This window comes from Lactuca sativa, chromosome 8 (genome assembly GCF_002870075.4).
Source record: "Lactuca sativa cultivar Salinas chromosome 8, Lsat_Salinas_v11, whole genome shotgun sequence".
NCBI classification, from domain to species: domain Eukaryota; kingdom Viridiplantae; phylum Streptophyta; class Magnoliopsida; order Asterales; family Asteraceae; genus Lactuca; species Lactuca sativa.
In genome coordinates this window covers 125,852,550-125,924,001 of record NC_056630.2, presented here as the reverse complement: position 1 = coordinate 125,924,001, position 71,452 = coordinate 125,852,550, and the positions used below count along the sequence as shown (strand labels likewise).

The following is a 71,452-nucleotide window of genomic DNA, read 5'->3' as shown; positions in this document are numbered from 1 at the left end:
TTCAGACGCTGGATTCAAGCAGAATCGAGTTTAGAGTAGCTGCATGGATGTGACTCGGCGAATCAAGTCGCGAGTCCCGTTTTTCCCTTTTTGAGTGATATCGAGTGGAAGCCTGTGAGTAGTAGAGTGGACTCAGTGAGTTGGAGGACAGACTCAGTAATGGAGGGACTCGACGAGTTGTTCATACAACTCGGCGAGTCCAAGGCAATCTTCTTAGCTCAAGAACAACTCTTCGAGTTGTTCATATGACTCGGCGAGTCGGATGAAGATTGTCTGAGTTCTTGGATCGAGAGGGTACTCGTCGAGTCGATGCCATACTCGACGAGTAGCCACGAGTAGGGTTGAGAAGTGAGACTAGAGACTCGGCGAGTTGGCGGCCCAACTCGGCGAGTCAGGTCAACTGTGGGTTGACTTTGACCGAGAGAGTTGGCTTTGACCAAGGGTAAAAGAGTCATTTTACCCAGTGCAGTGTTTAGCATTTGATTGAGTGTGTTTATGGACTTGTAGTCGGGGAGATACCGGAGCAGCAGCAGTTAGCTTCCAGAGCCATTCACACAGCAGCCAGTTCACGAGGTGAGTTTCCCTTCAGTAGGAACGAGTCTAAGGCCACAATGTCGTCCCGTTCAGTTAGCTGTAGTTTCTGGACTTCGGTCTAATGCAGTAGCTAGTATGTTTGACGCCTCCGTGGCTCAGACAGGATTTATGTGTTTATGCTAGTTGATATGTTTATGCTATGATCAGTCAGCTTCGAACTTCGGCCCGATGTAGGGGACAGAGGTCCCAGTCAGCTTCGGACTTCGGTTCGATGTAGGGGACGAAGGTCCCAGTCAGCTTCGGACTTCGGTCCGATGTAGGGGACAGAGGTCCCAGTCAGCTTCAGACTTTGGTCTGATGTAGGGGACGAAGGTCCCAGTCAGCTTCGGAATTCGGTCCGATGTAAGGGACAGAGGTCCTAGTCAGCTTCGGACTTCGGTCCGATGTAGGGGGCAAGGCCCCAGTTAGCCTGGACTTCGGTCCGATGCAGTGGGCAAGGCCCGGTATGTGTTTATATGTTATTATGTGGTATGTGGTAGTTTGGGGGAGCTCACTAAGCTTCGTGCTTACAGTTTCAGTTTTGGTTTCAGGTACTTCCGCAAGCAAAGGGAAGAGCTCAGGATGATGGCATCGCACACACCACAGCTTCAGATTTGTCCTGGGAGTTGATTTAGTTTTCTTGATATGTTTGGATACAGTTGTGATACAGTTTTTCTCACAGTATTTTATTATGGTTTTTGAAACACGCAGCATATGGTTTTATTATGTGATACTCAGCCTCATGGGTTTTGTTATAATAAAAATCGAAATTTTTGGGTGGTATTTTTGGGTCGTTACAGAGTTACCCCCAAAATACTGATACACATATAGTCCACATAGCAATATCAACATTAACATATCATATCAATCAAAACAGAACCGCATGCACTAGGTCCACAGCTTCACAAGCTGGACTACCCCTAGGCCCTCAGTATGAGTCTGGAATGCCTACCGGGCCCTCAGCTCGTATCTGGAATGCCATCGAGCCCTCAGTACGAGTCTGGAATGCCTACCGGGCCCTCAACTCGTATCTAGAATGCTCCCGAGTCCTCAGTATGAGTCTGGAATGCCTACAGGGCCCTCAGCTCATATTTGGAATACTCTGGGGTTTGTTGGCTACCGCACGGAGCAATACAACCTCAACCCATCCCACATAACATGTCGACATGTACCATAACTAATGCACATACAGATAATCATACAGTATCACAGGTAGTCCTACAGGTCTACCCGACTACCATATCAACTAGCATACATCACTAACTCAAACTCAACATATCAATAACTACTAGGATATCAAATCCAATGGGCCGGCCTTGGTGCCTTAGACCCCTTAGTATAGTGAGGATAACTCACCTCACAACTGACGTCAGAAGCTAGAAAGCTTCAACTCCCGAATCACCAACACAAACTTCACTACCTATAAATGCCATAAAGACCCTTTTTCATAAGTTTCCAAATTATTAGAATACCTCAGAAGTCATCTGGTCAACTCTTGGTCAAAGTCAACGCCCACGGTCAAAGTCAACAGTCCATGTTGACTCGACTCATCGAGCGCAGTTCACTGACTCGTCGAGTCCTTCCTGAACTCGAGAAGTCGTGAAATCCTTGACAGGCTCGTCGAGTTCTCCTTTAACTCGCCGAGCTCATACGTGTCCAAGAATCGGGGGAACCTTAGTCGACTCACCGAGTTTTCTAACGACTCGTCGAGTTCAAGGCAAACTTCAACGGACTCGTCGAGTTGTTCATCAACTCGTCGAGTTTTACGGCCAAATTCATCGGGCTTGCCGAGTTTTTCATCCAACTCGCCGACTCCTCGCAGACCTCCATCCATGCAGACGCCTTTTAAGCCATGGTAAGGCTCCAGATTACAGATCCAAGCCTCTAAGGCATGTTTATCATGTAAAGTTGCAAACTTTACGCACATGCAAGGTTCTAAAGGCTCTAAATGACCAATCTAAGCTTCCAATGGAGTTTTACACCTTGGGAGAGTCTCATCCTTGCATAAGCTGGAAAGTTTATGTACTAAGAAGCCCAAAGGAGACCAGTTCTGAAGTTACAACTTCATATCTGAGATTGCAAAGAAGAGTAGGTTCCAAACATACTATGAAAACCCTAGAAGTTGCCCAATAGAATGAATGAGGTTAGGGTAACGATTTATACCTTCCAGAAGATGCTAACTACAATAGATCTTAGGTCCTTCAAGCTCCTTGCTTCTGAATGCTTGATCTCCAAGCTCTTTTCTCTCCAAGAAAATCCTCCTTCAAGCTTAAGAATGCACAAGATGAGCTCACACACGATTAGGGCTTTAGAGGGACAAGAGGCAGCAAAGGGGAGGCTAGGGGATGGCCAATGATCCTTTAAATAGGGTGAAATGCCCCGAAATTTAGGGTTTCATCTGCTAGCTCCTACTCGTCGAGTCCCTTTGTGGACTCGGCGGGTAGGTCACTAAATTCGCGATCCCACCTCGCTGCTACTCGACGAGTAGGGCAGCCTTAACTCGTCGAGTAGGACTTAAAACTAAATAAATTCTTTATTTAAATCCATACCTGAGAATCGGGCATTACAAGGTCTAGTCAAAGAGCATGCTTTGGTTAGATAATTTGGCAAACGGGAGGTATTAGAGCGTGTTAATACCTTTCAGTACCAACTTAGAATAGTAATCACAAATTACATCAAGTCACAATCAGGTTAAATGACGACATTGAGAACTAGAACTCGAAGCACTTTTACAACTTGTTTACAAATCTATTTCATTTTCTACATGTTCCAAAGTTGATTGTTATTTTCATTATTTGACTTTTGCAAACAAAACCCTCCTTTGTGACCAAAGTACCTTGCGCAAAGAGGTATAGAATTTTGTCCCGTGTCTCTGTGGTTCGACCCTACTTGCCTTGTACTACTTTTTAGTGCATTAAACTAGTGTATTTGGAGTCTATTGTACCCCTATTATTTGTTGGGTTTGACACGCATAACAAATTGGCGTCGTTGCCGGGACATGGTGTTACTAATTGTTTAAGTCAAGATCTTTGTGAGCAGGTACATCTCTATTAAAATAAAAATAGAATGTGTGGCTCAGAAATGAATACTCCTTACATTAAGGACCGCCTTTACGAGCTATCCCAGTTAGTTATAATGATTAGAAATGACAGATGTGTACAACCCACACCCTGTCCGTGTGGTATTTGCACTCAAGTGGGACACCCAACTTATATGTGTCCATATTTACAAGGAGAATGAGAAGAAGTGTAAGAAATGGGAAGCTACTGTTGGATAAGGTGTCTAAGTCCATAACTTATTTGGTATATACTTGACCCGACCGGCATGGTCCATTTGGGTTGCATCTCATCCAAACTATTATGGATAATTTTATGAGAGTTATACACATATGTTTATTAATATATTATGAGTTATAATATATTAATATGAAGTTACGTTATTTAATTAGTTTTAGTCTTAAATTAATTATGGATTAATTTAGAGATTAAAAGGAATACTAATTAAATTATGGGCTATTTGTTTTATATAGTGTGGGCTAATACTCATTTGTTAATGGGCTAGGCTTATGTGGAAGTCCATGGATGATCCATGGAGCTTTTAACCCATGGATCCTTGGAATAGGAAAAGACATGGGTTATTAGGGTTTCACCCTAACCATGCATACTATATAAGCATGCTTATGGAGCATGAAAGATAGCCTAAGATAGCCTAAGAGAAAGCTAGTGTTCTAGTGTGTGTGTGCATGTGTGTGGCCGAAAATACAAGAGTGTGTATACTCTCTCAAAGTTTTCCAAGAGTTTGTGGTGTTTGTGATTCCATTTGAGGCATTCACACTATTGGTGCTTGGCCCTCAAACTCCTAAGAACCCAACACAACAAAGGTATGTAATCTCTTCTAACTCTTTTATGTTGAAATGTTCCCCATGCCATGTTAGATAGGTTATAAACCTTGGAAAATTATTATTTTGCATGTATTTAGACAAACATAGATCCAAGGTTTATTAGGGTTGCATGCACACTTAGGAAGTGTTAAATTGCTCAAAACCCAACAGTGGTATCAGAGCCTAGGCTTGCTTGTTTGATACTTGATGCAAAATAGTGAAGAAAGTCGAAATCGTTGCTGTCTGCATGCTAGACTCGCCGAGTCCATTGGGGGGACTCGCCGAGTCCAAGGCAAACTTCAACCTACTCGACGAGTCCGTTCATGCACTCGGCGAGTAGGATCGAAGGAATGCAGAATCTCGACTTTTGCTGCTGGAAATGGACTGGAAACATTACCCTAAATTGTTTTGGTGTTGTAAAACTTATTTTAGTTGGTGTAATGGTTGTTCTAATCCATTTACAATAGCATATATCAAAAATCCATGATTTTATGTGTTCATATAATTCTTGAATTTTTGATGATCATGTTCATGTTCTTATGAATTTAGAAAATGATAGGAATTATTTGCTGAATTGTTTAGAATTAATTCTTAATCATTTATGTGTTTTAATGGAGTCCATAATTTGTCCTCAAGTTATGGATTACCAAAGGTCACTTTCATTTAACACACACTTAAAACACATAAGTTACATGAAAATGAAGAGTCTTCATTTTTATGAACCTTTAATTCATAAGTTATGAAATGAAGAGTTTTGCAAAGTTACAAAACTTGTCCTCAAGTTTTGGAATTTGTAAAGTTTCACACACTTTAATAAACTTTAATTCCAAACCTTAGAGTTTTAATAGTTAAAATTCAACCCTTATACTATTTATAACATTAATGGTTAATTATTATATATATGTATAAGAATAAGTCGTTTTACCGTTAGTAGGCCTCATTCACGAAGCCGGTCTATAAGGTGGGTATAAGGTTGTTGCCTATAAAATGGCGACTTAATGGGTGTATACTCTCACCCACCGCTTGCTTGATCGGTGGAGGGTCGTTAGCCGAACGGGTAGAACAACGACTTTAAATCCTCATTAAAAGTATAATGAATATTATAAAATAACTAAACTCTTTTAATTCTCAATCTTAGTTATTTTAGGAAAATGTGAACATGGTGCTAATCCATGGAATTCACACTTTGTACCTTACCAAGTCGTTAGTGGAGCGTGTGTGGTTAACCGGCACACTAATTAGACTAGTAAGGATCACGAAGGGTAACTTAATGTTGTCATAGATCAATGGAGCGTGTGTGGTTAACCGGCACATTGATTAGGTGATAATATTAGGAGTACCAAGTGAGTTAGCATGGTTATTCACACCTTGTTTTGTGATCCTCGGCATCCCAGTCACAAAACTTGAAGGGCACAATCGAGATTGAAACATGCCATTGAAAAGTTCAATGAATCTCAAAAGAATCTAGGAATTTCAAATCCAATTAAACCTAATTAATCATTTCGTTTTCATGGTGGAAATTGGTGAATCGTCATTCGCCTACCTTTCAAATATATTATTACTTAGATTACGGCATCCCTCTTCTAAGTGTAATATATTGTGATTGGATCCTAGCCTTAATATTACATTTGGGTGTCTTATTAAGGATCCTAAATATCTAATCTAAGCTTACTTTCTTCTTTCAGATGTCTTCCAACACTAATGCTTCAGGCTCTAACCCAACTGGTTCTTTCTCTCTCATGAATCTTTGTGGGAGGGTCATCTTTGATGGTTCCAACTTCATGGATTGGATTAGGAACATCAGGATGGTTACTCGTTACGAGGACAAGGAATATGTCCTCGATAAGGAGTTAAAAGAACTTGATGAGTCTACTGCTACTCCTGAGGAGATCGCTGAATTCAGGACTCATGAGAGAGATGCTACTAAGGTGGCATGTATCATGATGGCCACGATGACAGCCGAGCTCCAAAAGTCATATGAAGATTTCTACCCTTTTGAGATGCACCAAGACTTGATGGAAAGGTACCATCAGAGTGCTCGTCAGGAGCGGTATGAAATAATCTCCTCCATAATAACTACCCGCATGAAGGACGGTGAATCCGTCACGGGCCACATGCAAAAGATGCAAAGGTATGTGGACCGTTTGCTGAAGCTGAATGTTAACATCCCCGAGGAGTTAGCAATTGACATCATTTTGCACTCCTTGCCTTCTTGTTATGATCATTTTCGAATGACATATCATATGAACAAGGAGGAAGTTACCCTCAGCAAGCTTCAAGGACTCTTGAAGACCGCTGAAACCGGTCTTAAGGGTAAAGCGGTTGTTACCTCTACTACTCCTACTCCAACTTCTACCCCTGTTTTAGCTATTGGGCAAGGCAAAGGGAAAAAGAGGAAGCACCCTTCGAAGGGTACCAAGGGAAAGTCTCTTGAAGGCTCCTCATCCAAGACTAAGAACGGTTCTGTCACTCCTTCTGCCATTCCAAAGGATGCTGAATGCTTTTATTGCCATGAAAAGGCACACTGGAAGCGAAACTGCCCTAAGTACTTGCAGGATCTAAAGGATGGGAAAGTGAAACCCACCTATGCAGGTATTTACACTATATTGTCTAATTACTCAACATATTCTAACTCTTGGGTGCTTGATACAGGATGTGGTATTCACATATGTTCTGATTTGCAGGGCCTAAGAAAAAGTGAGGATGTGGAGCACGGGAAGATAAACTTAATCATGGGGAATAGGAAGGCTTCACCTGTTTCCAAGATTGGAGTTTATACTTTGTTGCTTAATAATGGGTTAAAATTAGATTTGAATAAATGTGTATACTCGTCTGAAATGGCGAGGAATATTATTTCCTTTCATGCTTTGTACAAACAAGGTTTTACCTTTTCGTTTGATAATGAATGTGGTGGTATTAATGCTTTCTTTAATAATGTGTTTTATTTTAAAGCATTACCTTGTGATGGCGTGTATGAAACTGTGTCGATTGTAGACAACTTAGGAAATAATGTGTTGTATATTGATTCTTCTACTAGCCTAGATAAAGCATCATTGTGGCATTGTCGTCTTGGACATGTAAACAAGAAACGCATAGACCAACTCCAAAAGAGTGGAGTCTTGGAATCATTTGACCTCAAATCAGATGATAGTTGTGAATCTTGTCTACTTGGAAAAATGACAAAATCACCCTTCACTGGAACTTGTGAGAGGGGTGAAGGTTTGTTGGACCTAATACATACTGATGTATGTGGGCCATTCAAAACCGCCACAAGGGACGCTAATCGGTATTATGTGACTTTTATTGATGATTATAGTAGATATGGGTATGTCTACTTGATCAAACACAAGTCCGAAACCTTTGAAAGGTTTAAGGAATTCAAACAGGAAGTAGAAAATCAATTGGGCAGGAACATTAAGATGCTTCGATCCGATCGAGGTGGTGAGTATCTTAGTACCGAGTTCCTTGACTATCTTAAGGAGTGTGGGATTGTCTCACAATTGACTCCTCCCAGGACACCACAGCTGAATGGTGTAGCTGAGAGGCGTAATCGTACCTTTTTGGACATGGTTCGCTCTATGATGAGTCGAGTTTCGTTACCAATCTCTTTTTGGGGGTATGCCTTAGAGACTGCCGCCCATATCCTTAATCTAGTCCCTACAAAGAAGGTTACCAAAACACCTCATGAGATGTGGACTGGGAAGGTTCCCAATTTGGACCACATCAAAATTTGGGGTTGCGAAGCATTCGTGAGGCGTGAAACTCATGATAAGCTTGAACCCCGAAGTGAAAGGTGTATTTTCATCGGCTACCCACAGAAATCCTTCGGTTACCTTTTCTACAGACCCAGTGAGAATGTGGTCTTTGTAGCACGAAGAGGGATCTTTCGCGAGAAAGAATTTATAAGCCAAGGAGACAGTGGGAGGCAGATTGATCTTGAAGAAATTCAAGAATCAATTGGTGAAGGAACCTCAGACACTAGCAATCAACCTGAGGTAGAAACTTCTGTTGATCCAGCTGACGAGTCTGTACCTCCGAGACGTTCCACACGGGTTAGGAACACACCTTCGTTTTATTATGGTTTTCATATTACTACGGAAGGTGATACGTTTATTAGTGATAGTACACTAGTAAATTTGGATGAACCTAGCAGTGTTAAGGAAGCCATGGCAGGCCCGGAGTCTGCTAAATGGAAGGAGGCTATGGACAGCGAGATACAGTCCATGTATGACAATCAAGTTTGGAACTTGGTTGACAATGTACCAGGCCGTAAAACAGTCGGGTGCAAATGGATCTTCAAAAAGAAGACCGACATGGAAGGAAAAGTGCATACTTATAAGGCTCGACTAGTTGCGAAGGGTTTTACTCAAACTCAAGGTATTGATTATGATGAAACCTTCTCGCCGGTGGCCAAGATTAAGTCTATTAGGGTTATGTTAGCCATTGCAGCATTTCATGATTATGAAATATGGCAAATGGATGTCAAAACCGCTTTCCTTAATGGAAAGTTGGCTGAGGATGTGTACATGAATCAGCCAGAGGGTTTTGTCAATGCAGAGCACCCTAATAGAGTATGCAAGCTTAAGAAATCCATTTATGGATTAAAGCAAGCATCTCGTAGCTGGAATCTTTGTTTTGATGAGAAGGTAAAAGAGTTTGGCTTCTTGAGAAGCGAAGATGAGTCTTGCGTGTATGTCAGAGCTAGTGGGAGTATAGTTAGCTTCTTGGTACTGTATGTGGATGACATACTACTCATAGGAAATGACATCCCAACCTTGCAGGAGGTTAAGTCCTGGCTTGGGAAGTGCTTTGCTATGAAGGACCTAGGGGAGGCTACCTATATCCTAGGGATAAGGATATTAAGAGAAAGGAGTAGAAGACTAATTGGACTTAGTCAGAGTATCTACTTGGATAAGGTGTTGAAAAGGTTCAACATGGAGAATTCCAAGAAAGGAGATTTACCAATCCAAAGCAATACCAAACTGAGTAAGACTCAGAGTCCGAGTACAGAGGCTGAGATAGCTGAGATGAGCCAATTACCATATGCTTCCGCAGTTGGCTCGATCATGTATGCTATGACTTGTACCCGTCCTGATGTGGCATTTGCTTTGAGCATGGTCAGCAGGTATCAGGGGAACCCTGGCAAGGCTCATTGGACCGCGGTAAAGAACATTCTCAAGTACCTGCGGAGGACTAAGGATTGGGTCCTTACCCTTGGTGGCAGTGATGACTTGAGAATATTAGGGTATAGTGATGCTGGTTTTCAGACTGATAGGGATAATTTCCGCTCTCAGTCGGGCTGGATCTTTACCTTAAATGGAGGGGCAATTTCTTGGAAGAGTTCCAAGCAGGAGACGGTGGCTGATTCGACTTGTGAATCAGAGTATATAGCAGCGAGTGAAGCAGCGAAGGAGGCGATATGGCTAAAGAACTTCATCGGAGACCTTGGAGTTGTACCAGCTATTAAGGAACCTATAGAGATTTTCTGTGACAACAATGCTGCGGTTACCTTAGCCAAGGAACCAAGAGATCATGGCAGATCCCGACACATTGACAGAAAATATCACTTCATAAGACACAAGATTGAAGAAGGACTCCTTGTGACAAGGAGGATATCGTCAGATGAGAATCCTGCAGATCCCCTTACGAAGGGACTGACGAGGGTTAAGCATTTTCAGCATGCGAGACGCATCGGGCTGAGGGACGATATTAGTTTTACAGATTAGATAGTTTTCCTGAAACTTGTAAAATGTAATCGACGTTTGATGATGAATAAAATTTGTGATTTATTTATGAGTAAAGTGTTACTATCATTGTCAATTATTTACTATTGTTTCAGTTTTGCATGTTTTGACTTCCAGAATAATTAATTTGTTCAAACCTCCACAATCGATCATACATCGGAAGTAGGTATGAATCAAGATTGTCATGAATTGGGTTTGTAGATGCCTTAAAGGTGTTTAGGCATGGCAATGGTTGCTGCAACATTCATGAGTACTCATAAGTTATGAGTATTGGTATAAACCCACGCTCACTTGTATCACTTCATGGAATTTATCTCGAGTGATCGTGAGACGATAACATCATATAAATCTTTAAACCTAGAGATATGAGTTGTTACCTATGAGTTGGTTGTGCATTGATTGCACGTAAACGCATCAGTAACTTGATGTTATAAAACGTGCCTTTGTGTACAATTCAATAAGTAGTAGAACAAGCATATCAGTCGAAGTTTATCTGTTCCTTCTAGAAATAGAAGCGATATCTGGGCCCCTCGATGATTTTGTGTTGACCCATATACCAGGCCTGGTCAGAACTAAACCGATGTGTTCAGTGAAGTTCTTCGTCAAACAAATCGGATAATCGAGAAACAACTGCTAGACAATAAGCAAGACATAGTTCCATGTGTTTGTCCGGCTGATATCATGAGAACAGAGGATTATGTGATCACTTATCTAAAATGGCGCTTCATAGTTCGACAGAGTCTTCATTGTTCGAGGGAGTTTTCGAGAGCTACGATTGTTGGTTGGTTCCTGAAGTTATAGGCAAATATAGTTATTAGACTTATCCAAGTGGGAGTCTGTTGGATAAGGTGTCTAAGTCCATAACTTATTTGGTATATACTTGACCCGACCGGCATGGTCCATTTGGGTTGCATCTCATCCAAACTATTATGGATAATTTTATGAGAGTTATACACATATGTTTATTAATATATTATGAGTTATAATATATTAATATGAAGTTACGTTATTTAATTAGTTTTAGTCTTAAATTAATTATGGATTAATTTAGAGATTAAAAGGAATACTAATTAAATTATGGGCTATTTGTTTTATATAGTGTGGGCTAATACTCATTTGTTAATGGGCTAGGCTTATGTGGAAGTCCATGGATGATCCATGGAGCTTTTAACCCATGGATCCTTGGAATAGGAAAAGACATGGGTTATTAGGGTTTCACCCTAACCATGCATACTATATAAGCATGCTTATGGAGCATGAAAGATAGCCTAAGATAGCCTAAGAGAAAGCTAGTGTTCTAGTGTGTGTGTGCATGTGTGTGGCCGAAAATACAAGAGTGTGTATACTCTCTCAAAGTTTTCCAAGAGTTTGTGGTGTTTGTGATTCCATTTGAGGCATTCACACTATTGGTGCTTGGCCCTCAAACTCCTAAGAACCCAACACAACAAAGGTATGTAATCTCTTCTAACTCTTTTATGTTGAAATGTTCCCCATGCCATGTTAGATAGGTTATAAACCTTGGAAAATTATTATTTTGCATGTATTTAGACAAACATAGATCCAAGGTTTATTAGGGTTGCATGCACACTTAGGAAGTGTTAAATTGCTCAAAACCCAACAGCTACTACTTGCCAAACCAATGGAGTTATGATCAACCTCAACATGATCAATGGTGAGACAACAAACAAGTTTGGGGAAACAACCAATACCAAGCTTGGGGATATGACCAATACCAACCAACTCCACAATTCCAACAACCATATCCTCCACCTCCTCAACAAACTGAAATGTTGAGCATGTCCTTGGAAGACATTGTGAAAAGCATTGTCACTACTACCCAAATCTTTCAGGAAACAACCAAAGCTAGCCTCAAAAGCTTAGAGCAACAAATTGCATAGCTTACTCAATCTGTGAGTATATTGGAAAGTCAAGGAAAACTACCATCGCAGACTGAAGTGGACCCAAGGCATATAACTTCTGCCATCACCTTGAACGATGGGGAAAACTTTGATGGCCCAAGACTACAATTAAAAGACGAGGAAGAGGAGGAACAAGTAGAAGTGGAAAAGGTTGTCGAGGAAGAAGTAGAAATTAAGAATGCTGACATGGAAGTTATAGAGGAGGAGTTGGAGGTTGACAAAAAAGAGGCTGAGCCACCCACTACCAACGAGAAACTCCTTTCACCGGTAGACCAACCACAAGAACCGAAAATGATACATTTGTTGGACCCTTCAAGGGATATGTACCCCAAGAAGGAAGACACCCAACCAGTCATCAAATTGACCACCTTATCAAAGAAGGAAGATTTGACCACCTTACCGGACAAGTACAAGAAAGAGGTCATTTGGACAATTGTTGTCATTAAGGGTCTAAGTCCAACATGGTTCCCATGCAAAAAGAAAGTCAAGTACAAGATACGTGATCCATTGAAGGAGGCGGCGAAAAGTTCATTGAGTTGGAAAGCCCCAACATTCAAAGAATAACATATTCCAAGGGCCAAGTTGAGCCAAAGACTTGAAATAAGGGTGGCTAACTGAGAGGCAACTCGGGGAGTATTTTCATCCTATTCTTCTTTTATTCACTTTATGATGTTGCAATGTTTTTGAGTTTTTTTAGAGTTCCATGCAAATATATATATATATATATATATATATATATATATATATATATATATATATATATATATATATATATATATATATATATATATATATATAAGATTGAGAGGGAGTCATGTTAAAAAAAATGTTTTTGTGAGGTTAAAAGCAACTAAAAAAACATGGGCATGTCAAATTGGCATGGGCAAGGAAAAAAAACGCATGGCCTGATTTTAGACCATGTGTGGCTATCTCAAGTTTTAAAGAAAAAAAATTATGCACGTGCAAGCTTTCAAAACGCACGGGCTAAAGCCAAAACGCATGACCTTTTCCATGCCCCATGTGTCAGTGACGCAAGTTTCAAACAAAAAAATTGCATGGCCTAGCTTGAAAAACACATAGTCTATGTCAAAAACTCATGGTCTATTCTAAGACCATGCCTTTTTCCCTTTATTAAAAAAGCACAAAACTTGTCTCTCTTGTTCCACAAACCTTGCGACCGTGCTCTCCCCTCTCTCTCTATAACCCCATTGTCGATTTTTGTCTCCCCTCTCTCAAGTCTCAACAAAAAGCTCTGATTGTTGTTCAATTTTTTCGAGATTAAAGCTCCAAGGGTTTCAAGAGCAAGCTTGGGGAGATTTTCTTGAGGTTAAAGATGAAGTTAAAAAGTCAAGCACACATCACAAATTCAAGCATTTGAATGGTACATTCCTTCCATATCTCAAGTTTGATGCATGAATCCTAAGATTGTTTGACTAGAATTGTTGAGAATCCGTTCATATGTTCTATATAGTTATACATTATTGTCTTAGTAGGTTAACCTACCCTCTCCGAGCATCGAGGAAGATGCTTAATCTTAAGCTTGGGGAGGGGTCTTTGTACATTAGGTTTTAGTTTCCACATGTATTTAATATATATATATATATATATATATATATATATATGTGTGTGTGTGTGTGTGTGTATATATATATATATATCATGCATTCATTTCATAGCATTCAAAAAATACAAAAAAAAATTGTTTTTAACTATTTCTTAGTTTACCTAAAAAAAATCAATCTAAAGGAACCTAATCTTCTTGAATCAGTTGAAGCGGCAAATTAATCGTGGTTTGAGATTCGAATTTGTTCATTTTTCATTAAAAATCTTGAAGCAATCTAATCACACACGCACACGTCTCCCGAAGCTACTCATGCAAAACAAAAAAGGATAAGGTTATCAACACCGAAGCATAAAGACTGATATAGTTTAGCCCTTGGAACACACGACCGGTCTTATGAGTAGTAAGTGCTCATTCATATCCAAACTCCAAATTCAAAAGAGCCACAAAATGAATATAAAATTTCAGTGTCTCGAATCCTCCAGCGCTCTAAAAAGTCTTTTCTACCTATTCCCTTCTAAATACTCTGCTTGGGGACATTGTTTCCAACTATACTTACGGGTCTTTGCACGTTACATCAGTCCCAATAATAGAAAGAGTCAAGGACGAAAATATAAGGAAATAAGCCTAGCAAATAATAATAATAATAATAATAATAATAATAATAATAATAATAATAATAATAAATAAAAAATAAAAATATTATTAAGTTAATATGTGACCTTTGGGACTCAAATTAGTAAACCCCGAGGGGTGATCTACACCTAATTGCCTAAAGCTGAATTGTTTAGGATTGATTGAGTTGAAAGTTCGCTACATGGGTTCCATAGAAAGTCATGAACTTAATAATAACAAAAAATATACAGATATATTTAGATATTCAAATAAAGCTAATTTGTTGCCTTTGAGGTTCGGGCAAGTAAACCCGAGGGATCTCTTTAAATCTAGCACACCAAGGTCATCTGGTCTGGATGTGTTGGTTGGAAGCCCGATACATAGATTTCAAAGAAAACCATGAGTTTTATTTATAGGAAAATATAATTAGATAGTTTGTATATATTAATGTTTATAGTTTAATTGAATAATATGTTTAGGAAAAATGCTTGGCTACCAAAAGATTCCTTTGGACTGGACTGACTATAAACTACTTTGACTGGTGTAAGTGGTTTTAAACATGTAACCAATATAGGTAAATATTTGGGAATTTTTAGACAATATTTTTTAGAAAAAGATTGTTGTTAGTGATGGGTTTTAGCCATAAGAACATCCTATGTGCTCATGCAAACCCTAATGCTTGGATCTAGGTTTCTCTATTGTACATGCAATGTATCCAAGACTTTAAACCCTAGATCTAGGATACAATTAATCATATTAACATGAGAAAGGGTTTTTAGATCTTACCTTGATTGTTATGTAGCAATAACAATCTCAAATCCTCCTTGTAATGACTTTAGAAAGCTTAGAGCCACAATTGTCACTCCTCTAATGGCTCACAAACACCAAGAGCAAGAGGATGAAGAATAAGGAGAGTGGAGGTTGCCCAAAACGTCCAGAAACCCTAGAGGAACTCTTCACCACGTTTTTGGGGCTTAAGGGTACTATATATACATGTAGGCTATTAGGGTTTTCAACTAGGAAACCCTAATATGACTGCTTAAGCCCTAAGCAGCCCATGGACCCTTTTAGAATAACCCTTGGTCGATTTCTAATGGGCTTCCCTATAGAATTCATCCAACTTATATATTATTAAGTAATCCATAGACCAACTGCAATTATCTTATAATTACAGTTCTAGTCCCTTAAGTTTAATTAATCTCTTTTAGCCACAAAATTAATTATCAATTAATTCTTGACTAATTTTGATTAAACAATATGATTTCTCCTTTAATATATTATTCTCATAATATATTAATAAATCATAATTAATCCTTTCTCTCCATAACTCATCCTATCAAGTTGCTTTGGTGAAGGCAACCCAAAAGGAACATGCACCATCGGGTCAAGTACATACCAAAATAGTTATGGACTTAGACACTAATCCAACAGTCTCCCACTTGGATAAGTCTAATAACTATTATGCGTATGACTTCAGATCCTGATCTGCAATCGTAGCTTTCCAAAGCCATTGTCAACTCTGATCTTATCAGATACGCGTGTCCTTTAGATAACGGATCATATATCCCTCTATTCTAGATATCGTATAGATATGAGACATGAACTTAATCATTCTCTCTATACTATTTCCCGACTTCCGATTTATGACGACTAACAACAGACTACAATTGAACCATCAATTTAGTCCCGGCTTGGCCAAGCACTTAGGTGCCATCACTAAATCATCGAGGGGCCCAAAGATATCGCTTTTATCCTACTTTGGATAAAAGGAACGGATAAACTTTGACTCAATGCTCGCTTGCAATCACTTACCGAATCACACACAACAATATGTTTTATAACACCAAGTTACTGGTGCGTTTACATATTATCAATGTGCAACCGACTCACAAGATACAACTCACACATCTCGGTTTCAAGAATATAAGATGTTATCGTCTCACCAATCACTCGTGATACAATTCATGAAGTGATCCAAGTGAGCGTGGGTTTAATCCAATGCTCAAATCATATTCATAAGCACTCATGAACGTTGCAGCAAACATTTGCTTATGTCTAATACAATTTAGACAATCCACACACCAATTCACGACAGTCTTCATTCATACCTACTTCCAACATGTGAACGACTGTGGTCCGTTCGAATAATTTGATTATTCTGAAATAATTAATTATTCAGGAAGTCAAAATATGCAAAGTGAAACACAAGAATAATACTAATCCCATATGGCCCCAAACTCTATGTATAAATAAACATTTTATTTAATCACCATATTGATTACTCATTATTTGTTGTTTCGGGTAATCAACTTCTTACTTGAATTATTACTACACTTGTCCCATGCTCTTAACATGCAGACAATGTTTACCTATGGTTCTTACTTTGTGAAATAGATCAAATGAACACATTTCCAATCATACTCATTTCTCAACTCCTAATCCTTTTCACAAGTGAAAGAATATCAATTCTTGCCACTTATAGAATATGCTAGATTCTAACATTTTATGCAATGATCCTTTCGTAATGCTATAGCACAAAAGTCACAATGACTATTGCCAATGAAATTACAAAGTCCTCTATTTGAGATTGTTACAATACAATTCCATAGATGTGATGTCACTCACTCAAAGTACATTCCTTTGAACATCCTTTTGCATAAAATTTCTAATCTAGACATAGACTCTCAATATCCAACTCCTAATATGGAATCATTTCCATATTTGCCATATGACAACTCATTCTTAATAGAATCTTATCTATTCATAATAATGTCGATATGGTCCATCTAATACCATACTTCCAACTACTCACAAGCGACCAATCCTCAACGAACTTTGGATCGTCCTTTGATAGTTGTTTAATTATCTTAGTCAAAACCGATTCTTTTCCTTTTTCCCTCTTAATGTGCTAAACATTTGGAAAATTTTAGAATGGTCAAATATTATAGCACTTGCAATCGATCCTTTACCCAAAGCGTATGGGACACAATGCATAATGTCATACATAAAGATATGATACTTTTTCAATCTTTTGTCATAATATTTTATGTGTCACATTCTCACAATTCGAACTATGTTGAGAATGCACTATGTATCCTTGACTAAATTTATTAACATTCCACAACCTAAGCCTTTAGATTTGAAATGAAGCATAATATTCTCTCCCTTAATTATAGCAAAACAACTTTTCAACCCTTACGACTTTGCAAAGTATAACTCTTGTTTTCTATAATTAATATTGCTAACTTGCAATACTTGCCTTAATAATCATACAATCACAACATTTATGCTCCCACTATCATGATGATTATTATCATATAAGCATAACACTTATGCTCCCACTAGCTTTGACATGTATTCTGAAAACAGCTTAACTTCCAGAAAAACAATACCTATTGAATTTCTTAAGTTCATATTTCTTAATACTTAATGGTTTGATAATCCTTTATCTAAGCTTCTCAAACTTATACACCTTTGCCTTAAATAGTTCATATGTGTGTCTAAACAATTCAGACTAATCGACAAATCTCACAATTCGAATCACGGAAAGGGATACCGTAACCATAATCGAATTCGAGAATACAATTTCACAATCACTATCTTCTTAAAATCTCTCTTAGTGAAAGCATTTCCTCACAGTCATCTTCATGAAGGAGGGAATCTTATGACACTTAGATTTTAATGGTGTATGTGTTCCTATCCATGCGAATTTGTCAAAACCAATGTTTGCGACAAATCCAAACTCATATGGACCGAACCTTCTCAATCTTGATCTCTTGCCTTATGGTAACACGGCTGCCCACCATGTCTTCCAAGTAGTTAAGCAGCTCACCCTTTCTTATCAATGTACTTTTCATTGATCAAGGTGCTTGCCTTTTATGAGTTCAAATGAGAACTCATAGAACTTGCATGCAAAATTAACTCAATTGGAACGGCACAGAAACAAGATAGTGTCAACACGATAGGTTGTAAACCTCAAGACGTGTGCTAGTGATGATCGATAAGGTTTATTCTTGATTAGTTCTTGAAACTTTTCAAGACCATTAAGACTCCCACTGACTCCTTGACATATAAGATTCTCTTGTCAATAAACATTTCTCGACAAACAAATATTCAAGAGTTAGTGTAGCTTTTATCAGGACTAAACATTTCACAAAATTGGTCCTAGTTGGTCTTTCTCTTACCTAAGACATCACAACTTTCCAATTTCAAATGTGCAGTAATAAGAAAACCTCTTTTTCAAATTCCACATTTGATGAATGTTATAAACCTTCTTAAGACATGTCACTCATTGTCACAATCTTAACTCTAAGACTTGTTTTGGAACGAAGTATAATTGACTTATTGATTTAACCATTTCTTCAATTCTTGATTCCTCTTCTCAGACATACAATTGTACTAATACTCACTTAGAGGATCAATTGAGATATGGTTCTTAATCATTAAGACCTATCATAAAACATAATAAAAGGTACTCTCCCTTCTTCTTAGAATAGAGAAACTTTTATCTTTTTGCCTACATGATTCTTCTTATTCGTTCTGCCATTGATTTAAACTTTTTCAATCAATTCAGAATTACACTCAATCTTTTAAGTATAATCATATTTACTAAACCTTTAGTAAATCATGACGAATATCTTTGTCACTCTTGTGGTGGACTTGATCAACACACAACCTTGTGTACTTGATCTCCTAGTCCTTCACTTGACACTTTATCAACGAATTAGTCTAATTTCCAAATATGAAAGTTCTCATTCATCATGCAATACTTGTTGTATGATTCCAAGTTTCTATCCAATTGAAACTTGGGCGATGAGAAACTTTCCCTATTTGGTAAATTCTTGACCTTTCCACAAATAACATAATTAAGAATCAAATCCATTATTTCTAATAATATAAACTTTCAAACATCAATTTTTCATACACGCCATTGCAAGGATAAATAAATAATATAAAAATCAAAATTTATTTTATTGCGGAAAAATTTGTCCTTACAATGCAATTCAACAGAAAAATTATGTTGTTACATATTCCTAAGCAATCTATTCTAACTCCAAGTAGTAGCTTAAGATTCTAATCTTCAAGTAATGCGATCTTAATCCATTTCTTCACGATTAGATTCTGCTCACTTCTTCCCTTAAGCTTCCTCTCTTTTCTTCGATCCTACAAGACATCAATTGTAATCTTATCACATTATGTATTAAGAATCTAGAATGGGAACTTAAAGGAGTTAGTTAATGGATTTTACCTAAAGCAAAGCCATACATTTTGACTCTCCTGTCTCTTAGATCTCTTAGGTAAATAGGGCAGCTTCGTTTCCAATGCCCCTTCTCTTGGCAATAAAAGCAAATTGACTCTTTTGGAACAGCACATGGAACTACTTCAGACTTTGCCATTCTCTTATGATCAAACTCTTCGATCATGGCATGCCTTTCTTTGCTATTGCCTATATCCATAGAGGTCTGGAAGGCAGATTCATCAATCAGCTTTGCTTTCCCAGTGTGCCAAACCATGGCTGATTCAGCAGCAATAAGCATGTAGGAGAGATCTATACGGGTCACGTTGTGGTTTATCATATAGTATTCTCTTACGAACTCACTATACGAGTTAGGAAGCGACTGAAGAACCCAGTCAACAGCCAGCTCCTCACAGACAACGGATCCCAACATTCTTAACCTATCAATGTGTGACTTCATCTCTAGGACGTGTGCACACACCGACTTTCCTTCTTCATGTTTACTTGCCAAAAGGGCTTGAGTGAGCTTGAACTTTTCAAGCCTTCGAACTTGTGGGTTAGGGAGAATAATTGGAGGAGGTGGAGGAGGTGAAGCATGATCTCTTGTTCCTCGATCGAATCGTGGAATATCATTTTCATGTGGAAAGCTTGTTCCACGGGATTTGGGAAGACTATAGTTGTCGTACTTTGACATCTACAAAATGGGAGAAAAATAAATTCAAGTTAGTTGATTGATTGAGTCCTTAATAAATCACCCAAATGAGATATTGAGGCTAGGACCCAACACAATATTCCACAACTTGGGAGAGGGATGTCGTAACCCAAATTGAAGAACATTTGAAGGTAAGTGAATGACGATTCACTAATTTTCCACCATGAAAAACGAAAAACAAATTAAGTTTTAAATGCTTTGAAAACTCCTAGATCCTTTGAGATTCATTGAACTTTTCAATGGCATGTTTAAATCTCGATATGCCCCTCTAGTTTGTGACTGGGATACCGAGGATCACAAAGTGGGTGTGAATAACCATGCAAACTTAGATGGTGCCCCCACATGTTACAGTCACCTATTCGATGTGTCGGTTAACCACACACGCTCCACCGAACTATGAGAAACATTGAGTCACCCTTTGCTACGTTTGCTTAGAACCATTTAGTGTGTCGGTTAACCACACACGCTCCACTAACGTCTTCGCAAGGGCACAAAGTGTAATTTCATGGAATTGGATCAATTCACTTTTGCCTAAAGTAACTAAGATTGGGAATTTTATGAAAGCATTTAGTTACTTTTGTACTTGATGTGCACAAAAGTACCCACTAAGTTTAATATTTATAACCTAACAAACTTAGACTAACTATGCACTTATAGGCAGTGTACCTAGTCAGATTACAGTATAGCTTAGATAAGTCGGGTGTCGATCACAGGGAACGGTGGTGAATTAATTTAAAATATTTGATTATAGGTTACAGGTCACACGAAAATAATAAAGAAATAGTTTAATAAATCTCAAACTAACAATTAATTAACAACTCTCGATAAACTAACAGGAAAGCAAATCTCTTCAGGTACTTTGGTTTAGATAAATTACTCCTTAAAAACATAGACAATTGCATACTCAAATTCATTTATTCATGTTCACCGATTCCTAAAATGATTAGATTCGCGTTCACTATAACTAATCCTTCAGCAAACAAGTCAATTCAAACAGTGATCAGCTGATTAAACTAACATGCTTCCTAGTGTTCAGTTCGTATCAAGCAAGACTTGTAAATACAGTTAATCAAATTACTAATTCAATTTAACCTCTTGTTGATGGTCATCAAACAAGGCTCACACATTAACTTGCTTATTCCCAAGTTAATCCTAGTTTCACATTCGTTACTCCTAGACTTATAATCTCGATGGTCATCAAAATCATAAGCAACAAGCAATCAAGCAGATGTTCATACAACTTAATTTACTTAATAATTAATAGCAAATAATTATCATTAATATGTAAGGATCTTTTAACAAGCTTGGCAAGATAAATTAAACATAAACAAACAATTCAATATAGCAATTAGTTTAATAATCAAAGCTTCATTCAATCATAAACGCAGAGTAAAAGGTTTTTACACCTAAATCAGAAACTAAATACAAAATAGTAACACAATGGAATGCTAAACATGGTCACGTTAACAACCCATATGATTACCGACATGTATCCGCTCTCCAACCCTTCCGATCTCCGCTCCCGTTAGCTTAACGGCCTTCTGGCCGCCTTCTAGACCCTCAAAACGGCTTAACAGAAGTTTAATATCGACTAAATTAAGTTGGAAGTCGAATCTCCCTTTCTGGTTAGCTGATAATCGACTTTTATAACCTTTGTAGCCGACTTACGTACGTTGGGCGTAAGTCGGATTACGCTGGGCGTACTAAGGATTTATACGCGATTGGAGTTATCTGATGCCAGCCATTACGCGGGACGTAATCAAGAATTACGTTGGACGTAACTCGTCTTAGCCTTTATGCTTGGCGTACAAGTAAATTACGTGGGGCGTAATCGTTCCTCCAACATTTTTCCTTTCTTTTATCTTCTAAGCCCGATTTCTGCTTCAGTCTTTTCTTTTGTGCTTTATCGTCAACGAATAGCTGCAAAACATAATTTAAAGCATTGTGAGTACTTTTTAGTTCTAAAAGAGAATAATAAAGGCCAAAATATTAAGATATAATGTATATATATATATATATATATATATATATATATATATATATAAATACACATATCAAAATACCCCACACTTAGCCTTTGCTTGCCCCCAAGCAAGTTTTAATTTTATTTTACCAATATCGCATTAAACAATCCATTTAAAACTCAGCCATTATGCCAAGACCTCAACGCATGCATTTGTGTCTAAAATTTTCCTAAAGTACCCCCCCCCCCCCATACTTTAAATACTCACAATCTTCATAAACACTTGCCCACTTTTTCCGAACAATGCTCATTTTATGCAACCCTCTGAATCCATCCGCAGAAAACCTCGTTATCCTCAAGGTATTTTTAGTTGAGCAACCTAAGCATACATAATCTAGAATTACAATTTATGATACCACTATGGAGCTCTTTTGGAATTCTTCACTTCCTTGATAATTTGATCTTTGATTTCTTTGAATTCACCACCTTATTTGAATTGATTTCTGGTATCTTCAACTTTTTGAATTTCTTGGAATTTTGATCTTTTGATCTTCACTTTATTTGCTCCAAAATTCTTCAAACTTTTCTCGTAATTCTCTTTTTTTTTAACATGTACCTCACTTTTTTCACTCAAAACCTACATGCTTAAGCAGAGGCGCTCAACCTCAACCTTTATTGGCTAACGATAATAATTTTCCTGGATACATTTCAGGTTTAGGCTGCTAAACATATTGCATCCCTCAAACCAAGCGGGGTTATGTTTTTGTTCCATGATTTCACTAAAATAAGGGGGGCCACAAATGCACTATAACGTATATTGGCTCAACTAAACATTTGAGTTTTCATCGGATCAATTCATACAATATTAGCAAAATTTAAATTATCACTAGATTTTTCTAAATTAAACTATTATTTCAAGTTTTAAAATTTTTTAATTTCCTAAATCTAGCAATTTCATTTTTCTCTTAATTTTAATTTACTTTTACCGACCCCCTACCCCACAACATAGGAACTACTGCTACAAGTTGCTTCAAATATTGCTGAAAGACTGAAAACTGGAACTACTGCTTCTGATTTTGTCGAAAATCAAGACTGCCAACTTCAAAAATGTGGTGCACAATATTGCATAATATTGCAAATAAATGCAATGTGTAGTAACCATGACGTGGGAAAGTGTCGACCACGTCATGTCTTCAAAAATGACATCTTCTTCTCGCAATGAAAAATCCCCCACAACATAGGAAAGTGTCAACCATGTCGTGGCAGCCGGGATGATACGTCTTCCTCGCGTCGAAATAGAACTCTAGGGTGTGGGAACAGCTCATCCATACCATAGAAATCAAAATATCGTAAAAATGCCAATCTTCGAAATGATCGCTCGCGAAATCAATATGCACCCCACACTTATGACAAATTGTGGGTCTTGACTATAATCTTCGAACTCTCGCACGACTCTCTTTAGCAACAGTCGGACCTAGCTACTGAACTTACTGCCAGCTTTCTAAGGGCGAAAATTTTGCAGAGATCTAAACAACCAAAGAGCATTAACATGGAAAACAAAAGTAAAACATCCTAAATTAAAGTTTAATTACATACCAAATAAAAAAAAACTAAAACTAGCAACACAAAAATAAACTAAAAATAACATAAAAATAAAAAGGATAACTAAATCACTCATCATCTCCATCATCATGTTGTTGTGTCCCAGAAGTATCGGCCCCATCATGTCGTGGCTGGAATGGTGGAGGGTAGGCAACCGAGTACTGAAACCCCTGGTGGGTAAAGAATGCGGTCAACACATCCCCATACCACTGTTGTTGCCTGTTCACATGTGCAACATACTCACTAAGGTTCTGAACCCTCATGTCAAGACGGTCAATGCCCTGAGCTAGGTAGCGCATATCAATCTCCGACTCAGGTCCCTGCTGCGCTCCCCGAGGAGTAGGTCTACGTCGCTGGACCCGTCTCGGTTGTGGCTCGGCGGCACCCTCCTCGTCCGCCACATCATATGCTCGTACCCGCAAGACACCATCTCCGCCCTGCTCGAGTACACGCATCGACTCCAACAACTGAAGGCTCATCGGCCTCATATCATGGAACACCATCGATCTCGTGATTCTTAATTTTGTTCTTTCTTGAGGACAAGAAAGATCTAAACTTGGGGAGGTTTGATAGGTGCATTTTATGCACCTATTTTGCATGTTTATTCCTGTCCTTTCATAGCATTCTACTTCATAATTCTTGCATTTAGTTAACTATTAGGGCAATTGAATATTTCTTTAAGAATGTTTGATACTTCACTATTTTTGATTTATTTTGCAGGCATTATGGATCGTGGAGCTTGAATGCATGGAGCATGGAGCTTTGGAGCATGAAGAGAAAATGAACCGGTCATGCAGTGGTAGAGAACAAGAAGACGGAACCCGAGTCATTGTGCAGTATCATCATAGCAAAGGACTACATTTTAAGCACGGTTCATGTCACATCAACACGGGTCATGTTTGTCTTTTCTCATCTTATATTTAGAGCAACATGGCTCATGGTGAAGCTAGACTAAGATGGAGCAGTGAAGACTTATTGCACTTTTAACAAAAAGCATGGGTCATGCCAAAAACACATGGTCAAGACAAATGGCCATGCCAAAAATTCATGGGAAAAAGGCATGGTCATGCTAAAACGCATGGCCTTATGGAAAGCACGTGAACATTAATAAAACAAGTGAAGATGTCGCCATTTCAGAGGAGAACGGTTTTTAGAGCAGTTTGGGGGCGATCTTGGGTTATTTTGGGAGAATTCTTGGAGATTTTGAGAAGACCTAATCATTGCAAACACTTTGGATTTCATTTTAGTAAGCATTAAACATTCCAATTCCATCTTTATTCTTGTTTGATTTGTTCTTAGCCATGTATGGCTAAGAAACCCTAGTTTCTAGTTCTTGTTCAAAACATGTTGATTGCTTGACTTGAAGCATATGATTTGATGTTTGATTTGTGATTTTATTCTAGTGATTATGTTCTTGTTTAAACTAGAATCCTTAAATTTGATTTGTGTTTGATTGGCCACTTTCATGAATTGAATTTACGTGTAGTTAATTAAGTTTTAGGGCACCTAATCGTTCTATAAAGTTAATGATTGGTAACAAACAATAGGTTTTCTTATTGTGGAACATTTATCACATGTTTTCACACTTCCGAGCAATGAGAATAAATGAACATTGTCGGAAGCTTGTACAAAACTTAATGCAATTTTTCAATACAATCTAAGAGCGTGTTTAGGTTGAATTAGTAAAGTTAGGTCTAGTCAAAGAGCATGTTTTGGTTAGATAATTTGGCAAGCGAGAGGTATTAGAGCGTGTTAATACCTTTCAGTACCAACTTAAAATAGTAATCACAAATTACATCAAGTCACACTTAGGTTAAATGACAACATTGAGAACTATAACTGGAAGCACCTTTACAACTTGTTTGCAAATCTATTTCATTTTCCGCATGTTCCAAATTTGATTGTTATTTTCATTATTTGACTTTTGCAAACAAAACCCCCCTTTATGACCAAAGTACCTTGCGCAAAGAGGTATAGAATTTTGTCCTGTGTCTCTATGGTTCGACCCTGCTTGCCTTGTACTACTTTTTAGTGCATTAAAGCAGTGTATTTGAAGTTTATTGTACCCTTATTATTTGTTGGGTTTGACACACCTAACATCTTTGCTATAAGTTAAGTTCAAAAATCAACGTAATTGGATAAGTATTTGTTGAGCTACAAAACCTCAAACATAGGATGTTGAGGCTCTACAAGATTTGTAATTGTTTTTTTATCATATTCTGACATTCATAACTTTTTTTTCGTATGAATTCAAAATAAGTTGATTTTTTATTTTATGAATCTTATCCTATGTCTTGACTAGAAGTTAGCTCCAAAATCACCTTAATTAAATATGTCTTTATTGCATGATATTGCCTTAAACATTGGTTGTTGGGCCTATTTGCATACTTAGTTCTTTTTAGCATTTTTAGTTTATGCATAACTTCTCGTAAACTTTGAATAACCATAAATCTCTCATACAAATTTAAACGAGTTAATTTCCTTTCATTCGTACTCTTTATTGTTTTGATGACACGTCATGTTCAAAAATCAACCTAACTGGATGAATTAAAAAGCCTCAAACATTGTCGTTGGGACTCTTAAACTATCCTCATTGACCATCTTTTAGGATTGGCTCACTAAAAAAATTAAAAAAGAAAAGGAAAAATGAAACATATTTGGTGGTGCCCCAACGAGCTCTTCACCAAAAGTTTTGTGTATTTTTATTTTGCTAAGAGTTCTCTATAGATAAGTGGACTTAAATTAATTTTTATATTTAAATCTAATTTAGCTAATAACTACGTTTTATACTTAGTAAAAAATCAAATAAAATATACTGAAATATATAATTTATTTTTCTCTACAAAACAAGACCAATACTAATATAATTTTTTAATATAAAATTAGATTGGGTTGGACAGCTAATGAGTGTGAATAATTGAATTAGGTTGGATTGTATATGTGGAGGAAAGAAAAATTATTTTTTTTATAAAAAAGTTGGGTTTGGTTGGCTTGCTAATAAGTATAGTCTAATAAATCTAGTATTAGAGGGTAATGGTACCGAAGTACCGGTAATAGTACCAGTATGTTCTATTCGGTTCGGAATTTGGTACCTTCACATCTGACATTTCAATTCTCAGTAGTTTCAGTCCAACACCAAGGTCATCCCTATTTGAATAAATTTCAATCGAGTAAACCGAATTAAATCATATGTGGTGCAATGTAACACCTAGTATAACAAAATTTGTTTAGTTATTTCCATGTGATGTTGACGTGTCGTCCTTATGAATATTTATTTAACTATTGTATTGTTTAAATTTTAAATTCGTTATTTTGTTTATATTTTAGTTGTTTTTTAATTTGTTTTAAAATATAATTATTTCAATATGATTTTAGGGGTTGTTTGTTTACCACTTAATGCCTCTTAAAAGTGGCTATGTCTGAACCTTAAGGATTCAGATTGTTTGTTTAGCTCTTAAAAAACGATATGAAAATTAAAAATGCATCTGATTCGGTTAGATTTAAAAGGGCATCTGAAAAAAAAAGGATGTGCTTATCCTCGTGCCCTCCCACACTAGTTCATCTCTTCCTCGCCTCCCACAATCGCCTCTACTTCCGACACCAGTCACAACCCCTTTTTTGGTCATCGCTACCCTCCAACACCTCCTCGCATCGTCGATCCCATACTGCATCGCCTCCCCCGTCGTCCTCCGATCCCCTCTATTATTCAGGTACGAAATTGATGCATCCCCTTTTTTGTGTTTAGTTCTTTTCTGTTCCCAGAATCCAATCGGCACCCACCCCATCCTTCTCTCTCTAAAATTGGTGAGAATTCACAGATCGAGTTATATGCAGAATCTTAAGTATGTTTGTTTGAATCAAAGGTAATTTGCTCGATTTCTCTGTGTTATAGATATTGCAACCTCTATGTAACTGTGATTTGCAACTTGTAGCGCAAATTTTGTGAATTTCTTCCTTCCTTCATCTCTGTGTTTATTTGTTGAATCGATGTCTGACATCTGTAACTGGAGCACTCGTTCATCTCTGTGTTTATTTGTTGAACAATATTGTTGAAAATGTGCTCTTTGTTCTAATTTGTTCTTTTTTGTTGATATATGTGTATGTATAGCTGAAATCTATTGTTGAATCTTGTTGATTTGTGCTGAAATATGATTCTTGATCTTGCTGGATTATGTGTTCATTTGCTGAGAATGTGTTTGTAGTTCTTTATTGTGCTGTATTTTGTTATGTGATGAATTATTGTTGAATTCATTTGCTGAAATGTAATTATGAAATTGAAATATTTGTGGATGTATAGTTGAAATTGAATTAATTTGTTGAAATTGAGTTCATTTGTTGAATTCACTTGTTATGGGTTGTTTGTTCATTTGGGTCTTTTTTTTTGAAAAAATTTGGGTTATGATTAGTGATTAATGGGTAAGATGATGGTTTAAAATCATGTTTCCAGTTTGACGGATTTTATCACATATGTTTTTAAGGTGTGGTTTCACTGGTTACAGAAATGGGAGAAAGGATGAGAACATACTTTCCCAATGTTATAATTGAAGGGGTTAACGAGAATGAATTGGCGTTGGAATGGACTGGAATTCCACTTGTGAAGATTTTATGTTTGTATGTAATTAGATGCATGGCTAGATAGAATTATAGATTTGTACATAAATTAATAATTAATTACTCATACATTTAAGTTTGATTTGGATTGATGTTTAATTTTGATTTATTTAATTTGGATTTTTTATTTATTTTTCTACATAATTATTCAAGAAGTTGATTTGGTTATTTTATAAACAAAAACATTGAATTTAGCAAAAATAATACAAAAGGGCAAAACGGTCATTTCTATAATTCAACACTATAATTCAGAGGTTCCAACCAAACAGTAATTTAAAATTCATATCTTAAAAATTCAGACCCTCTTAGAAATTCAAACATCTTATAAATTCAGATTTTGCCAAACAGCCTCTTAATTTGTTTAAATTATATTTTGTTTGCCTTTTACTTTGTTTACGAGCACTAATACAATGATTTTAGTTTTTGATTTCGTTGATTATAAACTTCAATAAATACTAATTTGAATTTGATGAAAATTGGTATTAGGATCAATGTCACAAAAGATTTTATGAAGAAAAAGATACAAATGTTGGAATTTATACAAGTATAATCTAATAACTTTATAATATATCGACTTGTTGAAATTCATATATTTTTAAAAGGGGTTTGTTGAATTTTGTGGTGTATAATAATAATAATAATAAATAAATAAATAAAAACTTTGTTGAATTTCATATCAATTAATAAAGGTTGTTACTGATTGGCTTTTGATTGAGTCAATGCCCGTCTGAATCATATACAATCATAAATCTGACTCAAAAATAATATTAGAGAAACAAGGACCAAATAAAATACTTCTAACCGTATACCCAACCTTTTATGATATCGAATCTATCTCTTCTAATAAATGAAACCTAAAAATGACATGTGTCAGTTTTTTAGAATGTCTTTTTGACATGTGACATTTTTATATGATTTTTATTATTTTATTTTTTGATAACAAATCAAATTCAATTCAAAATTTGAAAATACAAAATCATATCATAATAACATTATTATGTTTATTTTGCTTAACAAATTAATTCATAATTACTTACAATCGACAATTGTTTTTTATGACTTTTTTTTTATTTATATAAAAAATTTAAATATATCAAACGGAAGTTTTCAAATGGATTATATATTTGAATGTAAGGAAACTATACAAAACTTAAAAATGGATACCCAATACCATTATTGGTTTTCTGGTTTTGGTTATGGGCTATAGATTGTTTCCGCTTCCCAGCCCAGTTTTGCGAACGGGCCTTACCCTAGATCAACGGTCTGAAATCAAACACAATTGATCTAACGTCATATTATATGTAGAGTGTGCAGCATCGTTTAGGGTTTAGGAAAGAAACTGCTGTAATTCGGAGTTGCAATCTTCGATCTCCAATATCCGTTAACTGTTGATACGTTCGAACCAACATGGTGAGTTTCTCGTTTCACAATTCTATCATAATCTGATGCTAAATGCAATATGTGTGTATGTGTGATAATGGATTTATCGAACATTATAGGGTCTGTCAAACGATTTCGATCTGCTTAACCCTCCAGCTGAGTTGGAGAAGAAGATGCATAAGTTGAAACGTCTGGTCCAGTCACCAAACTCTTTCTTCATGGTATCTAGGCTTCTTTTACTTTTTTTTTTCTATACAAAACCCTAATTTGTATCTAACAACTTATAATTTTGCAATTACAGGACGTGAAGTGCCAGGGTTGTTTCAACATGTGAGTTTTAATCTTATTTTTGTTGTATTTTCTTTCAATTCGTGTTTACCCCTTTTTGATCTCTTTTGATGTTGGTGTGCACAGCACAACTGTATTTAGCCACTCCCAAACCGTGGTGGTATGTGGAAACTGTCAGACGGTGTTGTGCCAGCCGACCGGTGGTCGTGCCAGACTAACTGAAGGATGCTCTTTCCGGCGGAAGGGTGATTGATCATGGAAACGGTTTTGCTTTATTATGGATAATCAGAAACTATTTGGGTTACGAAAATCTTTATGATAGGTTTTTATGTTAGATTTGTGAGATCACAAAACTTGCTATAGCTTGATTGATAACTTATTTCTGTAATTGGTGATGAAGTTTTGGAATTTTTTATATTATCGTTTGTTTCTATAAGATATCCTCGTTTTGTTTCTTGATTCCTTCCTCAGACAAGCTTTTGTTTTGTTAATTGTGAGGCATTTCAATATTTCTTTGACTATGTTATTGTCTATCTTGTTTCATGAGTTAAATTTAGAGATAGAAATCGTGGTTCACGACTTCATATGTATGATTCAAGTGTTGATCTTAATAAAATAAGTCATGTTTTATGTATGGCTTTATGCAATAAGCCAATCATTGTGGTCAGTACTGTATTTTCAATGATACAATATACATCATTTCCAAGGTGAAAAACATGTATTTTTTGTGCCATTGTGACTGGAAAAGATAATTGTAAAATCAAAAGAATTATTGTAAATTACACGAACGGCCCCTGGGTTTGGGTTAGTCTGAGTGCCAACGTCTTACAAAAGGAAATGAAAGAATTATGAGAAGAAAACACAACTTGTATGCACATGCCATTTTCTTATTGTAAGAAATGAAAAGAAATGTGAGAAGACTAGAACTCGAGACATGTTTAGTGTAATGTACGTGTCTTACCGATGAGCAAAATAATATTTTATAATTAGCGTTGCATGAGTTACATTTTTGTAATTAACACAATGTATATAATTAACACTACATTGAGTAATGTACAAGACTTGCACCTAAAATAGTCTTTGAAGTTGTGCTTACTTTTTCTTAAGTTTTGTACATAAAAATTGAATTCAATCTTTTGTTACAAATTTGTAAGTTCCTATTAAAATATCAATCTATAAAAAAAATATTGAGATCAGTGATACCCATTGTTATTTTTAATATATAAATAAAATAAAAATAAAAATAATATATATGATCTTGTAAATCTCTTTTAAGTATTCCATTGTAATTTCATTATTTATCATTGTTTTTAGTAAAACGATGTAGTCAACAAAAAATATTTAATCCGTATAAATAGAAAAAAAAAACAAATAAAGTTAACATGTTCGAAGAAACCGAAAAAAAGAAAAAAAAGACTATTTAGAATGCGTTTGGTCGACAAAAAATGATTGGAATCGGAAGGAAAGGAATTTCAATTCTCTCAATTTCATGCATTTGGTTCAACTTAAGGAAGGCTTCATACCTTGGAAACTAGATTCCTTCAAGAAACATATGGAAATAATTTAATACCATTTAGGAAAGTAAAACATTACCATTGTACCCTTTTTATTTTATCAAAAGTGAAATCATATTAACAATATCAATTATATTATCGACATTGACTAACGCTTCAAAAATTCCAAATCAAATATCAATTTTAATTCTGGATCACAAGAACCACTTCGTTAAGCATCACTCTTCACCAAAACATCAGGCCCTAAATCAAACATAAATCAACCAAGAATATGAAATCAACCCTAAATCAACCAATAATCAGAAGTCAAAGTTAATATACATAAATCAACCAAGAATCAGAAGTCGATCAACAAATAGAAATCAACACCTTAACATATAGAAAAGATGGTTTGAAATCAGAGAATCCATATATGAAATATTGAAATCTATAAAAACTTGTGAAATTGAAACTAAAGTATTCGATCTCTGTTGAAGTTGTGAAATCCAGAAGCAATTAGTGAAGATATTGATTGATGAAGAAAATCATAGACGGAAAATCGGGAGCACACCCAGTTTCAAACTATGGATATGAAGATGTAAATCCAATTCTCCGCCTTTTTTTGTTTTCTCGATGGGCTCCATATTTCTTTTTCTCCCCGTTTCTTCATTAAAAAAGAGAAATGAAATAGTGGAAATGGAATTAGATTATTTCTATTTCTCTCCTTTTTTACTACTTACCAAACAAGAGAAATGGAAAGTATTGCATTTCTCTACCCTTAATTCTCTGTACCAAACATGGCCTAAGGTTAAGTTGTTAACTACAATAAATAAAATATTTTCATAATTTACTAATCCATACAACATGCTTTTTATGAATAATAGAAAAATGTATGTGAAATTTGACGATGTGATTAGACTTAGTTGGGGACCTCAAAAGTCAAAACCGTTGAGGATGCTGTTAATAATAAAAAGGCTATAGTTGAGGGACTATTTTGTAAGTTCATCAACCGATAACACAAGAACACGCCGTCTAAATTGGAGTACTTTGGCCTCGAGGAAGTTGACCTGTGCTGAAAAACTGCTTTCAGTTTCCACTGTGGAAGGATGGCCGGAGTTGACGCATCGGAACCGATTCACCCTTTCATACCTGCAGATCTCATTCTGCAGGATTATGTGCCGATTATACTCTCTCAATCTACAATTCTCAGTGTTTATGGCTGCGCTTCCCTCCTTGTCGTCTCCTTCGTCTGGATCCTCGCAGGTACTCATCTAAATTCTGATAGTTTCACTTTAAATCACTACTTAATCTGTTACTTATACTGCATTTCTGAATTCACCAACAGTTTTCTGTATTCACACACAATTGTTGCGTATCCTCTGGTCATTCATTTGTACTCTGTCGTTTTTTCGGTTTATATCTGATAAATCATGCACACATATCGTTTTATTTTAAGTTTAAGATCCAGAAAACTTTTGAAGTCGATAGGTGATCTATTTGGCATCCGGTCAGTAGTGTAGATTTTGTTTTGGGAATACAAAACGTGTTAGCAGCTTAAATTTCATGGTGAATCGCATTAATCTGGATCTATGACGTACACATTTAATAATATACCAATCGAATCAGAAAGAGTACTCCGACCATTGGATAATCGTTTTAGTTTTAACTACTTCCATTCACAGTGCATTTTTGTTTATTGGCATCCATTACCAGGATCTGCTTTAACCAAAAAAGTTCCATCATCTCAATGAATCATGACTTCTCTCTCATACACACAGGGTTTTCTTTAACCTAAAAGCTCTGATGCAAGTTTTGTTTGAATGTGATGAACAGGGCGATTTCCTAGAATAACAAAACTTGACAAAGTTCTAATGTGCTGGTGGGTTTTCACTGGGCTCACCCACATGATCCTCGAGGGTTACTTTGTTTTCACTCCAGAATTTTTCAAGCAGACATCTCCCACTTACCTTGCAGAAGTTTGTATGTTCTTGCTACACTTTCTGCATCAAAATTTGTTATAATTAACAAATTAAAATACTTCTTGTTTATTTACATATGATATGACAGGGAAAGAATACAGCAAAGGTGACTCCAGATACGTTGGAAGAGATTCAGCTGTAGTTGCCATTGAAGGAATCACAGCTGTTCTTGAGGGTCCAGCTTGCATTCTAGCTGCGTATGTCTACTTTTTCATCATCATTTTGTTTAATTAATAGTATCTTCGATTCTTGTTAATTTGGTGAATGTTGAACAGGTATGCTATAGCAACAAGAAAGTCATATAGTCATATTCTTCAAATAGCTATTGCTCTTGGACAACTGTATGGGACAGCTGTCTATTTCGTAACTTCATACTTAGAAGGTGATAACTTTGCTGCAAGTCCGATTTACTACTATTCTTATTACATCTTTGCAAATTCATTTTGGGTTTGGATACCTTCATTGATTGTCATCCGATCATGGAAGAAGATATGTGCTGCTGTAGACAACACACAAGAACACAAAAAGACCAAAAGGCGTTAGTTAAAACCACTTCCTTATTGTTATTGTTATTGTTATAATTTATGATTATTAGCCCTTTATGTTGTTTATGTTGGGAGTGTTTGTTTGATCAACAACTTTGAGAAGAAATTAATCTAATTTCATTTAGTCTTGGTTTCATTTTGTGTTAAGTACTTATTATTGACAAAAAAAAAAAAAAAAATACATGGTTGTTTCTTGCTTAATTAATCTGGATGGAATGACTTAACAGGTTAAGCCAAATAACCTGACTTAATATATCAAGACACTAATGTCTTTTCCCTTCTTTTTCCTCTCAACTCCTCTAAGATTAAAATTGATGAATATTGCAAAATTTGTTTTGGGAAATATAAGGGTAAAAAGGTCATTTGGTGTTGAGACTATGCATAGAACAGTTTCATTCTTGACCACAGAAGTTTTAATTTTAATGTCTTTTGACTACCAAGTAAATGACATTAGTAATTATTTTTTAGATTGTCTTCTTTTAACATATTCAAAGTTAAATGACTTTTTCTCAAACTTTGATTATGTCCATGGCTATGTCTAAGGATATTCAAGGTTAACTTGAATATAAATCGAAATAACCGGTTAACTGGTGCCGGTTCAAAAAAAAAAAAAAATTGGTTTTCATATGTATTTCAAAATCAATGAATTTTAAAATTAATTTTCAAATGAGGAAATCTTTCGATGTAATCTTTAAAAGAGGTAAAATGAGAATTTAAAATTTGGACTTTCAGTAAATGTTGTCAAATAGAACTAGCAAAATATTTTTAAAAAAATGGTTATCAATTAAGCACATATTACAAGTTAGAATAAAAATTGTTACAAGTTAAATAATATTGCATACATATTACAAGTTAAAATAAAAATTATTGTGTTCAAAAAACTATTTATAAAATTTAATCCAACCTCCCATCTACCCAAAAAAAAAGCATCATTTTCTTGATGCACATACACATACCTAACGGCCTAACATGCACCAAGCATGATAAATTTCCGCAACAATCGAACAAATTTGTTAAATCACTCCTCTTAAAAGTACCACATTTTCTATTCGAAGTACCAATAACCAATATTCCTGTTAACCATCTATTTTAAAAATATATTGCCGAAATTGATTATCAATCATTATAAATATTAACGAAATTGATTATGCTCCATAAGGCCACGGTTTTGCTTATTCAACATTTACTCTTAAATTTCAAACTATTTATAGAATCAAGGGCTATTTACTTATTCAAAATTGATTATGCTCCATAAGTCCATGATTTTGCTTTTGCATTCACATAGGATGAGTTGTGATTTGAGACACTAATAGATATTCACTTTGGGATAAATTTAACAATGAGCGAGTATGCTTTCTTGATAAGCCTCACTTGCACAAGGTGGTTAGCTACCCCTTGTATGATGGTTCACATGTCACCTATCTTTGAAATATGAACATGCATTGAAAATGTATCAAGTAGAGTTGGCTACGTGTATAAGCCCGAATATAACCATTATAAGATATTGGACTTGAGAACAACCTAGGAATTGGGAGTAGTATGCATATATATTGCATTACTTTCTCTTTTAAAATTGACATTGAACTGGATTAACTATTGATTATTTGGATCATTTATCTAGCCTTTGAGCTTTTGAATTGTTGATTATGACATAATGAGAGTTTTGAAAATTGAGTTAATGTCTTATTCACCCTGATAACTTTGATGAAGAAGCTATCCACAAGAACGAAAATGATAGAGGAGTTTATGTTACCATTACACAAAATGCATCACTACATATACTGATCATTTTTATTTTCACAACAAAATCCGTGACAAAATTACATATCGACATCTTCACATATGAGATAAATGGTCATCACAAACATATGCCTACACTTGCACATAAATATCATACACTCTACTCCTTTAGCAAACAGCCTATGCCTACTTTCATCCCATATGGCATACAAATCTATTGTTTATATGAGCACTAATAAAAGCATCCAGATTACCATTTAAAACAAAATTGGGATCCGCCAATTGAATACCCGTTTTTACATCTTGAACAAGCTTGTATGGCCTAAACACATACCTTCGTGTTTCTTGATCCCACATGTCCATAACACCATCTTTCTTGATTTCATTTATACTTTTTACTTCTTCGTCTTTCAATATTACTAGGAGTTTCGCCTTTAACCTATTAAGAGCCTTCATCTTGTTGGAAAAATCGTTCCTTTCCCCTACAACATAAAACATTTCCAATATTTCTCATTAAGTCTGGATGTCTAGCATGGGTAAAGTGACTGAATGGTTAATGATGTCTGTCTGGATAAAATGTTGTATGCAGAAAGAAAAGTTTGTTTCTTTTCTAGACCGAGTAAAATGTCAGAATGAGACAAAATAACACCATTTTATCCATACATTTCCAAAAACAAACTTCACAATATTCATCAATTTTAACATGAGAGGAGCTAGGGGGAAAAAAGAACGGTTAGTGTCTTAATACATTAAGCCAGGATTTTTAGCTTAACCCATTAAGTCGTTTTGTCCAGATTAAGTCAAAAAGAAACAATACCTTAACTCTGAAAGAATGAATTGATAAAGAAGGTAAGAAAAACTATTGCTTTTATTCGTGAAAATTAATATTCCATTTAATTTTGAGATTTCAAAATCATAGATTAGCTACCTGATGAATGGACAGTCAAGCCAGTTGGAGAATGTTGAATTTGAACCATACGCCTTTTTCGACCTTCATCATCATCTTCACATAATGATAAATAACTGATCTTCAAATCTTTCTCATCAACAATCAATTCAGGAGTTTCTTCAAGAAACAGAGGTACCACATCAATGGCAGCCGAGCTAACCTGCAAAGTACAAAACGCAAATAAATTAGACAATTAATAAAAAAAAAAAAAAAATTATATCTTTTGACGAAATATATATAATATATACCACCTCAGATAAGGATTCAGGGTGAGAGGTTATCATTCGATGAGTACCCTTTTCCCCCAAAAAGTAACCATAAGCATACTTGTATTCAAACTCGATAATTGCAGACTTGATACCCCCTCCTTTTGACATGCATTTCTTCTCAATTATCCTTCCCTTTAAACCTTGCTTTTTAGCCCATTTCATATACATTCCAACAAGTTGTTCTGCCCATATCTGTTTCAAAAAATTCAGAAATTCGTTTCATAACTTTTTGTGAAAATGAACACAAATACATCTTTTGCTTGAAATACGATTGATGCACCTCAGATCGGATGCCTTCAGATCCTGCTTCTATTATAATACAAGCTCCCTCAAATTCATATTGCCCTTTAAGAAGTTTGGACATTTCATATTTATCCAAGAACTTGCTCACATCTACAGATGTTGTATACGCTTGTTTAAGAAGTGCATAATTTATAATGTCCATCTCAGCCAACTCTGTTATTAGCTTTGCTTCTTCAACCTAAATAAACCACAATTCACAATATAATCTTATAAAATACAAGATGTGGGATTTCCTGATAAGAGTAAATTACTAGGATACCCTTGGTTTAGAGCATTACCTTGTATGTGAGGTCTTTGAGAGCATCAACCACTTTAGCACTATCAGCTAACTTAATAAGGATATCACTGGTTTTGGCTAAGTCATCCCATAAATCATACTCGCGAATCATTTCTTCTTGTTTGATTTGTCGTGCTTCTTCAAATTCCAATGCAGTTAGACCTAATAATTCAGCACGATTAACTGAATCTTCTATCTTCTTTCTCAATGAGAACATACCTACACAAACCATCCATAAAAATCTGATAGTCAAGGTATAGGATTTGCAGTTTAGCAACCATCTCATAATTCTTTATGAACACATTGAAATTTCCAGACAAATGCTACAGTTAGAATGTTCTTGGTGTTAAATTCGTAAATATAAACATAAATCCAACCTAAAACCTCAAAGGGTACCATTTTTCTTTAGTAGGTTCTTGAGTTAAAGAGTAAAAGATGCGTTTTCGAAAGAAGAAAAATGAGCTGGCGTTCATTTACAATTACTCTCTGCAACAACTGACGAACAGAGCACTACAAAGAAGGGTAAGCTGAAAGATACGAAATAAAGTCAACATAGCAGAGTTTACTTCCCAAATACGAACGCCAAATTTAAACTCCTGAATCATTATTTTGCAATTGCAAAACATAAATGAATTGGCTGCAAATTAGACACTGGTTATCAGAATTATATCAATTTGGTATGTTCTTCCCTAGAAATTCAAAACCAATATCAATTTTCAACTCCGAAAGAGTTAAGACTCAAGTCATCGGAAGTAGAAAAATACAGGGTTGTTAGTTTGGCGGGGAATAAGTAGATAGAAGAAGGCAAACCGAGCTGTTTGTAGGATTTGCTGGTGTGAATATCCATGGGTTGAGAAGAAGAAGAAGACAAGGAAGCAGTAGCTGGAGTTAGCAGACATCGTCGAATGTTTATTCCGGTGGTGTATCTCCTTCGACTCCAACCGCAATAACGGTGGAAATGTGAAGCAGCCGCAGTTCCAGCCGCCATTTTTGGGTACAAAATTGAACTTCTTCCAACATCGAACCCCGAAGGGTTTTGGATAAAGCCGGTAAATATTGTAGGAAAAGGTAAACTCGCGACTCGTGACATGATAAGTTCATAACAGGTAAACAAAATCAAAATTGCAAAAATGCTCCTGTGGTTTGCATTTTCCTTTAGATTAGGTCCAAAAAAATTTGATTTGCAAAAATCATCCTTATTTGTGGATTTCATCATGGATTTGATCGTTAAACTAACATTGTTAAGTGTAAATTTAGTCCGTAAAACTAATATCCAAATATAATAACTTTATAATTACAGTTTTGGTCCATGTGGGAAGTGGTATACATCTTTATGCATGTCCTAGTGGTATACTAATTTTAATTTAATTAAATATATTTTGTATTTCTCTTGTAATACTCATTAACTCTTCTACATGACTTTATGAAATTTTACATTTTTAGTTTACCTCATTTTTCAAACAACATCTTTTATTAACTAGCAGCTATTTTTTCAATTATTACCTAAGTTTTTCAACTAGAAATTAGTTTTTTCAAATAGTTTGTTAAACATAACCTAAAAAGGCAACATACCGTCACAATTTAGCATTCTACATAAAATATCGAAAAAGTTAAGTTTGTTCCATTCAAATGCTTATATTATACGCAAAATGTGTAAATAATAGTTTGTTATATTACATAGTTAAAATAATAGTTTGTTATATTACATAGTTAAAATATATGTCACATAAGTTGATAAAATAATATAAATGTCTTGCATTTTTGTGGTTGATCCAAATTAAGACTCTATTCTCATCCAATAAGGTTTCACGGTATTGTTTGCAACAAATAAGAACGTGAAACAAAAAAGAGTAGAATTTTTTACACAAGTGGGCATGTCAATTCTTACCATAATTCTTCAAAACTCAACTTCAAGTTTAAAGGGATTCAGCAAATTTAGAAGCCTCTAAGTCTTGCTCCTATTTCATGACACAATTCATAAACCAGTCGTTACTAAAAGTAGCAATCCCTTTCTTCACAGCTGACAATGCTTCTTCCATCCCCTCTTCACTTGCAACAGATATCGTTTTCCCTAAATCCTTTGCTTTTTCAAAACTCCTAATCACCTAAATTTTTTTAAATAAAAAATATATATTTAACTCATTCAATTTTTTTCTTTTTAATAAAAAAGCAGTATTCGACTTACATTTCCACCTGTAGACCTCACAATAGCTGACATAGTACTCACAGGAGGCTGCACATGAGTTGCAAGGCATACTTCAAATCCTTTAAGCAAGCCTCCAGGATTTTCTATTGCTTTAACTATTGTATTCCTTAAGTATATGTTCGATACTTCAACTCATATTCAACATCTTTCACAATGTAATCCATTTCATCTGTAAAATATTTAATAAAAATGACCGTTTTGCAATTCTTTTCTAGACTGAAATTGTTAAAGCCTCTTAACTCATCTACAAATCTTAATAAAACTAAGATCAAATCTGAATTCTTATTTTTATATATAAATACGATTACAATGGGATCCTTTTATAATCAATGTATCCTTATCAGATAAGGAAGCTAGCTATACTAAGATAACGATAATTCTTGTTCAACAAGGAATAATCAAAAGATAATGACATAAATTTAAATCTCAACACTCCCTCTCAAGTTGGACTGTGAAGATCACGGACTCCCAACTTGCTGCATAAGAATCTAAATCGATCTGCTCCCAATGCTTTTGTGAACACGTCTGTCGTTTGAAACTCGGAACGAATAGGACATGGTTTTATTTCTCCATTGTCTACTCGCTCTCTAACAAAATAACAATCCATCTCAACATGCTTGGTCCGTTCATGATAAACTGGATTAACTACGATGTGTCGGGCTGCATCATTGTCACACATCAAAGGAGTAGGACCCTTTTGAGTAGCATCGAAATCTTGCAAGAGCCACCTTAACCAAACAACTTCACAAACAGTACTAGCCATGGACCTATATTCTGCTTCAGCTGAAGACCTAGCAACAACACTTTGTTTCTTTGTGCGCCAAGAGATAGGAGAACCTCCCAAGCTAATGAAATAACCTGTGCAAGATTTTCTGGTGGATGGACAGCTTAGCCAACTAGCATCACAATATGCCATCAATTCAAGATTCCCTGATGAAGGCAAAAATAGACCTTGGCCTGGTGTGGTTTTAAGATAACCAAGTACCCGATATGCAACATCCATGTGTGTTTTTCGAGGTTTAGCAAGAAACTGACTTAATTGGTTTACAGAAAAAGTTATCCCAGGACGTGTAACTGTGAGGTAAAGCAATCTTCCTACTAACCGTCTATACCTGGAAGCATCAACCTCCGAGCTGTCATCGTCTTTATGAAGTTTCAAATTTTGTTCCATAGGAAAAGAACTAGGGTGACTCCCTTCAATTCTAGAGTCCTTCAAAATATCCAAAGTGTACTTGCGTTGACTAATAACAAAACCTTCAGCCGATCTGGCCACCTCAATGCCAAGAAAATATTTTAACAGTCCTAAATCTTTAATGCTAAATTGTGTTTGTAAGTATGCTTTCACCTCATTGAGTCTTTTATCATCATTCCCCATCAAAAGAATGTCATCAACGTAAATAAGTGCAACAAGATGTATTAAGCCTTTCTTGAAGATGAACATGGAATGGTCAGCCTTAGATTACCTAAAACCATTGCTCACAAGTGCCTTCGTGAATTTTTTATACCAATTTCTAGAAGCTTGACGCAACCCATAAATGGATTTTTGTAGTTTGCAGACCCGATCTCTACTCGTTTTGTTAAAACCTTGAGGACTTGTCATGTAGACCTCCTCATCTAAGTCACCATGTAAGAATGCATTGTTTACATCCATTTGGTGAACAAACCATTTCTTTTTAGAGGCGACTGCTAAGGCACATCGAATTGTTACCAATTTTGCAACTGGTGCAAATGTCTCATGGAAATCTATTCCTTCAATCTGCGTATATCCTTTAGCCACTAGTCGTGATTTATAGCGCTCAACTTGACCATCTGGTTTAAATTTAATCTTGTATACCCATTTCGAGTCAATAGGTTTCTTTCCTGGTGGCAGCGAGGTAAGAACCCAAGTTCCATTTTCTTCAAGGGCCTGGAATTCTTTACACATAGCTTTACGCCAATTTGGATCTGTAACAGCTTGCGAAAAACTTTTAGGCTCATCATGAGACGTGATGGCCGCAAGATAAGCTTGATGAGGTTTAGAAAATTTATTATAAGAGATAAAATTAGAGATCGAATGTACCATGGAGGAAGTAGAGAAACCTGAAGTGGGAACGGTAGTGGAGTCCGATGTAGGAACGTTGGAGTGATCATCAAGAGATGGTGGCAGGTCTGTGACGAATTCGTTTAGATGTTTCGGTTTGCTTTTGGTCATGGTACTTCTCTAGTTTTCTTGTTGAAGTGTTCGCTCAACCAGTTTTGGAGCTCTGTCACGAGACGAAGAGTTTGTCTCTTCATGATTTGTAACGACATCCTGATCACAATTTTGGTTGTTATTATCATGATCAGATCCATTATTTGAGTCAGACGATTCATCAATGGAGTCAATTTGAACTTCAGGTTCAACTTGCTTCTCGAAAGTTTGTAAACTTTTATCCAAATAATCGACTTCCATTTGCATTCTATTCATATTTTTTGGAAAGCTTGTGTTATCCACATTCTTGTTAATCTTGTAATCATTTCTAAACGGAAAAATATGTTCAATGAAAGTGGCATTGCGACTGATGTAGGTCCTTTCTTCCTTTATGTCAAAGAATTTGTATCCCTTTTGACCCATTGGATAGCCCAAAAAAACACAAGGTTTGCCCCTCTCACCAAATTTGTCTCGTTTCCCAACACAGTCATGCATATAAGCGAGACAACCAAATACTTTGAGGTGGTCATATGAAGGAATTTTTCCAAGAAGCATTTCATATGGAGTCTTGCTTTTAAGAACTTTTGTGGGCAGCCTATTAATAATGTATGCTGCAGTCAAGACACAATCTCCCCAAAATTCAATCGGTAGAGATGCTTGAAATCGCAGCGCACGACCCATTTCCAAGAGGTGTCCATGTTTTCGTTCTACTATGCTGTTTTGTTCCGGTGTATAGGGACAAGATGTTTCCAAAAGTATGCCACGTTCTTTATAGAATTCAAGCATAACTCTTGAGTTGAATTCCAAACCATTGTCAGTTCGTATCCTTTTCACTTTCTTATCAAATTGTGTAGTTATCATATTACAGAAGGATTTCAAAAAATAGCTTGCCTTAGATTTTTCTTTCATCAAATAAACCCAAACTCCTCTACTGTAATCATCTACTATAGACAAGAAATAATGTTCTCCATTCAAAGTAGCATTTCGATATGGACCCCAAATGTCAACATGTATTAACTCAAAAATCTCATAAGTCTTGGAAAAACTAATAGGAAACGGAAGTTTGGTTTGTTTTTCTCTAAGACAAGAATCACAAAACTGGTTACAATTACCTACATCTACTTGTTGTAACTTTCGTAAAACTCCCTCTGACGCATGACCTAATCTTTTGTGCTACACCATCTCTTTGCTAAAAATTGCTACCGCCACCTTGCTTTCCTTGAATGAGTCCAAGTAATACAGTCCTCCACGTTCCTTATTCGTCCCAATCAGGTTCCTCGAACATAAGTCCTGAATGTAACATGTTTTTGGTAAGAAAGTTAGTGAGCAGTTCAAATCATTTGCAAGCTTACTCACAGATAACAAGTTACAATTAAAATTTGGAATATTCAACACATTTTTCAGATCAAACCCATTTGGCAAGTGAATGTTTCCAACATGTTTAACTGGTATAGATGCACCATTAGGAATGGTGACCGAAGAATTATGTCTATTGGTTTTGACAACTTTTAACCAATCTTTATGAGGGGTAATATGGTCACTGGCTCCTGAATCAATAATCCAAGAAGTTTGGTTTTCATTCTTACCAGTCATGTAGGCTTTGGAATTGATCTTATCACTCATGTTAGCTTTAGGATGCTCATCAACTGTCTTGGCAACCTTTAGCATTTTCATAAGGTTAGCGTACTCTTCCTTTGTGATTGTTTGGTGACCAGAATCTTCTGTAACAGCAGCAACCTTAGCTTGCGTCCCTTTTTTTCTGTTTGGTTTTTCAAGTTTGTGGTTTTTGTGTTCCACCATTTTGGATAGCCAATAATCTCAAAGCAACCATCTATCACGTGTCCTGATTTTTGGCAATGTGTGCACCATCTGTCTTCATTCTTAACAGTTTTGTTGCGATTATCTTGTTTAGCTTTCAACTGTGGACCAGTTTTACCATATTGATGAGGATTGTATTGTCCTGCTGCTTGAAATGCCGATGATTCTGAATTAGTATTACGTGCATTGTCGATTTGTCGTTGTTGTTCATCTTGGCTGACAAGGTGATATGCAGTATTTAAAGTAGGAAGTGGGCTGCTACTGAGGATTTGAGTTCTTACTGCATTGAATTCTTCACTCAATCCCATAAGGAAGTCGTATAAACGTTCCTTATCTCGGAGTTTGGCGATTTCCTTATTAATTTCACACTTGCACCCGGTACATGAACAAGATGGGATTTTGGTTGATAGATTGAATTTCGTCCCATACACCTCTTAATTTCGTGTAATAGGAGGATACACTCAAGCTGTTTTGTTGTATGCTAGTGGCTGCACATCGAAGTTCATATGCTCGTGGAGCATTTTCTTTTCCAAATCTCTCCTTCAGATCTAACCAGATGTTACGAGCTGTTGCAGCGTATTTTACACTGCTCTTTATTTCTTTCTCCGTGGAGCTCACCAGCCATCCTCTCACCATCGCGTTGCATCTTCTCCAGTTGGTTAAGTCTGCAGAATCTTCCTGTGGCATGAGTAGAGTTACATCAACGAAACCTATCTTGTTTTTGGCAAAAAGAGCATTAGTCATCTCGTTTTCTCAATCACCATAATTCCCATCCCGTAAGAGGTTTTCTCCTACAAAATTTTGTCTCGGGTGATCAGAATTTGTGAGGAAGTAAGGCGAAGATATGTCAAGGACCGACTTGTCTCCTCCTGTGGAGGACTCCGGCTTGTCTCCAACTGCCATTTTTATCGAGCACTAGGATTGTATTCCCAGGTATTGCTCTGATACAATAATAAAACTATGATCAAATCTGAATTCTTATTTTTATATAAAAATACGATTACAATGGGATCCTTTTATAATCAAGGTATCCTTATCAGATAAGGAAGCTAGCTATACTAAGATAACGATAATTCTTGTTCAACAAGGAATAATCAAAAGATAATGACATAAATTTAAATCTCAACAAATCTGCTTTCTCTGAAGCTTTCTTTTAGCTAAGCAGGTGATATCACCCAAGCTCTGGATACATGATTACACTTCCAAATTAAAACTTGAAGTAATAAATAATAATTTTGGAAAAAAATTATCTTGAAACTTAAAATTAAATAAAACTCATCCTGAGCAAAAAGCTGTATAAAAATTTAAAGTTTTTCTGACTTTTCCAGTGATTATATGTGTGCTTACTCTTCCATCAGATGTAACAGAGCCACCAAGATCCTCAATTATTTGCTATTTTTATAAAAATTAAAGAAAGAATCGAAGAGAAAATTTAAGAGATTAAACTAAAATACTTTACCTTTGTAAGATTTGATTTTTTAGCATCGTCTGCAATGCTCATCAGCATGATTTTATAAGAATTATGATTGTTGGTTGCTTTGTAATTTCTCGACACACAACCGCTTTCTGATTGACATACAATCATATGACCTCCTTTGACTTCTTTTGACTTTAGTAAGGTATGAGAGGATTCCCAAGTCCTTTTCTTTGCACCAGATGAAGAACATAAACAAAGTCTAACATGGGAGTACGCCCCGCATACTCGGTCAACCACTCCGATGTTGGTCAACTACGAGGCTTTGTGTACGCCATGCATAACTCCGGAGTACGCCCCGCGTACTTGGGTCAACCTTGTTGAGTTGACTCGGTTGACTCTGTGGGTTTAACCAGGATTTGGTACCTACATATTCGGTTCAGGATTTGGTACCTTCAAATATGACATTTTCAGTTCTTAGTAGTTTCAGTCCAACACCAAGTTCACCCTTATTTGAATGGATTTCAATCGAGTAAACCGAATTAAATCCTATGTGGTGCAATGTAACACCCAATATAACAAAATTTGTTTACTTATTTCCATGTGATGTTGACGTGTCGTCGTTATGAATATTTATTTAACTATTGTATTGTTTAAATTTTAAATTTGTTATTTTGTTTATATTTTAGTTGTTTTTTACTTTGTTTTAAAATATAATTATTTCAATATGATTTATTTAATTTGTTTATAACATATATATATATATATATATATATATATATATATATATATATATATATATATATATATATATATATATATATATATATATATATATATATGCTTTTACTTTGTTGACGAGCACTAATAAACAGTTATTTTAGTTTTTGATTTCGTTGATTATAGACTTCAATAAATACTAATTTGAATTTGATGAAAATGGGTTTGGGATCGATGTCACGAAAGATGTTTATGAAGAAAAAAAATACAAATGTTGGAATTTATACACGCGGTCAGGCTAGTTTGTAGTTTTTAGAAGATGTATCAGGTATTATCCAATAACTTTATAATATATGGACTTGTTGAAATAAATATATTTTTAAAAGGGGTTTGTTAAATTTTGTGGTGTATAATAAAAAAAGAAAACTTTGTAGAATTTCAAGATTGCTTGGTAGTTGCTGGTTGGAGATTTAATCGAGTTATTAAGTCAAATATAACCATAAATCTAAACGAACGAAGATGAAATAAAAATAATTCTAAATATGATATGAAACGGTATATCCAACGGTATCAAACTGTATATCCAACCTTTTATTAGATCCAATAAAAATTATATCAAATAATGTTTATAACATCTTATTTGAATATAGGAAACTGATACAAAAACATTAAAAATATGGATACCCAATATCATTATTGGTTTTCCGGTTTTGGATATGGGCTATAAAGTGTTTCCGCTTCCCAGCCCAGTTTGCGAACGAGCCTTACCCTAGATCAACGGTCTAAAATCAAACACAACTAATCTAGCGTCGTATTATATGTAGAATGTGCAGTATCGTTTATGGTATAGGGAAGAAACTACTCTAGGCATGTTTGGGTTAACTTTTTTAGCATAAAAGTGCTTTATAAGAAAAGTGTTTATTAGCTTATGGTTTTTGAGAAAAGCTGATTTTAAAAATTGTTTGGATAAGAAAAGCTGTTTTTCAAGAGTAAATTGGTTAGAAAGCTAGGATATTCCAGTTTTCTGAAAGTTTTACTTTTTCCTATCCAAAAAGTTGTTTTAAAAAGTGTTTTTCAAATACACAAACACTTAGCTTATTAGCTTTTTGAAAAACTAAAAAGTTAATAAACTATCTTAAAAAGTTATTCCAAATGCCCAGTGTAATTCCGAGTTGTATTCTATCTCCAATATCGTTAACTGTTTATATGTTCGAAACAACATGGTGAGTTTCTCGTTTCAAAATTCTATCATATAATCTGATGCTGATGCTAAGGCTATAGGGGGTGGCCCCTCTCGCCAAAAAGTCGTCAACTAATATTAAGCCACTCCCTCTAGCCAAAAAGTCGCCAACTAATATTAAGCCACTCCATTAATACTCGCTAGTTAATTCGCTAAGGAGTAACTCTTTCAAATAAGAGTTCATCGGTTCAAATTTCAGTACAAGACATAGGTGGTGTTTAGGATTAGATTAGGAGTAGATTTTCGTTTTATAAAAAATTAAAAAAAAAAATTAAAAAAAAAATTAAAAAAAAAAAAAAAAAAAAAAAATCGGTAAGTATGGATCGTCATGGACTCAACGAGAAGTGAAAGAAATATTATTAGGCTGATATTGGTTGTTTACTTTTTAACTACACAACTATTGGTTGTTTGTTTTTTTTTCTTTTTTAAAATAAAACCTATTTAAAATCAAACACTACCTCTCCTTATATTCATTGCTAAGCCTATGTAAAAAAAATCCTAGGTGGCAATATATGTGCTTATGTGTGATAATGGATTTATCGAACATTTTATGGTCTGTCAAACGATTTCGATCTGCTTAATCCCCCAACTGAGTTAAAGAAGAAGATGCATAAGTTGAAACGTCTGGTCCAGTCACCAAACTCTTTCTTTCATGGTATCTAGGCTTCTTTTATTTATTTTTCTATACAAAACCCTAATTTGTATCTAATAACTTATAATTTTGCAATTACAGGACGTGAAGTGCCAGGGTTGTTTCAACATGTGAGTTTTGATCTTATTTTTGTTGTGATTTCTTTCAATTCGTGTTTACCCCTTTTTGATCTCTTTTGAACAAAATAATGTTTTCTTCACGTCCCTATGTCACTATGTGTCTTACCGATGAAAATGAAGCCGCACCATAGCCTAAGGGATTTCTCTCTCGAAAAATAGGGTTTAGTGCTCAAGATTCGTATATAAGGTGCTATTTTAAAATTCTTAATCGTGAGCTGCAATGGTGTTTAATTTCATACGTAGAAGTTTTTTACTCCATGCGAGGCCTCATATCAACCACGAACTGTGCTGCTATGGCTCCTTATCCTCTTCCTCGTCCAAGTCGTCCCCATTTACAACCAAAACATCAGCTTCCTTGAATCAACACTCATTTACAGTAACTTACCTCATCAATTCATGTGGGATTTCTCCCGATTCTGCAATTCTAGTCTCCAAACATCTAGATCTATCAAAATCCCTAAACACGGCAGACTCTGTTCTGGCCTTTCTCAACAACTATGGGTTCACCAAATCACAAGTTTCAAAGGTGATTTATACGCGCCCCAAACTCCTATTATCCGATCCTGAAACGACCCTTTTACCTAGTTTCCAGACTTTGAATTCATTAGGTCTTTCAAATACCGATATTGCTGCAGTTGTAGCCGCTAGACCGAAAGGTATTTTGGCTAAAAAGCTGCAAGATACAGCCATTCCATGTTTTAACTACTTAAAAAGCGTTTTGGGGTCCGATGATAAAGTTATCAGTTGCATTAAGCGCTTCCCCCTTGCTTTAACTTACGATTTAAAAGTCTATGCTGCTGAAAACATTCAACTTCTACTTGATACAGGGGTTCCTAAACTTAGAATAGCATCAATGTTAGCGCAACAACCTAGAACTTTCTTTACATCTGCTGATAGATTTAAAAAGGTTGTTGGGGATGTGAAGGAAATGGGGTTTGACCCTTCAAAATCAAGATTTCTTTGGGCTATTCATGCTATTAGGGCAATGAGCAAATCGACATGGGATAAGAAGATGGAGCTTTATAAGAAATGGGGTTGGTCTGAAGATGAGATTTTTGTGGCTTTTGAGAAATATCCAGGGTGTATGATGGCTTCACCTGATAAAATTTCAAGAATCTTGGATTTTCTTGTTAACACGATGGGGTGGGAAAGAAGCTACATTGTTCAATGGCCGATAGTTATCTGTTTTAGCTCAGAGAAGAGGATTATTCCTAGGTGTTTGGTTTATCAGTATTTAGCAGAGAAAGGATTGATTGAGGAGAAAGATGGTTTTTGCTTCAACAAGTGGTTGATGTATTCAGAAAGCAAGTTTCTTAAATGGCTTGTGAAGAAGTATGAAGAGGAAGCCCCAGAACTGTTGAAATTGTATCAGAAGCATTTGGATGAGGCAAATTGACTAAATCATTCATCAAAACAGAAATGTAGTTTGACTTTTTAGATTGAAATTAGAAATTTTGTTAACTGTTTCGTACAGGTTTTATAATCCAAATGAAGTTGGGGGTATCCATGGTTTTCTTGATTGTGATCGATGTGCTTTTTCTTTTTGCAAATTGATATGATTATACTTTTTTTTTTGGAAAGGGAACTTCCTAAAATTGATGAATATAACACCAATGTCTACATCATCATTTTATGTCATATTTGATTTCATGCCATCTAGTTTTGTAAAAATCAACAATGTGAGCAAGGTTGCCAAATTTGTACCAAATAATTTCAACATTTATAAATAATTTATAGCTGATATGTTTGGTAGCCAACATATTTAGATGGTAACACTATACTAGTTGATTAATCAAGACATTGTAAGATTTGTATAAAACTGTAACTTTGTTAAATTAAATGTATTAAAAATCATGTTGAGTAAATTATGAAAACATTTTATATTTAATTATTTATCGTAGTTAACAACTTAACCTTATTGATTTTGCATGATACATTAATGGTATAGATATTAGATTTGAAAACTAAAAACGTTAGTAACCAAAAAGTCAAAACTTACAAAAGTGCAAAAAGATCAATCTTGAACTTATCCCAAAATCGACCCATATAGGTATTGATTGCATTAAACAAGAACATGCAATAAATTTTTACAAGTGGGCATATATCAATTCTTACAATAATTCTTCAAAACTTAACTTAAAGTTTAAAGAGATTCAGCAAATTTAGGAGCCTCTAAGTCTAGCTCCTGTTTCATGACACAATTCATAAACCACTCATTACTAAAAGTAGCAATCCCTTTCTTCACAGCTGACAATGCTTCTTCCATCCCCTCTTCACTTGCAACAAATATCGTTTTCCCTGAATCCTTTGCTTTTTCAACACTCCCAATCACCTAAATATATATATTTTTTTTAAATAAAAAAATATATATTTAATTCATACAACTTTTTTTTAAAAGAAAAAAAAAAAAAAAAAAAAAGTATTATCGACTTACATTTCCACCTGCAGACCTCACAATAGCCGACATAGTACTCACAGGAGGCTGCACATGAGCTGCAAGACATACTTCAAATCCTTTAAGTAAGCCTCCAGGATTTGCTCTTGCTTTAACTACTGTATTCTTTAACTCTGTTCGATACTTCAACTCATATTCAACATCTTTCACAATGTAATCCCTTTCATCTGTAAATTTTAAAAAAAAATATATATATGACCATTTTGCCCTTCTTTTCTAGACTGAAATTGTTAACTCACCTACGAATCTGCCTTGTCTGAAGCTTTCTTTTAGCCATGCAGGTGATATCACCCAAGCTCTGTATACATGAAACTTGAAGTAACAAATAATAATTTTGGAAAAAAAATTCTAATATTCTATCTTGAAACTTAAAATTAAGTAAAACTCACCCTGAGCAAAGAGCTGTACAAAAATTTAAAGTTTTTCTGATTTTTCCAGTGATTACATGTGTGCTTACTCTTCCATCAGATGTAACAGAGCCACCGAGATCCTCAATTATCTGTGCTAATTTTATAAACATTAAATAAACAAACAAAGAGAAAAATCAAGGGATTAAACTAAAATACTTTACCTTTGTAAGATTTGATTTTTTAGCATCGTCCGCAATGTTCATCAGCATGATTTTATAGGAATTATTATTTCTTGAAACACAACCGCTTTCTGATTGACACACAATCATATGACCTCCTTTGACTTTTTTTGACTTCAGTGAGGTATGAGAGGATTCCCAAGTCCTCTTCTTTGCACCAGATGAAGAACATGAACAAAGTCTAGCATCATCAAAATCACTACTAATTTTTATACCTTCCACATTGTTTTCTGTATTCATGCATTCCAGACTATCCATACAGACAAGATCTTGGCAACCTGTTATCAGATTTTCAACTCCAGGTCCAGGATGTTGACTTTGACCAATGGAAACACTTGTTGACTTTTCATAAGACTTTAAAAGAGAAGAAACTTGTAAAGAGACTGCAGAAGATTCATTGTGAAGATGAGCAATCATGAGGGTTGAACCACCAGGAAAGCATAAAGCTTTCCTGATATCTGCTTTAATTGCCAACTTTCTAGCTTTACCCTTGGCATCTACTTCACCAACTGATTTAAATCCCTGTCATTTTAATAATTAGATGCATCTAAATAACAAAACTACACAAACAAAGCATGATTTATCAAAACAACTACAATAGAAAGAACTAATTTGTTACCTGTTTGAGCCAAAATCCTTCAGATTCCTCATCTGCCCAACAAAATATAGAATGAACACCAACACTCTGTAGTCTTTTCCTCATTTCCAGATATATGAGGTGCCCAATGCCCTGTATAAGGTTCAAAATGAAGTTAATTGTGTAATTAATCAAGAAAGAAACTTTGGACTAATTATGTATCAAAGGAAGACCTTATGTTGGTAAATTGAACTGACAGCAGCAAGTGGAACCTCAGCATATTGGGTATCAGCAGGGATTATTTGAAAAGTAATTGCAGCAACAACCTGTACAGGGGTATAAAAGTAAATTGACTGCAAGCAACAAACATAGTATCTGTTCATTCAATCTAATTAATATAAACGTTACCTCTCCAGAACCTTCCATAGAATTAGATTTCAAAACCAGCGTACAATACTTGCTGCATTAATAAGATTATGAAACTGATATAGCAATTAGCAAGTAACTTTAGAAAGAAAGATTATGGAAGCAAGTAAGAGTACCCATTGGATACACATCTGTCAAGGAACATAGATTTCTTTCCAGTATTTGCAGCATAATTCATTGATGGTAGTTCTTTCGTGTATAAGCTTAATATTTCCTACAAAACATGATTGATGATACATGAGCACTTAAAGATGGATAATATAATGACTATTATGTATATGTGAATGTGTATATATATTGAGAGTGAGAAAGATAGTTACTTGGAGTAGAGACTTTGATTGAACATCAGAATCCTTAGGGTTAACAAGCACGAAGTTATAATCTCCTGATTAGAAGTAGTAAAATTGAAATGAGTAAATAATTATCACTTAACAATGTTCAAGAAGTAATTCTCAATCCCATAGTCGTTAATATAGAAAACATTCCCTCCTTCCTAAAGTTGCAACATTCCCATTTTGGGGTGTCCATATTAAATTATTAATCAAAACATTTCCCTTATTTGGAAAATTTGTAAAGCTAAGAACATACTTTTTGTTCGTTTTATGATTACATGTTACTAGTATTTGATAGGACTAATGGAATTCCACTCATTTTTTGCTATTGAATTGAATTTTATATATTTGATCAATAGTAAAGTGTATTTCAACAAACGAATCAGTTAACGGAATGTGAGTATATTACCATTTTCTCCCAAACTAGACAATCGGATATCATTATGTTCTTTTTCATGTGCATCCTCCACAACTGCCACAGACAGTAGATTTGGTGAGAAAGAAAAAAGAGAAGAAAATCAGCCATGGCAATCACAGCAAGGTCAGAAAAAACGACTGTTTTCTCTAGAAAGCCCAAAGCCCCAAATCCCAATTTAATGAAACTGCGTTGTTGTTCACTGCTAAGCAATCAAGAAAAAACGGAAAAATATACTCAAATTAGTTTAGAGTAACAAAAGAAACAGTGGATTTTTCTGGAAAATAGCACATCAAGTAGAAGCCCTTTCGTTATTTCCCGCAAACTATAATGCCGTCAAGTGGATCAATTACTTTAGAAACGTCATGGTTAAGAGAGCTAATAAGTTCTTTTTGTTAAGATCAAACGATTTAGAATTAACAGTGACATAGAGAAAAAATCATTTCTTGTAGTTCATCATATGAATACCAGAGATCACGATTTTGGAGTTTCTGGAAAGGGATATTTGAAGGTTGTTTTGGTTGGACTCAGCTTTGAAGTTCTTTGCTTCAACAACCACCTGACAGTTCCCTGACATAAGCAAATTCATGTAAATGTAAAGCCGATTCTAGGGTTCTTGCGTAAATGGAGAAAGTCAAATTATTTACCTATCATGATTGGTGAAGAAGACGATGAGGGCTTCTTTCGAGCCATTGCAATTTGGATTTGAGGTGAAATGTCAATTGGATTTGGGTTGGACGAGGCGCTAAAAGCATATATAAGAGCGGGAAAAGAAATGAGATAGGGGGGTGTTTCGGATTCCTTTTAAACCGTCCTTTTATATTTCTCCAAAAGTAGTTTTTTAAAAATGTTTTTGGGTTAACTCTTCAAATGTTAAAAATTATTTTAAAAAAATGTTTGTCTTTAACTTTTAGCCGTAAAATAATTAAAAATTAGATGTTTATATATTTTCAATGATTTACTACTTTACACTATTTTATACATAATAATTTTTTGCACACAATTTATAATTTTTTTATTTTTTATTAGACCATGATAATATTTAAATTACGTTCATACAAAAAGCAAAATACAAATTGTAAATAATTAATAAAGAATATCATAAATTAAGTTCATACAAAAGCAAAATACAAATTGTAAATAATTCATAAAGAAGATCACAGATAGCGTCATATTACATTAATCTCCGCAATGTGATTATATTTTCTGCAATAATATCCCGTATCGCTGCCATATATTAATCATCATCACTCGTACGACGTGTACTTGGACCTTCTTCGTAAACTTCACTACTACTACCATCTCGTGTGGAATTGTAGAATTCTTCTTGTGCTCTATTGAATGCTTCATCAAACCTACCAAACTTTCTAATATAGTTATGGATCGCCATTGATGTCATCATAATTCTCACTTGGTTATTGTACTTGTAATTAACATGCATGTCTCTTAATAATGCTCATCTAGCTTTCCACACTCCAAAAGTTTGTTCAATGATATTTCGCAATGATGAGTGGAGATAGTTAAATTTATCTTTCGGTCCACGAGGTTCACGTATAGCAGTTGTGTGTCCACATCGAAAATCTGGTATATGATAACGAATATTAGCGCCTTTGTATGGAGCAAGATACCATCTGGTATTTGGATATCCGGCATCAACAACATAATATTTATCTGTAAATAAAGCAAACATTTGTTATTCGTAATATTAAAAACATAAAACTTGTGTTACTAAAAAAAATTATACTAACCACCCGTTGAATATGAAAAATATATGATCTGATCTTTGTAAGGCTTCATTGAAAATTCTAGTGTCATGTGCAGTCCCCTCCCAACCGGCCAACACAAATGTAAAACACATGTTGAAATCACAAACACCCATTATATTTTGTGTTGCATATCCCTTTCGACCAATTTACTCTGTTTCCTCTTTTTCTGGAACTAATGCCCTGACATGTGTCTCATCTATAGCACCAATGCAATCGTTCAAATACAAAAAGATATCATAAAAAATAATTTGTTATAGTTTAAATTCTCTATCATATTCCAACCAACTTTCGTCATTGTCATCACTAGCCATCCTACATAATACAAATATAAAAGTGTCAAGCAATAACACATAACGACAAACAATGATTCATATTATAAAATGTCGAATACATAATGTCAAATGTCGAATACATAATGTCAAAGGACAAACACATAATGTCAAAGGATACCACATAATGTCAAAGCATAACACATAATGACAAAACATTATTTCATAATAAACTTAAGGAACTCAATCTTGGCATCAGTCGTTGGAAACATAAAAGCATCACGATTTTCCTTTTTGGTAAAGGTAGCCAATGCTTGTGAAAATTCCTTGGTCCCTTCACGAAACTCCAAAAATTTGATGACAATGGCCATGCAATCTGGTATTGTTGGGGAAGGATTATCTTGTGGAAACGTTTGTGTGTTTTTTGTCGATATGACCTCCAATAAAGCATCTACTTTTTTCTCATAAACTGAACTTTTACTCTTAGTTGAACGGTTGTTGGAAAGGACATTTTCTTCTCCCTTTTAGTTGAACTACTTTCAAGGAAACTAGGAAAAAAAGACTCATCATCATCTAAATTAATTTCATCACTATCTCCTTTGCCCTCCATATTTTCTTCGTTCGGATTGCTATTGTTTTGAAATTGTAATGGCGTCATAGTTTGATCTCCAATGGCAACAAAATCCCGAAACAAAATAACATATTTCTCATCAAATATGCTCAAATTTGTGTCCCTAAATTTGGCATAATCTTTATTCTCCTGTGTGACAACAGATAATGTAAATAAAAAATGCTCAATCTATATGCAATCATAACTTAAAATAATTAAAAAAGAATTGTAAGTCATACCTTTATTTTCTCCTCCCACCAATCAGGTGATGCCTCTATTAGGCTTCTCGTCCCACCAAGTCCGGTTTCAAGCCTCATTAACCATTCATATAGCTTCCATTCTCTTTTCATGTTCTCCTATTTGTTTGTTAGTTGTTTCTTTTCAAGGTTGTTGTAACGCCCGTAGATTCGGGCTAGTCAATTAGAGGCAATAGGAGTCGAAAATGACTTTTCGACAAAAGATTATTTAGAATAAATAATCTTAACCAAGTTGTAGAATATGTCACAAGGTTTCCGTACATATAAAGAACGCCGAAATCCAAGTTACAACGAAGAAATTATGACCCGTCGAAGTTTCGCGACAGAACCGACACGGCACCGGGAAGCATAAATAGTGAATTTACGATAGAGCGAGATTTAGCCTTAGCGATCTAAACGAAAGTCGTAGAATATGTTAAACTAAGAACATCGATAAAAAGAACGCCCAAATCTGACTTCGTATGAAGAAGTTATGATTTTTCGAAGTTTCGGATTAGCAGTGTACAGCCCGAAATTCGAATATTAGATCGAACGATTTTTAGCCGACATGAACTGAACGAGAATCGAAGATCTCGTTAAGAGTAGCGTAACGAGAAAAAGATGGGCGAAAACGGATGTCGGATGAAGAAGTTATGAGGATTTAACGGACCAATCCTGTCCCGGCCCGTTAATAAAATAAAATTTAAAATCGAGCCAAAATTAGTCGACGGAGTCTAAACGAAAGTTGTAGAGTACATTCCCACCTTCACGTGGATATAAAGAACGTCAAAACGGAGTTCGTATGAGAAAGTTACGAATTTTTAAATTTGAAGCATGAATCTACGAAGTCTGTTGCGAGGTTGATGACGTGGCCGCATCTGGGCCGCCCATCGCTGATGAAGGAACGCGCTTCGGATCTTGACACGTCGCCCTTCGCATACGTCCCGCGTCCGAGGTCAGTACGCCCCGCGTACCCTCGCCTTATCTCTTTCGATGTTGCGAGCCAACTGGTGCGAAGCTGGCACTCTTATCCGATGGCTACGCCCCGCGTAGGTCCGAGGTACGCCCAACGTACCGAGGCCTCGCAGGGCTATAAAAGGGGGCCGATGATCCTTCATTTTTCACACCTTTTTCACTTCTCTCTCTAACTTCTTTCTCTCTCTAAGTGCTATAAACCTCCCCTAAGCCCTAGTTAAACCCCTAGCACCCTAAGGAAGCCCCGAGGCTCCCGGAGTCCCGAGAAAAAGGAGTTTTTCGGTTTCGAAACGCTGCTCCAATTAAGTCCCGGTTTTCGATAAAATTCACTGTAAGTGTGCTACGCGTACGTAATTTTTTATATGACTTTCAAATAATTATAGGAATGTTATTAGGTCCTTAAAATAATTATTTGGGCTATTATTGAGTGTTATTAACGCTTAATAATAGTTAGACTAATTAATTTGTCGCGGTTATCGTTAAACTAAACCCTAGTGGTATCGATACTAGGTTTTATCGAAGGAATATCGTTTTGAGAGTATTGAAGTGTTGTCCGAGTGCTGAGTCACCACCTAATCAAGTGAGTGCATAGTTACTTTCAGCTTACACATAGATATGAAGTATTTTATACAAATTACGTGTTGTGTGTGTATATTATCTGTATACCTGCTATCTATGATGGATGAACGTTGTATACATGTTTTCAAAGATTTAAACTGTATATGTATTTTATATCTACAAAATGTGTTGGGTAAAACATGGGTAGATGTAATAGTTGCTGTGTGACAAAATAAAATAATGAGAGGCCTCGTTATAGCTGTTCTTGATGATCTAGTCATCTAGCGGAGTATAGATGACGACCACGGACTATTCTAGACAGTCCAGTGGAACACTAGCAGGCTCGCAACCTGTAGGTGTTTATTCGAACTGTGTGTTTATTCGAACTGTGTGTTTATTCGAACTGTGTGAACTATGTGCTCACCAGATATACTCCATCCCAATGATAGTCCTTTGACTAGGTCCCTTGTGTTAGATGTTTTAGGGACGTAATGTGAGGATAACGGGAATGAGTAATTGGGTTGATTGCTTGATGTTTAAAAATAATAATTATATTATTGTGGGTTGAAAACCCTATGTGCGCACCAGGTTTCCCAACCTGACTCACTCAGTTTATTTATATCACAGGTGTTGATATGAAGTGACATTACACTGAGAGATTTAAAGAGATGTAGACCACTAGTGTGAATAATTGTAAGTTCTGTTTATGCTTATGTTCCTGTATTAACGATGACATCCCAAACGTTTTAAAATGAAATAAATACGTTTCTTCGAAAATGTTTTAATAACGTATTTACCATGTTTTTCTGGGAACAAATTTCGTAACATTTTTATAAAATGAAGTACTCTGATTTTTATAAAGCATAAACAAAATCGGTCTTTTCTGGCCGTGAAAATGGGGATGTCACAGTCGTAACCTGTGTTTTCCCTTTTTGTGCTTTTGTAAATTCGTCCACCCAACCTTATCAAAGTGAGTACCGGGTCTATGGCCTTTTCTTAGTTCAATCAAGCACGAATTGACAAACACCATGAGGGTACGATTATCCCATTTGAATTTTGGTTTTTTCATTTTTAAAAATGCTTCACAATCAACAACATTAGTGTTGTTTTCATCCATTATCTGTGAATTACATAATATGAACATTTAAACGACATCAATATGAACCTAACATCAAACCAAAGCAACACCAATTCACATAATTAAGAGACTAAACCAGAAAAAATTGTAATTGTTATATCTATTTTCACTAATTTCATCAATTTAATTAATCAATTTCATCAATTTAAATAATCAATTTCACTAATTTTATCAATTCACAGAATCAAGAGACTAAACCAGAATCAATTTCATCAAGTTATGATTGCAAAACAGAAAGTAATTGTTAACAGAACACAAAACAACATAATACAGAGCAACAAACTGGAGCAATGCATGAAAAAGGTGTTCCGGTAGGCACATTTTTTTGTAGTTGTATCCGGAGAGGACTTAACTATTCAATGCATTACTGGAAAAGAGAACATATCGAAAATTTAAAAGTAAAGGTTCATGTCTCTTTCTCTAAAATAGAAGAGAGGAGGATGAAAAAGAGAAGACGAAAGGAAGCAATAGAATACAGAGCAACAAAATGGAAAAGAAAACATATCGAGAGAAGAGAACGAGAGAGCAAAAGTCTCAAAAATACAGGAATAGAGAATCTTACCTAATCGGAGACGAAGGTAGCGACGTCGGAACCAGTGGTGGTTGTTGGAGGAGTCGCCGATGTGGAACAAGAGAAAGAATGAGAGAGTAGAGAACGAGAGCAGCGAGCGAGAGAAAAGAAGCAGATAAGTGGAATACGATTTGGGTGTGGTGGGTGTGAATGGTGTAAGACATTAATGGGCATTAATGTAATTTTCTTTTTCTAAGTTCAAAAGTCTCAAAAATACGGGAATGTGCATCTTTTGTTCTTGGCCAAAAGTTAAAATGAGAAGGACTTTTCTTTTTGCCAAACGACTTTTGGGCATTTTTTACTTTTTGAAAAGATAAAAGTAAAAAAATATGTATAAAAAGGTATCCAAACACCCTCTTATAAGACCGGAGGGGTGTGGGCGGAAACTCCCCTCATTTTTTATGGGCCACAAGATCATTCTCATCACTTTCCTTTCCTTCACCTAAACTCAATGAATGGGTTGGAAACTTCTCTCACTATATTAAAAAAAAAAAACATATATTTTCTATAAATATTATACTTATTTTGAAGGGAATTAAAAACCATGAACTTTGATATATATATTTTTATAATTTTTAACAGGTATATAATTTAATAAGTATTAAAAAAAATAAATAAATAAATAAGTTGGTCAATAGAAGCTTGTAATCCATTAAGCCACTCTCTCATCTCTTATAGAAAGCTTCCTAACGTCTATAAGCTTCATAAAAACCCTTTCTTTATGGACATACATGTTGAATGCATGTCTTGAACTTGGTTAGGTCAAAAATGATGAAGATGAGGTGAAAACCTCATGCATGGAACCAAAACTCAACCATTATTTAGATCTAGAACACTAAACCTTAAAGGGACCTCAAGGATCCATAAAGTTGCCAGCTTTATGGAATACATCAACTCAAACTCTCCCAAGCATGGAGAAAGTCGAGACCTATAAGCATATCACGTGAATATTGGAACTTAAAGACTTACAATGGTACATAATATGTGGTACAAGGTGGTGAGGGAACTTGCTTGTTGGATCTTTACTCAAGGGACACCTTCTTCTCCTTCAAAATCCCAAAAAATCACTAAAAAACTTTGATAACTCAACAATGGAGGTTAGGGTTTGATCTAGGTCAAGAGTGAGTGATGGAGGCTAAGGGTAAGCAAACCCTAGCCATCACATCCCTTAAATAGGGGCACAAACCCGTAAATTAGGGTTTAGCATAAAACGGTTGCCACGTCGTGGCCAAAACCTTACCATGTCGTGGTGTAATATCCCAAAAATATAGATAAAAAATGTGTTTTAAAATTCGTTCCATTCATAAGAAACGGATAACAAAGTATTCAAAAGAGTCACATTGTATCATAATATCATAGTACTAATCCCAAAATCACTAAGTGCAGAAAAAACATGGAGTGATGCAATGCGATCATGCTGGGCCCTTCCCATTCGAACTAGAAGTACCTGAAACAGAAACTAAAAACTATAAGCACAAATCTTAGTGAGTCCCCCAACATGCCACATACTAATCAAACATATTGAACAAACATAGTGCCAAATATATGTGGGTGTTGGTTTGCCCCTTCGATTTATTTCAATCGGATACTGGCAAGTATATTTAGGTGTTGGCCTACCCTTCGGTCTATCTCAACCGGATACTGCCAAACATATTTGGGTGTTGGTCTACTCATTCGGTCTATTTTAACCGGATATCGAGTCTATTTCACCCCATACTACTACCATAGTAATCACTGAGTCATCATACAAACACAAACATGAATGACAATTATCACAAAGACAATCATCATGCTATAACATAACTAGTGGTCCGGCCTTAGTGCCTTCGACCCATGACTACTGCGAAGGAAAATGCACCTTAGACAGTGGGTATCAAATCGCACTCGACGGATGACTCGCTGACTCCTCTCCCTGTCGTACAAGAACAAAACCCTAATTAGGAGTGTAGGGGTGCAAACAAGCCAAGATACTCGTGAGCTACTCGGGATCGGATCGATAAAAGCTCGACTCAAAACCGATTTTAAACGAGCCCGAGCCGAGCTTGAGCTTAATATTAAGCTCGTTTATTAAACGAGCTCGAGCTCGAGCTTATGTCACTAAGCTCGATTAGGCTCGCGAGCCTAAACGAGCATTTATATAAAATAATTTATTATTATTTTTTATATTAAAATAAAAACATATTTCGGGATTAGGGATTTAGGGTATTAGTAAACGAGCTTCTTAACGAGCTCGAGCCAAGCTTAAGCTTATTTAGGCACGTCAGACAAAAAACGAGCCGAGCCCGAGCCCAAATCGAGCTTGTATAATTATTTACGAGCTCGAGCCGATCTCAGTACAAGAAGCTCGAATCGAGCCGAGCTCGAGCTCGAGCCTTGCATAACTTAAACGAGCCCGAGCCGAGCCTGACCAGGCTCGGGCTCGGCTCGGCTCGTTTGCACCCCTATAGGAGTGTAACACCCAAAACATGGTTCCAAACATTTTTGTTTTTAATAATAGATAAAACATTGATTATGTTAACATCCAATCATCTCAATTAAAAACCAATGTATTAATTGTCATAATATCAGAGTAAAACAACGATTGCAAAATCCAATGGTGTGTACGATGCAGTCATCCCGAGCTCTTCCCCCTGGAACCAGAAGTTCCTGAAACATAAACTGAAAACTGTAAGCGTGAAGCTTAGTGAGTTCCCCAAATATACCACATACCAATCATACAATAAGCAAATAGTGGGCCCCACCCAGCTTCGGACACCGTCCGACATCGCCCCCTCCCCCTCGACATTGAGTTGAGCTCGGTAAAACGGGCCCACCCAACGTACAATAACATATATCAAAATAAACACATACACATGCAATAATCACAGAGATACACAACATACAAATATCTATCGGGCCCCGCCCGACATCGAGCCTTGACCCGGAAAACATATAAACACAGCACATGCAAGAGTCACAGAGACAACTAGCATACTAACAACATAATATAAACATGGGCCAGACTTGGTGCCTTCGACCTGCTAAACCTGGTATGGAAACTCACCTCGAATGCTGAAAGATAACTAGATAAATCCTCGGCCCCGGAAACAGCTCTACTCAACCCTAAACAAAAACAATCCCTTAGATACCAATCAATATTTCAAAACCTATTGAAGTTCAAACTTGGGCAAAGTCAAATTCAAAGTCAATGTTCCGGGTTGACTCAACTCGTCGAGTTATCCCACAACGCGCCGAATTTCCATTAAGCACAAAACTGTGATATTTCGATCCACCTCACCGAGTTTCCCAATAACTCGTTAAGTTCCTCATTTTTCAACAGAATCGGGACAATCCCAACCCAACTCGCCAATTTCCCTTAAGAACTCGCCAAGTTCTTCGATCAGCCAACCCACTTAATGCATTAAGCCAATATTCTTCAAACTGAAGCCCTGTCTTCCATATCTAGACCGATACTACGTCTAGGAGGGTAAAGTTTCCAACTTTACCCATTAAGAACCATACTAAAGGCATTAATCTTCAAACCCTAATCCTAAAAGGCTTATGTCTTAATCCAAAAACCACAATATCTTCAAGATAGCGCTCATGAACACAGATCTGGACCTTAAAGGCTAAAAGGTCACGTAAAGTCTTCAACTTTACTCACATGCATGGCCAAATGAAGCTTAAAAGGCCAAAGCAAAGGATTAAAGGAAGCATGGAGCTCTTAGGACCGTAAGGTTGGCACCTTTATGCCATAACAACTCAAGAGGACCATAGATCTGGAGAGTTAGCACTTGGGACGACCTTCAACCCCACCAGTCACCCAAACAGGGCTAAAAGCCTCAAAACTAACCCAAAAAGAGATTCAATCAAATATTGAGCAAGGTTAGAACTTTATACCAGAAAAGTGTCGAAAATGAAACAAGGATTCGAGATCTAGCAGCTCCTTCTTGTATCACCAAGCTTCCCTTTCTTCCAACGGCTTCAAACACACACAAAAACACTTAAAATAACTCACAAACACTCAAAAGTACCTTAGGGTTTAGGACAATGGAGGTTGGAAATGAGGCCAACTTGTAGGGTTTAAGCTGTTTAAATAGGGTGCAAAACCCCGAAATTAGGGTCTCATTTCTTCCAGACAACTCATCGAGTTGGGACCTCCTAACTCGCCGAGTTGGTCACTTAAAATATATGGTCCATATCATTTCAACACGACGAGTTAAGGGCCACCAACTCATCTAGTTGCTTTATAAAGTTGAATAAATTATAAGTTTAAATATATACCAGGAACCAGATGTTACAAAAAGTTAGGTCACAATCTAAATCAAAGTCCAAAATCCTAGTCCTTGACTTAAGGCAAAAGTCTCTTTTACCTTTGGCTTATTGGGCCTCCTTTCTCTAAGGCCTAAAATCACAAAACCCAAAAAGGCATCCAAGCCCACCATAGGAACTTTATGGCCCAAGGACCCCAAACATGGCCTTAGGCCCAAAAAGGACTTGCTACACTAAGGTGGGCCAGAGGCTCAATTTCTCAAGTTTAAAGCCCAAAACCAAAAGAGCCCTAAATCCTCCAAGACCACAGATCATGTATGTGCATAGTACTTGGCCGGTACACCCAGCATACACTGGTGTTAACCAAGGTCGAGGCGCTGACCCAATACGTGCAACTTACACCCGAGTACACACAGCATACTGGTCTGTCAAGCCAAACTTATCCCTATGTGACTATGTCTTAATCCCTTAAGACCTTACGTCAAAAACCTAGATCCAAACCCCTAGAAATGTCCTAAGCCATAAAGTTGCAAACTTTATGCTTTTTCATGCAAGGATGGGGCTCAAAACATGAATCAAGTCCATAAGCACACTTGGTTGGTCCCTAACTCCAAGAACTACACTATGGAACCAAAAGATGACATTTTTCCACCCTACAATTAGATCTAAGCATGTAATGGTCAAGGTTAAAGCTTTATACCTTCGTTGGGTCAGAAATGGTGCCAAACTTCTGGATCTACAAGCTCTTCCCACGTCCTTGCTTCTTCTCAATCTTCCTTCTTCTTCAAGAGCTTCAAAGAACACCAAAAATCACTCAAGAAGCTCAAAAATGCACTAAGGTTGCTTAGGGTTTGAGATTTGCACTTCAAGAGCAATGGATGTTGAAAAGGTAAGTGACTTATGGGACTTAAGGTCCTTAAACAGGGTGCAAACCTTAAAAACTAGGGTTTGCTTCAGACATGAGTACGCCATGCGTACACCACGTACGCGGTACGCCCAACATACGTGGTTAATGATCCGCGACCATGTTGTGGCTAGTACGCTAAGCGTACTCAATGAGTACGCCCATCATACTAACAAAGGGACTAATATGAAATGGATTTTAGACTAGGGACCAAAATGGACCTTAGCGAAAAATTGGATGTTACAAATCTCCCCTACTTGAATCAGACTTCGTCCATGAAGTCTGCTGCTCCAAATAACTCCGGATAATGCTCCCGCATTGGGACGCTCGTGTTTCGAGGCTAAACATTGATACGATGATGTAAGAGTTAGGGTCAACAAATGTAACTTATTTGGAAGTAATAAAGAGGAATTACTTGAATTATGTGATTTTATGTGCATTATACTTATTTATAAGATATAATAAATTAAGAATGAAAATAAGCGCCAAAAATAAAAATATAGATAAACCCGATATCTATGAAGAAAGTTGTAACGGTCGTGACAAGGATACTAGAGATATAAAGAACACCGAAATCCGAGCTATAACGAAGAAGTTATGACATGTCGAAGTTTCGCTACAAAATCGACACGACAGCGTGTGACGTAAAAAATGAGTTTACGATAAAGTGATTTTTAGCCTTAGAGATCTAAATGGAAGTTGTAGTATACGTAAAACCGAGAGCATGCATAAAACGGACGTTCAAGTCTGACTTTGTATGAAGAAATTATCAATTTTCTAAGATTTGGCATAACAGTGTGCAACCTGGAGTTCAAATTTTAGATCCAGAGATTTTTAGCCGACACAACCTAAATGAGAATTGATGGTCTCATTAATAGGGGTTCAACGATAAAAATACAGTCGAAAACGGAGTCCGTATGTAGAAGTTATGAATTTTACACGGTCATTAAACAATGTAATTTCTCATACTGTTAAATTTAACATCGGTCAAGAATTAACCGATGGAATCAAAAGGAGAGTTGTAGATCTTGTCAATACCTACGTTTGGATATAAAGAACATCAAAAACGGAGCTCATATGCAAAAGTTACGGGGTTTAGAAGTCGAAAGGGTGCTGCAGCGAAGTAGGTGACGTGGCGCAATCTGAGCCATTGCTTTCTCCCCAATAGATAACAAAATGTGGCACCAACTCGACGAGTTGGACCAGAAACTTGACGATTTTGGGGCCAGAAACTCGACGAGTGGGCCAGAACTCGACGAGTTCATCACTTTTTTAGCTTATAAATACCACCCGAGAGTTCCTTCATTTTTCACACAGTTAGCCATCTCTTTCTCTCTCTACTCACTCTCTAAACCTCCCAAAACACCCCCAAAATCATAGGAAACTTACCTAGCACTTGAAGAAAGCCCCGGAGTGCCCGGAGGCTCCGAGAAAAAAGAGTTTTTTCGGTTCAGAAACTCTACCCTCATAGAGCCCGATTTTCAAGCAAACCTCCTGGCTTCGTCGAAGCGAAGTGTTGTCCTTGTTGGAATCACTACTTTATTAGGTGAGTGCATAGTCCCTTTCATGAACATGATTTTAATACAAGTATTAAATTATAGATTTATGCGTGAAATATTTGATACCACCTAAAATACGTGATAAGAGCATATCTGATAAATATATGATCATTTAGGATACATAGTAGACCTAGATAAATTAAAAGGGATATTGGGTACTATCTTTTTGTGAGTACGAGTGTGATATACACGGAGGGAATAACTTTAAAACTTGTCATTGATCCGATAGTATAGATTAAACTTAGTCAGTTGTCCTTAGTTCGAGAGTATGGATATGACATAGTTATTTGTTATTAATCCGGGAGTATGGATTAAGAGATTAGGGTTATCTTGGATACACCAGCCTTATCCAATACCTTCCTAACACCTATATAAACCCTCATTAGGGTTAAATTTCATCTATGACTCTTATAAGATCCTAAGGGCCGAAATTTCTCTTCTATTACTCTCTCACTTTCTCTCTCTCGCTCTTTCTCTCTCTCTCTCTCTATAGTTTTCCTTGGTTGCTTGAGTTTGTTTGTAAACCATTAGAGGAGTGACACTTGTGACGCTTGCTACCAAAGGTCTTTCAATCAAGGATTCAAGATTGTTTACAATAACAATCTAAAAGGTATGTATCATAACCCTTCTTATGCAATTTTCGATTATTATCCATAGATCCAGGGTTTATACTTTGTTGTTCATTATTGTATGTTCAATTAGAGAAAACGTAGATCTACAATCAGGGTTGCATACACACATAAGATTGTATGTTCTGCTCAAAACCCATCACCTCCCACGTCCTTGCTTATTCTCAGGCTCCATTCTTCCTCAATAGCTCTAAAGAACACTAAAAATCACTTAAGAAGCTCAAAATGCACTAAGGTGGCTTAGGGTTCGAGATTTTCACTTCAAGGGAAATGGAGGTTGAAAAGGTAAGTGACTTGGGTGACTTAAGGTCCTTAAATAGGGTGCAAAACCTAAAAACCAGGGTTTGCTTCAGACATGAGTACATACGTGGTTCATGATCCGCGACCATGTTGTGGCTAGTACGCTAAGCATACTCAATGAGTACGCCCCACATACTAACCAAGGGACTAATATGAAAGGGATTTTAAACTAGGGACCAAAACGGAACTTACCAGAAACTAGGAGGTTACACATGGCATGCACCAAAATGCGAATTTCTTGAAATTGCAACGCCAAGTCGTGACACTTCATTCTCCATCTAGTGGTACAAGGTTTTTCACAAAAACCTTATATTTGATCCCTCAAGTCCTCAACTGATTTATTATGGAAGACGAGTGTTACAATAACGCCCCAAAATTTAAGACTAAAAATTTCAATTTTTAAATTAATAAAACTATTATCCAAAACAACATCATAGAAAAACATAGTGAACCAGAGTGTATCAATAACATCCAAGTACATCAGAGTAATATGAAATGTGGAACAATGTGGTGTGTGCAGTGCGATCATCCCTGGCTCTTCCATTTCCAACAATAAGTACCTGAAACATAAACTGAAAACTATAAACACAAAGCTTAGTGATTTCCCCAAAATACCACATACCCTACATATCAAACATATAATGGACCCCGCTTGGAACAGATCTGTCGGTCATCAGGCCCTGTTCGGTATATGATATAGGCATATTTAGTTATAAAATTCATGAATTATGTTAATACTTTATGTTGATTTTATCTCACTTAATGAACAAAAGATGCTTAATTAGTTTTAAATTTCATTTTTAGCAACAAATAAATGCTCGGGAAGAATAAGGAAGTGGAATTGGCGATTAGAAGCTTGGATCTTGGATTTTGAAGAAAGAAGGATGTTGCTGGATAGCTTGACCACTCGTCGGTGTTTTGGCCATATCTCTTGACTCATAAATCCGATTGATGAAATTCAAAATGTTATGAAAACTAGACACAATTTCGGACGATTTTCATGTTTTGAGAAAATGTTGATTCCAAATGAAATCGATGAGTTGGGTCGAAAAACTCGACGAGTTGCCAAGAAAGTTCCCGATTCAACAATGTCTTGACGTACACATGTTTTAAGTGAGAAACTCGGTGGTTTTTTTTCATAAAACTCGACGAATTAGAGCTGTTTTCACAATATATATAAAGATCGTTCTCATTCGAACCCCTAACTGGTGTTGGAGGCTTTGAGCGACTTTTGGAGGCCAGAAAGGTTCTTAGAGGCTTTGGTTTTCGAGAATTCAACCTAAAAGTCATTTTTGAAGAGATCAAATGCAAACAAACTTTACTTTTATCTTAATCTTTTGTGTGAACCATGTTGAATCATTAGATTTCGATTTTAGGATGCTATTTGCTATAGTTATAAGCTAAAATTTTCATATTCCTGTTTAGACTAGATGATATTATGAATATGGTTTGATTGAGTGGTTTGGATTAATTTGATTTGATTATTTATCTTTCAGGCTTGTTAAAATATCCTTTCATGTTAATGATAATTATTTTATGTTAATAATCAAGTTTATTGAGTTGTATGAATATCTTCTTAATTTCTTGAATCATATAGTTTTGTGAAAACACGATTGTATGCCTAGTATTAGTGAACATGATGATGGGTTTTGAGCATAACATCAATCCTATGGTGTTCATGCAACCCTAATTGCTTGGATCTAGTTTTTCTACTTTGAACATGCAATAATCTTCCAAGACTTAAACCCTAGATCTAGCATACAAATAATCAAATTAACATATAAACTAGGGTTTAGATCTTACCTTGATTGTTATGTAGCAATAACAATCAATTCCTTGGCTTCAGAAAGCTTAGTGCCTCAAGTGTTGCACCTCTAATGGAGTCACAAACACCACTAAGCAACTTGGATGAAGAGGGGGGGAGAGAGGAGGCACCAAAAACGACTGGAAACCCTAATAGAAGTGTTCACCACGTTTTTGGGGCCATAAGGGTCCTTTATATATGTAGGCTATTAGGGTTTTCAACTAGGAAACCCTAATCTGACTGCTTAGGCCTTAAGCAGTCCAATGGACCATTCCAGAAGGCCCTTGGACGATTTCTTTATGAATCTCCATATAGAATTCGTCCATTGCCATCTAATGGATCCTAAGCCCAACTTTGTAATCATCTTATAGTTACAATATCAGTCCCCTAAGTTTAATTAATCTCTTTTAGCCACAAAATTAATTCTTAATTAATTCTTGACTAATATTAATTAAACAATATGATTTCTCCTTTAACATATTATTCTTATAATATATTAATAAATCATAATTAAACCTTTATCTCCTTAATTCATCCTACATATTGCTATGGTGAAGGCAACCCAAAAGGACCATGCTCATAATCGGGTCAAGTACATACCAAAATAGTTATGGACTTAGACACTAATCCAATAGTCTCCCACTTGGATATGTCTAATAACTATTTTCCGTATGACTTCAAAACATGATCAACATTCGTAGCTTTCAAAAGCCGTTGTCAACTCTGATCTTATCAGATAGCGTGTCCTTTAGACAAGGGATCATATATTCCTCCATTCTCAAGATATCGTATAGACATAAGACATGAATATCAGTTGAGATATGGTTCTTAATCATTAAGACTTATCATAAAACACAATAAAAGCTACTCTCCCTTTTTCTTAGAATAGAGAAACTTTTATCTTTCTGTCTACTTGATTCTTCTTTAATCGTTCTGCCATTCATTGAAAACTTTTCAATTAACTCAGAATTACACTTAATCTTATAAGTATAACCATATTCACTAAACTTTAGTAAATCATGCCGAATATCTTCTTCACTCTTGTGGTAGACTTGATCAACGTATGACCTAGTGTACTCGATCTCCTAGTCCTTCAATTGACACTTTGTCAAAGAATTAGTCTAAATTTCACAAATGTGAAAGTTTTTCATTCATCATACACGTTGCATGATTCCAAGTTTCTATCTACTTGAAACTTGGGCGATGAGAAACTTTCCTTATTTGGTAAACTCTTGACACTTCCACAAATGACCTAGTTAAGAATCAAATCCATTATTGCTAATAATAAAAACCTTCAAACATCAATTTTTCATACATGCCATTGAAAGGATAAATAAATAAGATAAAATCAAAATTCATTTTATTGCGGAAAAAATTTGTCCTTACAATGCAATTCAATTGAAAAACTATGTTATTACAAATTTCTTAGCAATCTATTCTAACTCCAAGTAGTAGCTCAAGAATCCAATCTTCAAGTATTGCGATCGAAATCCATTTCTTCACGATTAGATTCAACTCACTTCTTCCCTTAAGCATCCTCTATTTTCTTCGATCCTACAAAACATCAAAATGTAACCTTATCACCTCATGTATTAAGAATCTATAATAGGAACTTAAAAGAGTTAGATAATGGAATTTACCTGAAGTAGAGCCATACGTCTTGACTCTCCCATCTCTTAGATTTCTCAGGTAAATAAGGTAGCTTCGTCTCTAATGCCCCTTCTCTTGGAAATAAAAGCAAATGGACTCCTTTGGCACAACACATGGGAAAATCTCATGCTTAGTCCTTTCTGGACTTCCAATGTTGCCAACGTCCATTGAAGTTTGGGAGTTTGATTCACCAGACAAATTTGCTTGACCAGCACGCCAAATCATTGCTAATTCAACAACTATAAGCAAATAGGTGAGATCAATGAGGGTCACGTCGTGATCCATCATATAATACTCTCTAACGAACTCACTATATGATTCAGGAAGTGACTAAAGAACCCAGTCAACAACCAACATCTCTGAGATATCGACACCCAACATCTTTAACCTATCAATGTGAGACTTCATCTCTAAGACGTGTGCACACACAGGTTTCCCATTATCGTGTTTACTTGCCAAAAGGGTTTGAGTGAGCTTGAACTTTTCAAGCCTTTGAACTTATGGGTTAGGGAGAACAATTGGAGGAGGTGGAGGAAGTGAAGCATGACTCTCATTTCCTTGATCGTATCTCGGAACGTCATCTTCATTTGGAAAACTTGTTCCATGGGATTTGGGAAGACCATTGTTAGATCTAGACATCTACAAAACGGGAGAAAATTCAAGTTAAGTTGATTAGAATTCTTGATGTAACACCCAAATGAAACATCAAGGATAGGATCCAACACAATACTCTACAACCTAGAAGATGGATGTCGTAATCTAGTTGCAAAATATTTGAAGGTAGGTAAATGACGATTTACCAATTTCTACCATGAAAAACGAAAAGGAAGTTTAAGTTTTACATGAATTGAAACTCCTAGATCTTTTGAGATTCATTGGACTTTTCAATGGCATGTTTAAATCTCGATTATGCCCTTCTATTTGTGACTGGGATGCCGAGGATCACAAATAAGGTATGAATAACCATACGAATCACGTGGTGCCCCCAATGCTACAATCACCTAATAAATGTGCCGGTTAGCCACACACGCTCCATTGATCTATGATAAGCATCGAGCCACACTTTGCTACCAATGTCATCCCCAAATTAGTGTGCCGGTTAACCACACACGCTCTACTAACGTTTGACAAGGGTACGAAGTGTAATTCCATGGATTAGCATACAATTTCACATTTTGCCTAAAGTAACTATGATTTGGGATTTTGTAAAAGCATTTAGTTACTTCGTACTTCATTATACTTAAAATGGAAAGTTTCGTCCTATCCTACCCGTTCAGCTAACGACCCTCCACTAGTCAAGAGTGTGGTGGGTAACAGTGGATACCCATTCAATCGCCATTTTATAGGCAATTTCCTTAAACACCCCTTATAGACCAACTTCGTGAATGAGGCCTACTAACGGTAAGACTAACTTTTACTCATATATATATATATATATATATATATATATATATATATAT

General features: G+C 35.9%; 7 protein-coding genes across 8 annotated transcripts; 3 read left to right on the top strand and 4 right to left on the bottom strand.

The window, feature by feature from the left end:
• Positions 1 to 29,667: 29,667 nt before the first annotated feature.
• LOC111889260 (40S ribosomal protein S27-2) lies at positions 29,668 to 30,543 on the top strand. The gene is made up of 4 exons (XM_023885394.3): positions 29,668 to 29,826; positions 29,916 to 30,017; positions 30,098 to 30,126; positions 30,211 to 30,543. Exons 1-4 carry the CDS (start codon positions 29,824 to 29,826, stop codon positions 30,335 to 30,337), a joined length of 261 nt encoding a protein of 86 aa, XP_023741162.1. The 5' UTR covers positions 29,668 to 29,823; the 3' UTR covers positions 30,338 to 30,543.
• Positions 30,544 to 32,601: 2,058 nt separating this feature from the next.
• LOC111889257 (probable 3-beta-hydroxysteroid-Delta(8),Delta(7)-isomerase) lies at positions 32,602 to 34,237 on the top strand. The gene is made up of 4 exons (XM_023885392.2): positions 32,602 to 32,840; positions 33,411 to 33,557; positions 33,645 to 33,753; positions 33,832 to 34,237. Exons 1-4 carry the CDS (start codon positions 32,684 to 32,686, stop codon positions 34,097 to 34,099), a joined length of 681 nt encoding a protein of 226 aa, XP_023741160.1. The 5' UTR covers positions 32,602 to 32,683; the 3' UTR covers positions 34,100 to 34,237.
• Positions 34,238 to 35,856: 1,619 nt separating this feature from the next.
• LOC111889247 (peptide chain release factor PrfB3, chloroplastic) lies at positions 35,857 to 38,707 on the bottom strand. Of its 2 annotated transcripts, none has more exons than XM_042896990.2 (6): positions 38,450 to 38,707; positions 37,641 to 37,858; positions 37,340 to 37,540; positions 37,039 to 37,251; positions 36,770 to 36,950; positions 35,857 to 36,323 (listed from the first exon to the last, which is right to left on the bottom strand). In XM_042896990.2, exons 1-6 carry the CDS (start codon positions 38,625 to 38,627, stop codon positions 36,034 to 36,036), a joined length of 1,281 nt encoding a protein of 426 aa, XP_042752924.1. In that variant the 5' UTR covers positions 38,628 to 38,707; the 3' UTR covers positions 35,857 to 36,033. The 2 variants fall into 2 exon arrangements, with proteins under 2 accessions (XP_042752924.1, XP_023741150.1); XM_023885382.3 differs by having other exon boundaries at positions 37,042 to 37,251; positions 38,450 to 38,706.
• Positions 38,708 to 39,597: 890 nt separating this feature from the next.
• Positions 39,598 to 41,286, bottom strand: LOC111889233 (uncharacterized mitochondrial protein AtMg00810-like). Its single transcript, XM_023885367.2, has 3 exons — positions 40,446 to 41,286; positions 39,825 to 39,970; positions 39,598 to 39,744 (listed from the first exon to the last, which is right to left on the bottom strand). The coding sequence occupies exons 1-3, from the start codon at positions 41,284 to 41,286 to the stop codon at positions 39,598 to 39,600; spliced, it is 1,134 nt and encodes a 377-aa protein (XP_023741135.2).
• Positions 41,287 to 47,934: 6,648 nt separating this feature from the next.
• On the top strand, positions 47,935 to 49,481 carry LOC111889253 (uncharacterized). The gene has a single exon (XM_023885389.3). It carries the CDS (start codon positions 48,199 to 48,201, stop codon positions 49,372 to 49,374), a length of 1,176 nt encoding a protein of 391 aa, XP_023741157.1. The 5' UTR covers positions 47,935 to 48,198; the 3' UTR covers positions 49,375 to 49,481.
• Positions 49,482 to 50,004: 523 nt separating this feature from the next.
• Positions 50,005 to 53,555, bottom strand: LOC111889228 (uncharacterized). Its single transcript, XM_023885364.3, has 13 exons — positions 53,420 to 53,555; positions 53,241 to 53,342; positions 52,767 to 52,829; positions 52,346 to 52,410; positions 52,142 to 52,239; positions 52,008 to 52,059; positions 51,833 to 51,925; positions 51,642 to 51,752; positions 51,005 to 51,544; positions 50,823 to 50,932; positions 50,673 to 50,731; positions 50,413 to 50,600; positions 50,005 to 50,310 (listed from the first exon to the last, which is right to left on the bottom strand). Exons 1-13 carry the CDS (start codon positions 53,463 to 53,465, stop codon positions 50,122 to 50,124), a joined length of 1,716 nt encoding a protein of 571 aa, XP_023741132.1. The 5' UTR covers positions 53,466 to 53,555; the 3' UTR covers positions 50,005 to 50,121.
• A 1,703-nt stretch (positions 53,556 to 55,258) lies between these two features.
• On the bottom strand, positions 55,259 to 55,767 carry LOC128127832 (uncharacterized). Its single transcript, XM_052766538.1, has 2 exons — positions 55,657 to 55,767; positions 55,259 to 55,606 (listed from the first exon to the last, which is right to left on the bottom strand). Exons 1-2 carry the CDS (start codon positions 55,765 to 55,767, stop codon positions 55,259 to 55,261), a joined length of 459 nt encoding a protein of 152 aa, XP_052622498.1.
• Between the last annotated feature and the right edge of the window lie 15,685 nt (positions 55,768 to 71,452).

Bases quoted from the DNA above. Each gene is read 5' to 3' on its own strand.
- LOC111889260 (XM_023885394.3), top strand. The intron at 30,018-30,097 runs GTATCTAGGCTT...TTGCAATTACAG, and splicing joins CACCAAACTCTTTCTTCATG to GACGTGAAGTGCCAGGGTTG. The intron at 30,127-30,210 runs GTGAGTTTTAAT...TGGTGTGCACAG, and splicing joins TGCCAGGGTTGTTTCAACAT to CACAACTGTATTTAGCCACT.
- LOC111889257 (XM_023885392.2), top strand. From the start codon at position 32,684: ATGGCCGGAGTTGACGCATCGGAACCGATTCACCCTTTCATACCTGCA. The intron at 33,558-33,644 runs GTATGTTCTTGC...ATGATATGACAG, and splicing joins CACTTACCTTGCAGAAGTTT to GGAAAGAATACAGCAAAGGT. The intron at 33,754-33,831 runs GTATGTCTACTT...AATGTTGAACAG, and splicing joins CCAGCTTGCATTCTAGCTGC to GTATGCTATAGCAACAAGAA.
- LOC111889247 (XM_042896990.2), bottom strand. From the start codon at position 38,627: ATGGCGGCTGGAACTGCGGCTGCTTCACATTTCCACCGTTATTGCGGT. The intron at 37,252-37,339 runs GTGCATCAATCG...TTTTTGAAACAG, and splicing joins CTGAAGGCATCCGATCTGAG to ATATGGGCAGAACAACTTGT. The intron at 36,324-36,769 runs GTAGCTAATCTA...TTTATGTTGTAG, and splicing joins CTTGACTGTCCATTCATCAG to GGGAAAGGAACGATTTTTCC.
- LOC111889233 (XM_023885367.2), bottom strand. From the start codon at position 41,286: ATGTTCATCTTCAAGAAAGGCTTAATACATCTTGTTGCACTTATTTAC. The intron at 39,971-40,445 runs GTTATTTTGTTA...TATGAGTTGAAG, and splicing joins CAAGCATGTTGAGATGGATT to TATCGAACATATACTTAAGG. The intron at 39,745-39,824 runs GTAAGTCGAATA...AAAAAAATTTAG, and splicing joins TGAGGTCTACAGGTGGAAAT to GTGATTAGGAGTTTTGAAAA.
- LOC111889253 (XM_023885389.3), top strand. From the start codon at position 48,199: ATGGTGTTTAATTTCATACGTAGAAGTTTTTTACTCCATGCGAGGCCT.
- LOC111889228 (XM_023885364.3), bottom strand. From the start codon at position 53,465: ATGGCTCGAAAGAAGCCCTCATCGTCTTCTTCACCAATCATGATAG. The intron at 50,933-51,004 runs GTAAAGTATTTT...AAATTAGCACAG, and splicing joins AAAAATCAAATCTTACAAAG to ATAATTGAGGATCTCGGTGG. The intron at 50,732-50,822 runs GTGAGTTTTACT...TCATGTATACAG, and splicing joins TGTACAGCTCTTTGCTCAGG to AGCTTGGGTGATATCACCTG.
- LOC128127832 (XM_052766538.1), bottom strand. From the start codon at position 55,767: ATGAAAAGAGAATGGAAGCTATATGAATGGTTAATGAGGCTTGAAACC. The intron at 55,607-55,656 runs GTATGACTTACA...GATTGCATATAG, and splicing joins GGTGGGAGGAGAAAATAAAG to ATTGAGCATTTTTTATTTAC.